We start from the raw sequence: 72,089 nt of genomic DNA, 5'->3' as shown, positions 1-72,089 counted from the left end.
TGCTGTCGAGGAGGTGTTGGCGTAGTTCGATGAAGCAATTGTTGGACAGATGCTCCCATACCATCAGATTGAACAGCTGCTCGTATGTCGTGACGTTGTTTCCTTTGATCCAGCCTTCGAAAGCTCTGCTAAAGTACGTTACATAGTCCACCCAAGTTGTACCCGGGATGCGTGTGCAGTCTCGGAACCTCTGGCGGTACATCTCGGGCGTGAGACCATAGCGGGTGAGGAGGGCCGCTTTCATATGGTCGTAGGAGGTCATCTGGTGGTCTGGGAGCTGTAACAGGGTATCGCGGCCTTCATTGAGGAATCTGCCCCATAGGCCGGCACCCCAGTCGGTTCTATCGATCCGGTGCGCAGTCATAGCGATTTCATAGGCCTTAAACCATTGTTGGATGTCGTCCTCTCGGAAATATTCTCGGACCACATCCTTGGGGATGTGTACTTTTTTCTCCGCGGTCCCCGGGGTGTGTGGTCTCTCGGGCACCCCTAACTCTTTATTCTGTTTGCGCAGGTTGATCTCGGCTATGTTCCGTTCGTGCTCGTACGCCAGTTTCTTTTCCTCGAGCTCCCTTTGTCTCTGTTTCTCTTCTCTTTCTTCTCGGAGACGTAGGTGCTCTAAGTTGATTTTTTGTTCGGCCAACTTGAGTTCTATTTCCATCTTGAGTCGGGCCATTTCTAGCTCGTGTAGTCGGATTTTTTCTCTTTCTTGGATCTCGTCTTGCGGGAGACCGGTTCTTTGCCCTTCAGGGGCTGTGGTGGTTTTTTCTGCGGTGCTTTGCTCAGGGGCTTCGGTATCCCCGGTCTCTGCCCAAGATTGTAGGGCATGTTTAAAATCGTCCTTGGTGCTTAGTCCGGTGGTAGCGATACCTAGTTCGATGCAGAACTGCTTTAGTTCACGGTGGCTGTATTCCTCTAGTTTTTCCATTTGGAACTTCTCGGTTGATCCGCTTTCTTTAGTTGTCATTATGGTTCGTTGTGGGGTGAGCTATTTTCTGTACGTTATGCGGTGATTGGAATCGCGCCGCTGGCCACCAATGTTAGACGGACCGGGAGGGTCGGCCGAGGTACGGGGAGAGGTCTCCAGGGAGAGCCGTCTCCAACGACTGTACAGATGAATAACTTCCCCCCCACAGACGGACACCACACAAGACTGAAGGTTAACGAGACTTTATATGCAATTCTTAGGTTACGATGATATGGTACAAGGAGGTCTGGACTCAGGGGTCCCCTCTAGCTTAGTCTTTGGTTGAGGAAAGGGTAGCGGGACAGTCTTTAGTTACCGGTGAGTCCAAAAATAGCTCTCAATCCTTGAGCTCGGCGTTCTTGATGATCGGGCCGTGGAGGAGCCAAGCAGGTCCCGAGATGGTCGGATGAAAGATGACGGTCCGCGGCAGAGCCTGCAGGTCCCGATGAAGATGACGGTTACAACGGTCCGCGGCCACGCCAGCAGGTCCGGTCGACGATGAAGGATGAAGGTTACGACGGCTGTGGCAGCGCCAACAGGCAGGATGATGGTACACAGGACAGAGCTACGGCAGCGCCAGTAGTCCGTTCAGGATGAGTTCCTCTTTACGTCTCTCGACTCCAAGATACAACTGCCTTCCTGCTCTGGAGCTGCCCCAGTTATAGGGCTGGCGTGCTTTGATGTCCGGACCCTCGCACTTGGAGGTCGGGGGTCCGGGATGCGGGGTTCCAGACACCCAGCAGGGGGGTGGAGCCAGCGCCCGGGGAGGCGATGGGCGAGCGGCACTTGGCGGGGGGAGCCATCGACACCTCTTTCTCCCATTGACTTGCCAAGTAGCCCGCTCACCTCCTGGGTGGATGGTGGTGCCGAGATGTCTGAGGCCGGGCCAGGCCCAGGGTCGGGGTCGATCGGGGGCCAGGCGACCTCGTGGTGAAGTGTCCAAGATGGCGGGTCAGGTTGGCCGCGTGGGCCGGCAGGGGATCGGGCCCACGAGGTTAGCTTGCCTCGCAGGCAGGGGCCCTGAGAGGGCAGCAGATGTACAATGATGATGCGTGGTACTGTCGTGGCGGCTCTCGGGCCTGGTTGGGCTGGGGGAGAGTGGCCCTTCATGTGGCCTGTCCAACACCTTGTTTGACCAAGCGGTGGAGCTATTGCGGGGGTTGGGGCGGGGCACTCTCATGGCTAAATCAGACATTCAATCTGCCTTTCGTCTGTTGCCGGTGCATCCTTTGGACCACCACCTCCTTGGTTTCGCCTTTAACGGCAAATTTTACATGGACAAATGCATGCCAATGGGTTGTTCGATTTCGTGTGCATACTTTGAGACTTTTAGCTCCTTTTTAGAGTGGGTCATGAGACAGTCCACGGGCCACGAACAGGTCATGCATTATTTGGAGGACTTCCTTTTCTCTGGAGTGGGGGGGACTCAGGAGTGTGCCTGGGTATTGCAGGAATTTTGCGTGCTCATGCGGGCTTTCGGGGTTCTGCTAGCGCCTGGGAATACGGTTGGCCCCTCCACCTGCTTGGAGTTTTTGGGTATCGAAATTGATTCACTGGAAGGGTGCTTCAGGTTAGCCAAAGACAAAGTGTTTAAGTTCAAGTCCTGCGCCAGTGCTTACTCAAGGACAAGGTTACCTTGCAGCAGCTACAAAAGACGGTGGGTGAATTGAACTTTGCATTGCGAGTCATCCCAATGGCATGCCCCTTCTCTCGGTCGATTGCCCAAGCCATGAAGGGTTTGAGAGAGAAACATCACCGCACTAGGTTGTCATCAGGATATGCGGATATGGACGGCATTCCTGGAGGACTTCAATGGCAGGATAGTATGGCCTGGCCCCCCCACGACATCAGCAGAGTTGGGTTTATGGACTGCTGGTAGCGTGGGCTTTGGCGCCATCCTGGGGACCAAATGGGTCGCCCAGAGATGGCCTGAAGAATGGGGGTCGTGGGGATTGACCACCAACATCGGATTCCTGGAACTGTTCCCGATATGGATAGCACTGATGGTCTGGCCGGAGCACCTTAGCAAGCTGGTGTTCTGGTCGGATAACATGAGCGTGGTAGAATGCATTAACCAACAAGCGGCAAGGTGTCCATTCATCCTGCGCTTGGTAAAGGAGATTGTGCTACAATGTTTGAAATGGAATGTGATTTTCAGAGCCAAACATGTGCCAGGCGTGCTCAATAATGCAGCTGACGCCCTTTCTCGCTTTAAAATGCAGGTATTCAGGGAGCAGCTTCCAGCAGCGGACCCATCACCAGCACCTTTTCCGGTTGCTCTCTGGCGGATTGGTGCCCCAGACTACCGTACCTCGTGGCATCTAGCTTAGCTCCCAGGACTAAGACGGCATACGAAGGGGCGTTCTTGTCTTACCGTACTTTCTTAGGGCGCAATTGGGAGGCTAGCTGGGCACAGCAGGACAGTTTTGTAGCATACCTAGAATTGATGCACAGGAAAGGGCGCTCGGTGGCAGCTGCGAGCAGACACAGGGCGGCACTTTCCTTCTTCGCACAAGCCAAGGGCATGAGGGACCCTACGAACACGTTTGTAGTGCGCAGGGCATTGAGGGGCTGGCGTCGCATACAGGGACACTCGACAGATTCAAGAAAGCCGATTGGGCTGGTAAGGCTCACAGCCCTGTTAGCACTCCAGGGCGTTTGTAGCTCAACATGGGAGGTGCTGCTTTTCAAAGCGGCGTTCACACTAGCATTCTATGGAGCTCTAAGGATAGGCGAGCTGGTAGCAGCCTCAAAGGGTCACAAACGGGGCGGCCTTCAAGTGGCCTGTGTGGCAATCCAGGATGATACAATGTGGGTGACAATTCAAAGATCGAAAACCGACCAGGAGGGACGGGGGGATATCATAGTGCTTCACCGGGCTCGGACCAACCCTTGTTGCCCAGTCTTGCATGTTGAGGCTTTTAGAAGGCAGCGGGAGGGTACGCTGGGGGGGGCACTATTGTGTCACACGGATGGTACACCATTGACCAGGTATCAGTTTAGGAGAGTCCTGGAGCTGGCGGTCGCAAAAGCAGGCCTGGATCCCACGGAATTTAGCACCCATTCTTTCAGAATTGGGGCAGCAACTGAGGCAGTTGTAAGGGGACTCCCAGTCGAAAAGGTTAAAAGGATTGGGAGATGGTCATCTGAGTGTTACAAACGTTATGTACGTATTGACATGTTGTGACATGACCAGATGATTCACGCTTGGTATCTTTTGGTTTTACAGTTTCTCAAACCTGTCACGTGGGGGAGGAACTCGCCGAATGTCGGCAAGAAACATCAGCTTCGCAACACAAGCAACAAGAAGATCAACGGACATTGGTGACTTGGATTGTGGGCCACTCTTATGTTCGGCGCGCAAAAAATGTGTTTCTTTCAGGTGAAAGGAGGAGAAGGGCTGAGGAAAAGGGGTTCTCCATTTCCTTCTTCGGGAGGGGAAGCTTAGGCATTAGGCAGTTCAAGGACTACTTTCTGGAACTATTATCTCAGCAACCCGCTCCCCCATCAGTGGTGATACTTCACCTGGGGGAGAACGATTTGACCAAACTAGGGAGGCGCATCCTGATTGACGAAATCATCTCCACTGCGGGGTGGGTGTCCAGAACATGCACGGGTTTCACGGTAGTTTGGTCGCAACTTATTCCTTGTTGGCAGTGGCAAGGGGGGGACTCGGTCAAGGCGTTGAATCACTCGGTAAAGAGGATCAACACACAGTTGGACAAATTATTTCGAGCCCCCCGGTTGCAGACGATTCCTCACGGGTGTATTTGGGGGGAGCATTTCTACCTGCGGGATGGGGTGCACTTGACTAAGGCTGGGAATGTCCTGTGGTCGAACAACATATTAGCATGGCTAGAGGGATTTGCGAGGTGAACATGACCTTTCTTAGGAGTAGGAAGGGGGGAGGCCAGATCGTCGGGTAACAATGCTGGCCTGTGGCGCCAAGGTCATGACCGGTGAGCAGCTATTTTAAGGTCTGAGGGGGCGGCATCGTCCTTTGGAGGTGTCCGCCCAGGGGGAGGAGGGGTCACTGGCCCCTCCTAAAACTTCAGGGGCAACTGGTGACATGAGTTAGGGCCCTCCTTCAGTGGTTAAATGGAGTTTACGGGGTGGACCGAGTAATTAACGGGCTCAGCTGCATGGGTGGACCGAGTAATTAACGGGCTCGGCTGCATGGGTGGACCGAGTAATTAACGGGCTCGGCTGCACATGCGCACCTGCGGTAAGGGCGCAGCTTGTAAGACCTGACACCGGTTAGCGACCTTGCCATAAGGCCATAAATGTTAGTATGCAAACATTTTCAGATGAGGATGTTAGATTCGGTTAGGAAACAAGCTGTATTAGAATCTTGTTAAGGTTAGCTGATCACACTTGTCGATATGAATGTATCCTAATGTTCCTGAATATTTTTGCAAAAAAATGTGTATATTTTGTTTAACAAATTTTATTATTTTGTATCTTGATAAATACGGCCGGGGGGTCTTGCGATCCCCCGCCTTCCAAAGACAAATCATGTTCCTTGTCAATGTGTTCTGGGTTGATGTGGGCATACAGGGAGAGGGGCGGTAGCCGTCACTGACCATGTGAAAAGGGGGGCCCTTGGCCCCCGCCCACATGGCGGTGTGGCAACCCCCTCTCTCCTTGCCTCCCGGTGGTGTGGGGGCGTGTTCTCCCGGCATCCAATTATTGCGCGGGAGGTGTGCGCCACACCACCGGGTCGGCTGGCGCCCAATCCTAGATCCCGAAGGCGTAGTGTAGTCTTCCGGGTCAGAGGGGCGGGTGGCGAGGGGCGGGGGGAGCGGGCGGCCCACCCTCTCCCCGCGTCCCCGGGAATAAAGCAGGGGTGAGCGCTCAGTTGGCCCTTCTTGTCGCCTGACGCTCCCCCACACTGGTCGTGCCCCGCGCTCGGGCCTCCTAATTTTCCCCACCCACCATCCCTGGAACAAAGCTGTGTTGTGCATTATGTATACCTATTTTGTTATTAAGTAAGTTGTTTCCCCTTTTAGGATGTATAATCGAAGCATAAATGTCGGTTAAAATGTTTGGTGTATACTGTAATTGTGCATAGCTCTTGTGTACTAAGTATTGGCTTCCCGTTTGGGGAGTAGTGTTAAAATGTAAATAATGTTGCTATTTTGTTCAGGCCTTTTTTCCCATAGTAGCCTGATGATGGTATGTCATGACATGTTGATGTAGATAGTGTAGCTGTCCTTTAGTTCCTTTTTCCACAGGTTGTCGTATTTATTAGGGTATTGGACATGCGGTAAGGTCATGACCGGTGAGCAACTATTTTAAGGTCTGAGGGGGCAGCATCATCCTTTGGAGGTGTCCGCCCAGGGGGAGGAGGGGTCACTGGCCCCTCCTAGAACTTCAGGGGCAGCTGGTGACGCGAGTTAGGGCCCTCCTTCAGTGGTTAAATGGAGTTCACGGGGTGGACCGAGTAATTAACGGGCTCGGCTGCATGGGTGGATCGAGTAATTAACGGGCTCGGCTGCATGGGTGGACCGAGTAATTAACGGGCTCGGCTGCACGGGTGGTCAGGGTAATCAATGGGCCCGGCTGCGCATGCGCACCTGCGGTAAGGGCGCAGCTTGTAAGACCTGACACCGGTTAGCGACCTTGCCATATGGCCATAAATGTTAGTATGCAAACATTTTCAGATGAGGATGTTAGATTCGGTTAGGAAACAAGCTGTATTAGAATCTTGTTAAGGTTAGCCGATCACACTTGTCGATATGAATGTATCTTAATGTTTCTGAATATTTTTGCATAAAAATTTGTATATTTTGTTTAACAAATGATATTATTTTGTATCTTAATAAATACGACCGGGGGGTCTTGCGATCCCCCGCCTTCCAAAGACAAATCATGTTCCTTGTCAATGTGTTCTGGGTTGATGTGGGTATACAGGGAGAGGGGCGGTAGCCGTCACTGACCATGTTCATGTTTTACCTTATTGGGCTCCCTCCAAATGGAATTGGAACAAACAGGTGTTTGTTTAATATATCCTGCCCTATCTCCTCTTGGTTTCTGCATGTTGCATATGGTAAAGGCAGAGAACCAATCTATAAGTGATTCCCCTTCATGTCTTAAAAATAGTTTTTTGTATGTAGTGGTTACGGCCGCAGATGTGTCTTTTCATAACACCATCAACAACAGATTTCACTATGCACAATTTGAGTATGAAAAAGGGCTACGCAGTGACCGCAAGGTGACATGTTGTGTAATAGAAAACCTGTCCTCTGATTACATACTAACTGAAGGTTACTATAAGTAATGAGTCACAGTGTTTTGATCCCAGAAAGATGAGTGGACTAGTAGGCCCTGTTAAGATTTCAGTTAGTAACTTATTTTCTGAACACGTTACAGCAGCCACTGCTTCACCATTTTCCTTCCGGCCCCCTTCTCTCTTATGTTAGCACTGCAAACATTCTGGCTATTTGTTCATGCTTTGTGATTATGACTGGGACATAAATTGATGCATGGATAAGAGTGCCTGTAAAATTCCCACCATTAGTTTTTAACATGGCAAATCTGTCCTTGAATATTTTTATTATCAATTAATTAGTTTACACAACTTTTATATACTTTTTAAGTGCTTTGAACTTGAATTTGCTATTTTGTCAGCTAGAAATTACGGCAAACCTAACCACACAACACAGTATGGTTTACTTCCATCCAAGATGAACAACAGCATAGGAGCACCCGATGCCTCTGACCTTTCCCTCCCCACAAAGACCTTCTCAGATTCCCACAAGCAGAAGCACTCGCTCTCCTGCTGCCGCTCCCAGGCCCAGCACTTTCACTTTCCATATTATTATTTGGATTGATAATATTTATCTGACATGGGGTTTGACTTCCTTTTGCTTTGCACCAGAGAATCTGGCAAACAAAGCCGACAGAACCAGTAGCAACCCGGTCTACATTGCACCTGCTGCACCCTCTCCTTGAGTGGCTTCCATCCCCAGATTGTGACACTGCCTTGGCCAGCACACGCAAGAGGTGCAACTGTAGGACAGAAAGGCCCCACACTAGAAATCGGTGAAACTGTGTTATCAGAGGAAAGCTGTGTGAGGCTGTTTATGTTTTAAAGAGGAAAGCATGGATGCCAATTCCTAAAAATGCCAGGGATAGTGAAAGTGACATCAGACGCCTTTTTACCTTGTGTTATCACAGTGTTGACCCGCATTCCTAGACACTGTGGCTAGCCCTCAAAAGCCCCTATTTGCTGCTGGTGAGCAACAGTACCCTGCGGCCAGCCTTTATGGCATTTGCCTTGTCACTCTCCCCATTGGCTACGTTACTGTAAGTCTTACTGTCCACAGGTGAATGGCATCCAATGTGCAGCACAGAGTACCCATCTCAATGTGCAAAAGAATGCACGGAGAGCACTAAGTGAAAATTGCACAGGATGCAATATTTATCTTATGCACAGCACTGACTTCTCATTATGTAATGCACCACTGCATACCTTTGTAAACTGGTTACAGAGGCTTAGTTATTTTCTGGTTCCAGGCAGTACCCCCTGGGCCTATTCCTTACATTTGAAATGTACATTTACTGCAGTAGTGTGAGAAGGCATTTCATGAACAAGAATGAATGTAAAGTAGGGTTGCCAAAAGAAAAAAACAGCCATGTGTTTAAAGACACTGAAAGAGCTTGTCTTGACTTTAAATGGGGTTATAAATATAAATGTATGTATTCATTTGTAATGTGATTTTTCTGTCTTTGTTCCCTTTAATTATCAGTCATGGTTCATTCAGGCAGCCCTAAAACATAATTAAAAGAGTTTTCTATTTATATTTGCTGTTCGAAGTATGCACAGATAAGTGCTGAAAATACAGCCTTATGTGACTGCTTATTTTTGTCCTGTATGCGGCATCAAAATGAGCTGGCAACCCTAATCATAAGACTGGAAGTTTGTTGCACGATCGGCACATTATTTCCTACACCCTCGATCCCTTTTAATGTCAGAATGACATTGGATTTTAGTATGCTGCTGCCTGCTGTACTTGTTACTGTTTTGCTAGTCACTTTGAAATATTTGAGCCTTCAAAAAGGGAATTGTTAGTTTAATCTGGTTTGAATATTATGTGGTGCTGTAGTTGTTGTTTACCAATTGCTTTGAGATGTATGTGCCTTTATGCACACACCAAATGGGGAGTTGTTTGACTAACCTGGCTTGATTTTCGCATACCACTGGACTTGTTTTTACCATGCACTTTGAAAGTATTTTCACCTTGATGCAAGAAGAACGTCGATTGTTTTACAAAACATGCTTGATTTTTGTATATTGCTGGATTGGTGATTGTTTTATTATGTACTTTGAAAGTATTTGCACTTTTTCTGTTGCTTTACCAACTATAGTTTATATAGATTGTCATTAGGTACTTGCTGATATGGTTTGTTTTTATTCTACATGCAGTTTTATTTATGGTGTTGCTTGCACTTGTCTGTAATACGTGTGCCTTAAATCTTATATTTAGCATTGTTTACACTACAGAAATGATAAATTAAAACAAACATCTGGATCAATGTTCTGAAGCATCCAAACAGTTTTCTTCCTCAGCCTTCTTTGCCTGCCTGTTTTGCAATGCTTACTAATAAAGACATGATGGAAGAAATTGAAATTGCTTCCTCAGTTCACGTTATTATCATGCACAGCCCTTGACAGTCACTAGTGTGTGGCATGCATATCATTTAGCAGTCTATTTCTCTTCACTTTTGCAGGATACAGAGTTATATTTTGTGTAATTCTCATGAATATTGTCAGTCAAGTTTTTATGGAATTACAGGTTTGGGTTTGTCTTTCAAAGTTTCAAGTTATTGTTCATTATTGTCAATTCTATTTCAGAACCTTCATATTTGTTCTTCAGCCAGAGGCAGTTCCTGAGACAATAGGATCGCTCCTTGCCATTGTCCTGATTGCTGCCTCAGTTAAATAATCTGCTTTTGACAGTATTGTTACAAATGGCATAGCTTGTATGTTAATAGTATTTCCTATTTTCTCATTAGAACTTAGAGAAAGACAGTATAGAGGCATTTCCTTTAAATCTTGGAGGTTTCAAATCAAAATCTACTAGATTTCTGGGTGGTAGGGCAAAGTGGTAGGTGGTGGGCCAGGCCGCGGGGGGCCCCCTCCATGTGCTTTGAAGGGGAGACACCCTCAAGTTTCGTTACGCCATTGGGGTTGATATATAGCACACAAATCCATTTCAAGTAATGCCTTGATAGTCCATTAATAGATAATTTTGCCCATAGGTCATCTCATACAACGCAGTCAAATGCTTTTTCCGCATCTAAGAGGATCATCCCCAGATTATGAAATGTCCGATTAGCAATATCGAATGCTGTTATAGCTGTATTAACATGAGCGGTAGTAGCTCTACTAATTATAAACTCATGCTGTTGATAGGATACAAGATATGGCATAAGGGGCGCTAGCCGATTAGCCAAAACCTTGGCAAAGATTTTAGAGTCTGCGGTAATGAAGGATATTGGATGATAGGACCCACATTCATCCGCAGATTTCCCCTTTTTAAGAAAAAAAACAATGTTGGTCATATCCCAAGATTTGGGAGCTTCCATATGTTCCCCTATCTGATGTATTACGTCCTGAAGTAACAGTAGGATAGAATTTTTTAAAGTTTTATAAAATACTAATGGCAAGGTATCATCAGCAGCAGCCTCACCCGATGGCAGCGCGGCTATGGCAGATGCAATTTCTTTGGTAGCGATATCTTGTTGCAGAAGATTGGTTGCCTCCAGACTCAAAGATACAGGATTGCCAAGCTGTACGTAATTTTCCAATGCAATATGATCGATGTTACAGGGCAGAGTATAAAGCTCCTAATAAAATTGAGTGAATTGCTCTAGAATTGAGTCGGTGGAAGTATGTAATCGGTCATCTCTACCTTTTATCATGTCTATTCGAGTTTTAGATTTTTTATCCACATCCTAGTATGCCAAAATCCTCCACACCTGATCACGTACTCATACTGGTGAGTACGGTTTTTGTTATAGACAGCTGCTATCTTTTAACTTCCTACTCAGGAGTAAGTGTGTATCAATAAGTGAGGCAAATATTACATCGCTATTAGGGCCATGCGACATAAGTTCCTCAGCATGCGAGATTTCTAATCTTTTTAGTGTATTATCAATTGACTTCCGATCATCCTGATGATATTTGTTTAAATGATAAATGTACTGTTGAGTATTGCTCCGCATATAAGCTTTCATTGTATCCCATACAATAGTGGAAGAGGCAGTGCCAATATTGGATTGTAAAAACTGAGTAAGAACCCCTTGAGTATATGTAATACATTTTGGGTCAGTCAGCAAATATCTAGGAAAGGAAAAAGATTGTTTGCTCCTATCTGGAGCTGCTAGCTGAAAACTGATCAAAAGTTATACACGGGCAGCCCTCTATTTTAAGCTGTTGTTGTGATACTATTACTAGCAAAGTCCAGATCTGTTCTTGAGTAGTTTTGATGGGGCTCAAAATAATATGTAAATCCTGATGAAGTAGGATAAAACGTCCGCCATATATCTGACAAGCCATGAAGCAAAGCCATTTTATAAATTGACTCACAAACCCTCCCATTCTCGGAAAGGCAGACCTTTTAGTTGAATCAATATCATAGTTTAAAGTGCAATTAAAGTCCCCCATAAGGATCATTTCTCCTTGCCAGTCAAGCAATTCTAGAGTTAATTTAATAAAATGAGTAGGATCATCCAAATTTGGACCATGCACTGCACCGAGAACACATTTATTATTATAAATTTCAAGTTGTGCAATGGCCAATCTACCACCTGGATCAGAAGCGTTTTTACATTTTTTGCTGATTACCGACTTATCCTTAAATATCGCTACCCCTCTAATTGCTCCCCCCTGTGAAGTACATTTGATAATGTCAAAGCCTAGCTGTTTCAGTAAGCCTCTCTCTTTATAGGTCAGATGTGTCTCTTCAAGAATTGCTAAATGAGGTTTATAAAGCTTACGCTCTGCGATTTTCACTTCCGGAGGAGGAGTCTGCGAGCAAGCGAGCGAGCGAGGACTGGGAGAGGGGAGGAGCAGGGAGTGAGCGAGCGAGCCGCCTGAGCAACCGTGATACTGCCATGCAAGTCCCTTGTGAGCCGCCGCTGACACCGTGGACACTGCGGCATTAAGGGGCAGCTCCACTCTGAAAGGACTTTCAACACTCCCGAAAAAGTTGCGCAGTCGTCGCGAAAGAAACTGTGTCAGCCGCTCCAGCAACCTGCATCAGTAACCCGCGCTGCATCGACCGCCCATAATTAGGCGGCAACCAGGGGAGGCCGCAGCAGTGCAGCCCTTGCCACCCCGCAAGGTTTTCCTGGAGCTGCACCGGAGGACCCAGCGACCCAGCACCTACACCTAAACTACAATCGAGGTGAGTTTATACAGAACTCTACAGAACTGATTCTGGGCCGCCCAGTCTGGACTGGGTAAACGCGAGCGCAGCTGCCGTTAGAGACAGCTGCGAAGTAAGAGCCCGAGGTGGTGGTCCAGGCAGGTCTGACTAGGTCCGACTCTGCCAGCGGCCCCCCGTGTGCTCCGCTCGCTTTCGCCAGTCCTTCAGCAGCGCCCTAATAGAAATATGTAGACGCCTCGCAAGGTGCCAGAAGGTGCCAGAAGTACTCTAAGCCGAGGGCACCAGGCACGTCTCAATTTATCAAAAACCTTTCCTGAAACCAGAAGTAACGCCTGCCTCACTACGCTCTTGCTACGATGCGCACCAGGAGCAGCTTCCAGTTGCAATCCACTCACCGCCCCCACAAGACTGCCAAACGTCAGAAATCGAAGTTGTTGTATCCCCAGGAGGCAGGCCGTGGTTATCAATCTCCCTCCCGCCCATTGCGCCTTGAACGAATGGGAGAGGCAGACGAGAGGCTTTCAAAGGTTCCATTGGAAGCCTCAAAGGGCGAAAAAGCGCCAATTAACCCTCTTGTGCAACCCGCTCATCTTTCACATCCATCTAAAATTAAAATCAACGGTACTGCCGATATCAGAGATCACTTTCCCCGGATCGGCCAACTTAATACATCTGTTTCTCAATTTTCACGAGGCAAGAGCATAAAGGTTCCCCATCAACCAATATCTTCGCCAGTTCCTCCTAACCCAACCTCTCTTTACCCCGAAATAACTATCTGTCGCAAGATCATAGCTACTGATACTGCCACTGATCCAGCTAATCCAGCTAATCTATCAGCCAATCATTCCTTCCCTCATCCGACATTACCCCAATCTCTTCCAGAAAAACAACCTTCACAACCAAGCCCTAGCAAATCATCTGAAATCATGCTCTCTTCGGCAATGCCCGCTTTCCCTGCCCTGTCATATGCCAACAGCCCTGCCAGTGTCTCTGATCCTGAGAAAGAATATTCAACCCCCCAGTTGGAAAAAGGCAAAGATAAAGCCAAAACCACGGCACATACCCCAGCTGATTCTATAATCTGGATTTCATTGACTCACTCCTCGACACAAACAATAAAGCTTTCGCTCTTGCAAAGTCTACCACTGAATGAAGATGTGTCAAATCTGCCAGAGGGTCCTTTGAACGATTACACTCAAAAACGCAGTTTTGACTTTCCATCGCAAACATCCACTCCGATCCCCAACGGGGCACTTCACTTCACTCTTTCAAGAAATAACGACTCAATCGAGGCGACGACCAAAGCAAGTCCCCTAAATGTACCATCAGAAACTATTGGCAGCCACAAAGCCGGAACTAAAGATTGTAGTTCCAACCAAGACCCAAACAAAAATCCTCAAAAGGATCAAATTAATTCACCTATCAATCCACCTTTCGTCTACAACCACTCCACTGAAAATATTCACCTCACAACAGGTCTAAGGCTAGAGGCCTCTCAAACTATCCCAGGAATGCTTAAAGTCGAAGCACTTCTCGCAGCTACCAACCAAGCTCTGAACTCCATGGCCAATGCTGCCCACATGCACGCTGACAAACTTGACACCCAGATAACCATCTTACAATTAGTAGCAGACTCCATAACGGGAATAGACTCAAAATTGGACCAGCTAAACTCGCTGATACGAAGAGCCCAAAACAATGTGGCTCAAAATCACATTCCCATAGCAAACCCAAGTCAGGTACCAATTGCAAATACAAATTCTTATCTAAACCACACACAAATCAGCTGCAACTGTGAGCCTCTATTAAAAAAACTTGAGTCTCTGCCCGAAATAATGTCCAATTTAATAGAAGACTTGAGGATAAAGACCCAGACCAGACCACAGAAACCAAGTAACCCTATTCAACTTCAAACCTACGAAATCCCTAGAATACCAAAATTAAACTCAAACAACCCAGACTGCCCCAACAACAATAACAATAGTTCTAAATTGGATCAATCATCCTTCAATGCTATATCAAATATTCATTACGAAAAGCCTCTCCCCGTAGTTCAAGACCCTACCTTTGGCACCCAAGAAAATGCCTTTTATCCTGACAAAATTACCATTTCTTCTTTACAATCATCGAACGCCGAAGAAACGACCCCGCAACCTAACACTGAAGAAACCCCACCTACTTCAATAAGTCCTCCTATGCCTTCAATCGAGACCAAACAAAACCTGAAGGAAGGTACCTCCTTGTCCAGAAAGAACAAGAAGAAATTGAAGAAAGTAAACAAAGCAAAAAAAAAGGGCAACGCATTACTACAATGGCTCAGAAAAAATATGAGTGATCCACCCACAAATTTAACCAAGCAGTCAGAAAATCCAGTCGACAACCGAAAAGAAAAAACCAAAAACTCAAAAACGTCTTTAAATCATGCGCAGAAATCATCAGACCGAAAAGAAAACAAAATAACTAAAAATAGTAGTAACAATAAAAAAATTCATAGCAATCATCCAAAACAAAATGATAATCCAATTAAATTCCTCAATAAAAGTTCCTTTCCCTCCTTTGGCAAAAAAAATAAACCTATTACTCAGGAACTGGGACAAAAAACAAGAACTCATATTGAAGAACTTTCACTGCCAAGAATAGAAGAGGAACAGACTTACATCGAGGTCATTACAGAGGCGGCTAGACCTGACAACAAGACGCTCTCCCCTCAAGATCCAGCGATAGGAAGCGACCTGCCTATAAGTACCTACTCCTCGATTCCAAAACCAACTACTCAAGACATTTCGGAGTATCCAAGCAATGAAAAGCTTCCAATAGATTCTCTAACCCCCAGCTCTAACCAGGTACTACCACATAAACCGAATTCAAACAACCAAGAGTTTCGACCCGTGCAGCAACAACATAAAAAAATATTACTGTACCAGGAATAGGAATTCCAGGGACAATGGGATATCTTAAACAGAGGAAACAACCTAAAACTATGCTTGCACCTCCCAGGCTTGGAAAGCGTTAATTCAGAGGACATCGAAACAGTGGCCTTCATAGACCCTGCACTGGGACAGAAAAATGAGTCAACTGTGGTAACTTTTTTCAACCCAGACCGGGTCGTAACATTAATGAAGAACGCAAAACAATTGAGTGAATGGGGCATACAGGCTAGCCTTTACACCATCACTAACTAACCAACCTTTCTAAAAAATACTTCTGAACCCTTAACGACTGACAATACCAGAACAGACTTAAATCAGGATAAAAATAATCAGCACTTACCCCTGATGCTACGCGGACTCCGACAGGAATCAAAACCGCGCACCCAGGATTGAGAACCCACTTCAAGTAATAGCCACAACAGCAGGAGGTCCGCGCAAATGCGTACTTAAGCCGCATAAATCCCAAGACTGGTCCTGGCTCTCCCAGGCCTCAGGGTAGTGCACGTACATTCTCGTATGAAAACAAACCCAACCACGACATAGCCCACTATCTAAACATATGCTCTTGGAACATCCGGGGTCTAACAAAAGAGAAAATCGGACGATTAACCACGGACCTCTGGAAGACCCACAACATTTTCGCTATTCAAGAGACCTGGGCTCTGGAGAACACCATCTGGGAAGATTTTACTGTAATCGAATCTCTTGCTATTCCATTCATTGCAAGTGGCCATGCATCCGGGGGCGTGCTGATTGCTGTGAAGAACACACTGGTCGCAACATTAGAAACACTTTATAATGGTGAGGGCGACTATATCTTCATCAGCATCGAGACTAAGAGCCATGAAAAGGGAAAAATAAAGCAAAAAATCATCCTCGGCTGTGTTTACTTGAACCCCACAAAAACAAGATGAGAGTCCTCTTTGACTAATATGCTACCTATAATAAACAATCTTGAAGCCTCTTCCCAAAAAATCTGTGGCTGATAATGGGTGACTTAAACTCCAACCTAATGGACATCGACTCCATCCAATTCTCTCAACTATCATCAGTCAATGAAATGTGGGCAATCCCGGAGATAAAATCTCAGTATCAACAGAAGGAAGCCAATGGAATAAAACTAGCAAAAAAACTAAATCAAAGCGGCTTGCGCATCCTCAATGGGAGGATTGCCTCGGACCAACCAGCTGCATACACCCACTTATCCTCCTCCCAAATGGCCACCTTAGACTATATATGGATATCATTTACTGCCTTTCGCCTGGTATGTCATTTCTTGGTAATACCATCCTCAGACAGCGATCATGCAATCTTAACGTGCAAGATTGCCCTTAGGCAGCTCCACCGCCCGATTATTCCCCTGATTGGAACGGAATCGAACCTACAGAGTGTAAGAAATCTGAGATGGTCCGAAGGAAACCGGGAACTAATAGAAACAGAAGTGGATAATCTACTGACCAAATGGGCTTCGGCCGGTATTAGTCACTTGACAGCATCCTCTTGGGAAATAATATTGACCAACTTCAGAGATCAATTAGCCTTAAAACCAACAAACAGCCTTTCGAAGAACCTCCTAGCTTCAACTACCCTGTTAGAGCAAAAACAACATACAATCACTACAAAAGTAAACTAAATAAGTTGCAACGAACCAACGCGAATAACGAAAGCGAATATAAATCTCTGAAGAATGACATATCAGCCGCTAGAAAAGAATACAGGAAGGCCAGGTTCCTTCTAAAGAAACTGGAAGAAGAGTACCACTGGGCAACAGCTTTTGAGATCATAAAATCTAAAGACCAAAGAAAATTTTGGAACTGGGTAAATAAGGCCACCAAAGCCATTAAACCTCCCACCGCAACTAATATCTCTCCTGATGATTGGGAGACCTATGTCAAAACACTTTATACAGCACCGCACGCTTTAATACCAGTAGCCTGTCCACTCTCGATCAATTAATTCCGCAAGATGACATATTCCCCTCTGTCAACATAACAACAAACAAAATAACGGGAATAATGAAGAAAATGCGCTCAGGCGGCGCCCCCGGACCCAATGGGATCCCCACTAAAGTAATCAAAGCCTCCGCCCAGAAATGGGCATTGATACTGACCCCGCTCTTTGAGGTCGCAACATTGGGAGGCCCTATCCCTGCTTCTTGGCAAGGATCAATTCTCATTCCCTTTCATAAAAAAGGCTTGTGGTTCAATCCCGACAATTACCAGATGATCGCCCTCCTCGATGTGGACGGGAAGGCATACGCTAGCGTCCTTCTAACTGCACTTACAAAGTGGGTGGAAAATAACAACTTAATCCCATTCACCCAAACTGGCTTTCCGAAGAGGCAGTCACATCGAAGACAATCTGATCCGTATATCCCACTTGACGGAAACCACCCTAGCTGCACAAGGTAAATCGTTATACCTGGGATTTATCGACTTTCGTAAAGCCTTCAATAGCGTGAGCCGGTCTAAGCTTTGGGAAAAAATGACAAGATGGGGCATCCCTTGGCCGCTATTGAAAGTACTAATAGCCCTACACACTGACACTTGGGTTAAAGTAAGAGTCACATCGAGATGGTCCACTTCAAAAAAATATATACTAGCAGAGGTCTAAAACAAGGGTGCACTCTCGCACCACTACTCTACAATTTGTACCTCACGGACCTCCCTGAATGACTGTCCCGCTCCCGAGCCTTTCCCCCAGGAATTGCTCAAAGAAAAATTCAAACTCTGCAATACGCAGATGATACCATTCTCTTAGACCAAACTCAGGTGGGCCTTCAAAGACTGCTTGACTCCCTCGCCAAGTACTGCAAATTCAATTTGCTAGAGATAAATGTTACCAAAACTAAAGCAATGGCAATATCTTCCACAAAAACTAAAAAGACCATGTGGTTTACTGAAGGGAAGCCACTGGAAACTGTCACCGGAATATAAGTATCTGGGTGTTTGGATCGATCACAGAGGGAGACCTTCTGTGTATACAACTGAAATGCAGGCAGTTGCTCGTAGCCTGGAGGGGGCTTTTATAAGAACGAAGAGTGCTTTGCACTCCCAGGACTTAGTCCTGCTAATAAAATTGATTACTGCAAAATTCCTTCTTACAATCTCTTTCGGTGCAATAATCTTAAAAGATAAAATTAATAATTGGTTAGACAGAGCGCAATGGTTATGTTACCGTAGGTTTTTTTGATTGCCAAACTCGACCTCCCATGCCCAAATTCGAAAAGAATTTTCTCTATCTTCCCAGTGATGGATCATGAGCGCAATATACATCACCTACTGCTTAAAAAAATAAAACAAGCTAGCCCTTACACTTTAAAGAGCTGCATATGGTCATTGTTCAGCAACCCTAAAACATCATGGAATAAATATCTGACATTCTGCCTCGAATCCCTCAAAGCAAAGGACATATGGTCAACTCCGTTGCCCATCGAAGCGAAATCGAAGCTTTTAACCAAGCAAGCAAAAATCCTATCAAATGACCTCGACACGCAACAGGTACTTCAGCTCTTCCATGGCTCCTGGGCCTCCAAACTATATGCCCCGAAAACTTTACCGCCCTATCTTGCATCCTCCATGAAATCTCATACAAAACTTCAATTAATGAGATACCGCTTCGGCCTAATCCCGCTGAAGGCATATAAGTTTGGTCAAGGATATAAGAAAGAAGCTTCCACCCAATGCCCCTTTTGTAATCAGGAAATCTCATTCACATTTTGTGCATTTGTCAATGCCTACGAGCCCAAAGCTTTTTCTTAATATCAGGACATGCCAAGAAGCACTCGATGCTTGCATGAGGGGAGACTCACCTCAGATGGCGACACGCTTTGTAAAGTTTATTACAGAAATTAACTCCTTGATCTTACCATCTGACCAAGTCTGAGCTTTATCCCCTCTAAGTGACATTTCTTTCGTTCATTTTTTTTAACCCACAAACTCACTGTCTTTTTAATAGACCTGAATATTCTCTTTTTTAACGGTCAATTGCGAGGGAGTATATTGCAATAATTTTAATTAATTGTGCAAATAAATTTTACTTACTTACTTACTTACTTACTCCCTAACCAATTGGTGTTTAGATGATGCATACAACCCAGCTACATTCCAGGTAATACATCTGATTACCGCATTGTCAGGCAGACCGGTACAAAAGGGGGTGGTGATGGACGGAGCATCTGAACCAATAAAACACTCACACCCAGTCAACAGATCTTGGCTTAATCCATCACCGTTCTTTAGCCCACTCTGCCACTTCAGTTCAGACATGGCCATATGCAAATCAGTCAGACCCTGTGCCTCATGGGAACAGTCCAGCCCGAACTGCCAAACCATGCCTTCCCTGGACCGGAAACAAGCTTCCTAGGACCGGTTTCTGGCATTACAGCCGACTTCAGCCCGGCTTGCTTGAATCCAGTGGCAAAGTGAACAAGGGACTCACGTCTGAGCATACCCTGCCAACTTATGGCGAACAAGGTCGTGCAAAAGGGGGTGGTGATGGACGGAGCATCTGAACCAATCAAACACTCACACCCAGTCAACAGATCTGGGTTTAATCCATCACCGTTCTTTAGCCCAATCTGCCACACCTGTTCAGACATGGCCATATGAAAATCAATCTGACCCTGTGCCTCATGGGAACAGTCCAGCCCGAACTGCCAAGCCATGCCTTCCCTGGACCGGAAACAAGCTTCCTAGGACCGGTTTCTGGCATTACAGCCGTCTTCAGCCAGGCCTGCTTGAATCCAGTGGCAAAGTGACCAAAAGACTCACGTCTGAGCATACCCTTCAAACTTATGGCGAGCAAAGCAGTACAAAAGGGGGTGGTGATGGATGGAGCATCTGACCAATCAAACACTCACACCCAGTCAACAGATCTGGGTTTATTCCTTCACCGTTCTTCAGCCCACTCTGCCACCCCAGTTCAGACATGGCCATGTGCAAATCAGTCTGACCCTGTCCCTCATGGGAACAGTCCAACCCGAACTGCCAAGCCATGCCTTCCCTGGACCGTAAACAAGCTTCCTTGGACCGGTTTCTGGCATTACAGCCATCTTCAGCCAGGCTTGCTTTAATCCAGTGGCAAAGTGAGCATGGGACTCACGTCTGAGCATACCCTGCCAACTTATGGCGAACAAAGCGGTACAAAATGGGGTTTTTGCCTCTTTATGCTCCTCTGTTGCTTCTTTCCGCACCTCAGTTGGTTCTTACTGCACTGCTCATGTTTCTTTCTGCACCTCTGGTGCAAATTTCTGCATCCCTTGTGCCTCTTTTGGTACCCCTCTTCCTTATTTCTGTACCTCTCTTGCCTCTGTCTGCATACTGGTTCCTTCTTTCTGCCTCCCTTTTCGCCTGTTTCTGCAACTCTCTTGCCTCTTACTGCAGTTCTTTTGCCTCTTTCTGCTCCTCTGTTGCTTCTTTCCGCACCTCAGTTGGTTCTTACTGCACTGGTCATGTTTCTTTCTGTACCCCTGGTGCACATTTAATTATCCCTCTTGCTTCTTTCTGTACCCTTCTTCTGCACATCGCTTTATCCTTTCTCTGCACCTCCCTTGCCTCTTTTTGCACTGCTCATGCTTCTTTCTGCTCCTCTACTGCCTCTTTCTGCACCCTCTTCCCTCTTTCTGCAATTCTCTTACCTGTGTATGCACCCCTGTTCCCTTTTGTCTGTTTCTGCAACTCTATGCCTCTTTGTGCTGTTCTATTGCCTCCTTCTGCACCTCTGTTGCCTCTTTCTGTACGCCTCTTGCGTCTTTGTGCACTTCTCTTGCCTCTTTCTACACCTCTCTTGCTTCATTCTGCACTTCTCTTTTTTCTTTCTGCACCCCTCTTGCCTTTTTTTGTACCCTTCTTCCCTTTTTGTGCACTCCCTTACCTCTTTTTGCACTTCTCTTTCCTCTTTCTGCACCCCAATTTTCTCTTTCTGCACCTCTGTTTGTTCTTTGTGCACCTCTCTTGCTTCTTTTTGCACTTCACTTGCCTCTTTCTGAATACCTCTTGCCTCCTTCTGTACCTCTTTTGCCTCTTTGTGCACCTCTCCTGCATCTTTCTGCACCTCATGCCTTTTCAACAGTTCCCTTGAATCTTTCTGTACCTCTTTTGCTTCTTTTTGCATACTTCTTGCTTCTTTCTGTACCCCTCTTGCCTCTTTTTACACCTCAGTTGTTTCTTTCTGCGCTTCTCTTTTTTCTTTCTATACCTCTGTTGCAAATTTCTGTATCCGTCATGCCTCTTTCTGTACCCCTCTTCCCTCTTTCTGCACCTCTCTTGCCTCTGTCTGCACACCTGCTCCCTCGTTCTGCATCCCTGTTGGCTGTTTTCGCACCTCTCTTTCTGCAGTTCTCTTGCCTATTTCTATACCTGTTCTGACCGACTTTTTCGGCCCTTCCTTGAAGGAAGGTGATTGGAGGTGACTTCAGTCTACTATCATTCTAATGGAGGGATTGGAACCGTAAATATAGCCTATTCACAAGGCGTGTTGATATAATTCCGTACCCTTTTCCTTAGATCAGGGCTTATAAACTTATGTTAGGGGATAGATTCATTAGTATTAGTGATAATCCGTCCTTTTGTAAGAGTGTTAGTATACTTTCCATGGAGTTATGCTTATTTCGGGCCTTGTAGGCCTCAAACGGGAGAGACTCCATCTTTCTTTCTGCCCCGGCAGCTTGAGATGCTTCTAGGTCAAGTGTAATATTTTAGTGACGAAGTGTTGTTGTTCGTTGGAGAGAACCAGCTCAGGCTGGCCTTTATCGAAAGACTGTATTTTTCTCCATTCCGAAGACATAACATCAGGCCGGCCGGGGAGGTACAAGAATTTGGTGGGCGGCAGGTTACTGGCCGTAACTTTCCAAGAAGGGACAAGCTTCCATATTAGCGAAGGCATGAGGTAGTGAATCAGTCAGTCTGTAGGCGGCAGCTAGTCGTTAGCATCAATGCCATCAATTATTCCAGGGCAGACAGTCGCCATTTTGAAGTCCGAGAAAGACCGAGAAGCTGATACTCTCTTAGAAAGATTGAAGTTATTTTAGTTGGGGCAGCTGGCGAACTTTGACATTAAGATCAGAGCATACAAAGTGAAGCAGTTAGTTGAGGGAACGAATACCAGAGTGGCAGAAACTAAGTTATAAGATCGAAGCCGAGAAGTGAAGATGGTCTGTGATTGAGAGGAGAGAGGAGTAGTGCAGAACAGCCAGAGAGAAAGCAGCTGATGAGAGAAAGGTTCCAGTGACTTGGAGGGAAGTGGAGGAGACTGAGAATAGCGGTGCAGACGTGTATCCGTGACTGCAGAGGTGTGACCCTAAGACGAGCCAAGGCACAAACGAGAAGGGAACCCAGATGACTGCTGAGTCCAGACTTCATATTAATAAGGTGACGTCGACCCTTTCTTATTAGCGTACACACATTCAAACCTTTCATTTTCCTTTGCAGGCTATATGTTATAGTATAGTGTTATATTGTTGTTGTTATTGTGATAAATAAAGTACCCCAGTTCTTAGTGAATCAGTATGTGCCTCTTGTTCTTGTATAATAAAGGTAACCTGTTCTTCTAGTCAGGTACTGTTTCACGAACGGACGCTACCCCCGATCAGGTAAATGGTAACTGAATAATGAGGGAGAGAGGAGCCCTTGAAATGGAGAGTAAGTCGTACATCATATAATTTGGCCATCATTGTGTGATCTATAATATTGTAGTATTGTACCTCTAGTGAATAGTGAGAGATTCCCCAACATGAAGAGCTAACGGTATTCATAGGAAAGTGATCATCGTTGTGAGGCGGCGTTAATGAGAGCATCAGGGGGGACACTGATGCATATACCCACAAGATTGTGGCTTGTACAGAAATAAGAGAGAGCACCAGGGGGGATACTGGTGCGTATACCCACAAGATTGTGGCTTGAGCGAACACTGGTTGCGGCCAGTGTGTAATGGTAAATAATCAGAACTGCCTTAGGGTAGAATAGTCTGGGTCTGAGTTGCCGTGAGACTATATGGTAAGAGTGTGGTATTGTAGAAAATTAAGGCATGTATATTACTAATTCCCCATCCTTGGGTAGGAGACATAGATACCTGTTGTAAATAGGTCCTAAGGAGGGAGGTGGTTACGTTCCGGCTGGGTTGGTGGTGCTCTGGTGAGCTGATTCTATCTGGTCCGAGAATCCGGTCGTTACAATACCTCTCTTGCCTCTTTCTGCAGTTCTCATGTCTCTTTCTGTACCTCTCTTGCTTCTTTCTGTACCCCTCTTGCTTCTTGCTGTACTCTTCTTCTGCACATCTTTTAGCCATTTTCTGTACCTCTTTTGCCTTTTTCTGCACTGCACTTGCCTCTTTTCATACCCCTCTGGCCTCTTTCTGTATCTCAGTTGCTTTTTTCTGCACTGCTCTTGCTTCACTCTGCTCCTCTATTGCCTCTCTCTGCACCCTCTTCCCTCTTTCTGAAATTCTCTTGCCTCTGTATGTACCCCTGTTCTCCTTTCTCTACCTCTTTTGTCTGTTTCTGCAACTCTCTTGCCTCTTTGTGCAGTTCTATTGCCTCCTTCTGCACCTCTGTTGCCTCTTTCTGTATGCCTCTTGCCTCTTTCTGCACCCCACTTGCCTCTTTCTGCACCCCTCTTGCTTCTTTCTGCACTTTCCTTGTTTCTTTCTGTACCCCTCTTGCCTCTTTCTGAACCCTTCTTCCCTATGTTTGCATCTCTCTGCCTCTTTCTGCACTTTTCTTTCCTCTATTTATTCTTTGTACCTCTCTCTTTATTTTTGCTGCACCCCTCTTGCTGATTTCTGCACATCTGTTGCTTCTTTCTGCACTTCACTTGCTTCTACTTTTTTGTACCCAAATTTACAGAGTATGTTGTTTGAAGCACAGGCATTCAAGTATTTGTATGCTTATTTTTGTGTAATGTGCCACTAGGTAAAAGCAGAGAAACATGCATGAATACCTTCACAAACTTGGTCAGACTTACTTACAACAGTGATATGCTTGGGATTGCTGTTTTATATTTGGTAGACCTAACATTCTTAGCAGTCTATGAGTATTGAACCTTCAATAGAAAATTGGGGTTCAGACATCTTGGGAGAGGGATTAGTGACTAGGCTACTTTGTATGAGGTTGTGGAAAGGTACAGTCAAAGTAGGCCTTTGCGAACCTCTGTTGCTCATTCTTTACTTCTCTTTTTCTATTTGTACCCCTCTTGTCTCTTTCTGTGCCTTTGTTCCTCTTTCTGGACTTCTGTTGCCTCTTTCTGCACTTCTCTGGCTTCTTTCTGCACCTTTCCTTGTCTTTCTGAACATATCCTCACTATGTAGGCGGAGTTAGAAATTAGCATTTAAAAAACCTTAGTAAATGACTGCAAAAACCATAGGTTTCAGGGATGTTATAGTTAGAAATGTTAATTTAAAAAACCCTTGAAATTCACTGTTTTTTTCAGTGATTTCAAAGTTTTTTTATGCTAATTTCCAACTATAACTGAAACCTATGGTTTTTTCAATGAATTTCAAAGGTTTTTAAATTGCTAACTTCTAACTATAATGTCCCTGAAACCTATGTTTTTTTCAGTGAATATATATATACAAGCCCGCTGTATTCTGGGACCAGGAGTCCCCAACACTAATGTGAGCTCGAGTAATCCGCTCCAGGTGAGCCTTCCACCACGAGGAAAGGAGGAGCTTAAATGAACATTGCTGTGATGGGGTTTACACAGTCTAAGGAGGACGGCGTTCGAAAAAGGCACGGACCGAAACTAGTCACGCTGAACATCCTGAATAAATCACCTTAACTGCACCTGCAGTGTCTCTTGCAGTCTTCTTATCGGGAGGGGTGAATGGATTTAATATATATATATATATATATATATATATATATATATATATATATATATATATATATATATATATATATATATATATATATATATATATATATATATATATATATTCACTGAAAAAAACATAGGTTTCACACCAGTTATAGTTATAGGCAGTGGCAGGGGGAAGCTGGTTTGAAAAGGTGCCACTAGGTGTTATTGAGTGAAACCCCATCGTCCTGGAACGGATCACAAGCCTGCTGTATTCTGGGACCAGGAGTCCCCAACACTAATGTGACCTCGAGTAATCCGCTCCAGGTGAGCCTTCCACCACGAGGAAAGGAGGAGCTTAAATGAACATTGCTGTGATGGGGTTTACACAGTCTAAGGAGGACAGCGTTCGAAAAAGGCATGGATCGAAACTAGTCACGCTGACATCCTGAATAAATCACCTTAACTGAAGCCACAGTGTCTCTTGCAGTCTTCTTATCGGGAGGAGTGAATGGATTTAATGTTGACGCGGATCCAATAACGCGCACATGAGACCCCCTCTAAAAGTGGCCGAGACAACATATGGAACATTGGAATTGTTGCCGAGGGGTCGGAGGTTTGCACGGCCCGCCACAAGCCTCGGAAATAACAACTAGCAGCTGGGAACATCGTGGCACGGACAGCACTGAATGACGCTGTTTTGTGCCCCAAAAGCTGTGCAATTTCGGAGGCAGTGGCAGGGGGAAGCTGGTTTGAAAAGGTGCCACTAGGTGTTATTGAGTGAAACCCCATCGTCCTGGAACGGATCACAAGCCCGCTGTATTCTGGGACCAGGAGTCCCCAACACTAATGTGAGCTCGAGTAATCCGCTCCAGGTGAGCCTTTCACCACGAGGAAAGGAGGAGCTTGAATGAACATTGCTGTGATGGGATTTAAACAGTCTAAGGAGGACGGCGTTCGAAAAAGGCACGGACCGAAACTAGTCACGCTGAACATCCTGAATAAATCACCATAACTGAACCCGCAGTGTCTCTTGCAGTCTTCTTTATCGGGAGGAGTGAATGGATTTAATATATATATATATATATATATATATATATATATATTCATTCCCAAAAAGTGTCTTCTTTAAAAGACACGCGGAGCACACGGGGGAATTTGTTTCAGCTTCTTTATTGCATCCAGCATGACGCGTTTCGTCTTGCGACTTCCTCAGATGCTGTGTGCAAGTTGAGGAAGCTGTTGTTTTCAAAAGAATTTAAAGTCAGCCATTGGCTCCTCCTTTCCCGGCATTGCGCGTAGGAAGCACCCGCCTGAAGCAGCTCGGCAGCAAAGCGGCGTTTGTGGTTCATCTGAAGATATTTGGCTGCCGGAACCGCCGTTGCGATGGAGCCCTGACATCTGCCAACTTGATTGGATTGTGACTGACACAAGGTAATGCTGTTTACTTAGAACGGCTTACACAGAAGCAGAGTTCTGATCTACGGCTGGCGTAAGGGGAACAAGCGGACCAAGAGGTTATAAAACTATCACCGGAACAAAAAACCATCGGATTGTAAAGTCTGTCGATACCCAGAACTGTTGGAGGACTACTAAAGTGGTACAGGGCCATGCAAATGTAAATGGCACTAATGTAAACAAATAAAGGCACACTGAATGATGGCTGCCAAGAACTCAAAGGGGGAGGACTATGACAAGAGTCCCTCTTCGCTTATGCCGGGAAAGGAGGAGCCAATGGCTGACTTTAAATTCTTTTGAAAACAACAGCTTCCTCAACTTGCACACAGCGTCTGAGGAAGTCGCAAGACGAAACGCGTCATGCTGGATGCAATAAAGAAGCTGAAATAAATTCCCCCGTGTGCTCCGCGTGTCTTTTAAAGAAGACACTTTTTGGGAATGAATGTGTTAACGTGCAATGTCGCTTGCGCGTAGGAAGCACCCGCCTGAAGCAGCTCGGCAGCAAAGCGGCGCTTGTGGTTCATCTGAAGATATTTGGCTGCCGGAACCGCCGTTGCGATGGAACCCTGACATCTGCCAACTTGATTGGATTGTGACTGACACAAGGTAATGCTGTTTACTTAGAACGGCTTACACAGAAGCAGAGTTCTGATCTACGGCTGGCGTAAGGGGAACAAGCGGACCAAGAGGCTTATAAAACTATCACCGGAACAAAAAACCATCGGATTGTAAAGTGTGTCGATACCCAGAACTGTTGGAGGACTACTAAAGTGGTACAGGGCCATGCAAACGTAAATGGCACTAATGTAAACAAATAAAGACACACTGAATGATGGCTGCCAAGAACTCGAAGGGGGAGGACTATGACAAGAGTCCCTCTTCGCTTATGCCGGGAAAGGAGGAGCCAATGGCTGACTTTAAATTCTTTTGAAAACAACAGCTTCCTCAACTTGCACACAGCGTCTGAGGAAGTCGCAAGACAAAACGCGTCATGCTGGATGCAATAAAGAAGCTGAAACAAATTCCCCCGTGTGCTCCGCGTGTCTTTTAAAGAAGACACTTTTTGGGAATGAATGTGTTAACGTGCAATGACGCTTGCGCGTAGGAAGCACCCGCCTGAAGCAGCTCGGCAGCAAAGCGGCGTTTGTGGTTCATCTGAAGATATTTGGCTGCCGGAACCGCCATTGCGATGGAACCCTGACATCTGCCAACTTGATTGGATTGTGACTGACACAAGGTAATGCTGTTTACTTAGAACGGCTTACACAGAAGCAGAGTTCTGATCTATGGCTGGCGTAAGGGGAACAAGCGGACCAAGAGGCTTATAAAACTATCACCGGAACAAAAAACCATCGGATTGTAAAGTGTGTTGATACCCAGAACTGTTGGAGGACTACTAAAGTGGTACAGGGCCATGCAAACGTAAATGGCACTAATGTAAACAAATAAAGACACACTGAATGATGGCTGCCAAGAACTCGAAGGGGGAGGACTATGACAAGAGTCCCTCTTCGCTTATGCCGGGAAAGGAGGAGCCAATGGCTGACTTTAAATTCTTTTGAAAACAACAGCTTCCTCAACTTGCACACAGCGTCTGAGGAAGTCGCAAGATGAAACGCGTCATGCTGGATGCAATAAAGAAGCTGAAACAAATTCCTCCGTGTGCTCCGCGTGTCTTTTAAAGAAGACACTTTTTGGGAATGAATGTGTTAACGTGCAATGTCGCTTGCGTGTAGGAAGCACCCGCCTGAAGCAGCTCGGCAGCAAAGCGGCGTTTGTGGTTCATCTGAAGATATTTGGCTGCCGGAACCGCCGTTGCGATGGAACCCTGACATCTGCCAACTTGATTGGATTGTGACTGACACAAGGCAATGCTGTTTACTTAGAACGGCTTACACAGAAGCAGAGTTCTGATCTACGGCTGGCGTAAGGGGAACAAGCAGACCAAGAGGCTTATAAAACTATCACCGGAACAAAAAACCATCGGATTGTAAAGTGTGTCGATACCCAGAACTGTTGGAAGGCTACTAAAGTGGTACAGGGCCATGCAAACGTAAATGGCACTAATGTAAACAAATAAAGACACACTGAATGATGGCTGCCAAGAACTCGAAGGGGGAGGACTATGACAAGAGTCCCTCTTCGCTTATGCCGGGAAAGGAGGAGCCAATGGCTGACTTTAAATTCTTTTGAAAACAACAGCTTCCTCAACTTGCACACAGCGTCTGAGGAAGTCGCAAGACGAAACGCGTCATGCTGGATGCAATAAAGAAGCTGAAACAAATTCCCCCGTGTGCTCCGCGTGTCTTTTAAAGAAGACACTTTTTGGGAATGAATGTGTTAACGTGCAATGTCGCTTGCGCGTAGGAAGCACCCGCCTGAAGCAGCTCGGCAGCAAAGCGGCGTTTGTGGTTCATATATATATATATATATATATATATATATATATATATATTCACTGAAAAAACCATAGGTTTTTTAAATGCTAATTACTTCTATATCGAGTTTCTAACGTACGATTTTTTATAAATTTGCTGTTTTGTGTAAGTATTAATTATTATTATTTTTTTTAATCATTTTTTCCTGGTGCGCTCTGGGTGCGCGCTCCGGTAAGCTCTCCGGAAAGCGCACCCAGAGCGCCACTTTCGTTCGTGAAAATAAATATGAATGGAAAGTAATTATTAACACAAGACATTTAGTACCATACATATAAAAGCAGTTTTTTTTTAATAAGGAAATGAAAATGATTTTGCATTTCCGTGAAACTATCAAAACATCCCTTCGGCGCACCGCGTAAGCGCCCCCGGAAGCGCCTACGTTCGTGCCGCGTATGCGCCTATGTTCGCGCCACGTGTGCGCCCCGGAAGCGCCTACGTTCGCGCCGCGTAAGCGCACCCGGAAGCGCTCCGGTGCGCGCAGCGTCAGCTCGTCAAGTCATGTGACCTTAAAATAACACTTTTCATTGGTTGCTTACAGTTTTTTTTACAAAGAATGAAATCTCCACCCATTTCCTTCACTTCTTCTTTCACTTTTGTGACTGAAAGACCTGCCTTTTTGCTCTTGCATCTTTCTGGGTTAATCATGGCTGCCAGACCATCCAGCAGTGAAGATGAGCCTGAATTTATCGATGAAGAGCCTCCTCAGCCAAAGGTGAAGGAGCATTTCATTTGGAAATTTTTTTCAATACCAGCTGACCAGAAAAAGGTGAATGCTCCAAAAGTGGAGTGCAGGATCTGCAAAACAGTCCTGTCATGGGGTGACCCCAAAAATAAATATTCTTTTGGGAACTTCACAATGATACGCCATGTGGAGAGGAGGCACCCCCAGAATTTTGCCCGGGAAAGTGTCAGGGCTCTGGCACAAGAGGTTCCCAGTGATGGGTCCTCTACATCCACCGGAGGAGCAACTACTTCTGTGAGGGGGCGATCGCAGGAGCTGGTTCCAAATATACAACCTGCATTCAACAAAGGTGTCCTGAAATGCAGATACTGCGATCAACTCCTTACCTATGGGGAGCAAAGTGTCCAGCTCATGGTTCGAGCATTGGAGAACCATCACTGCCGTTCCCAGCCCTAATTTTTTTAGGTTTTTTTGCTCCTGTTGAGCCGTTTCCATTCCCTGTTTTTGTTTCTGTTCTTAAAAAAAAAGAAGAAAAAAAAAACTTCTTTTCAGAACTACCTCCAATTCTCATCAAAGAGCTATATTCTTAAAAAAATGAAAAAGAGTAAGTGAAGTGGAGTGCATTGATAATGGAAAGGAAAATGAGTAAGAAAGAACAGAAAGGTATGAGAGAAGAAAGGACCGAAGTAGGGGGACTGAAAGAAGGTGAGTGTTGGGAAGGAAAGTAAGGAGAAGGAGAGTGAATATGGAGAATGTGGATATTCAAAGAAAATGTTGAAAAGGAACGGGGGTGTGGAAGGGTAAGAAAAGATGCATTGCTGGAGTTGAAGACTGAAGGCCTCATTTATGGTCTTGGTAGATGCGTCACTTTGTAAGCCCCTGCGCCACATTATTCCTACGTCAGGTGTAATGTATGCAAAAGGGGCGTATTGACGCAAGAAAGGGTCGTAGAGGTGACGCAATGAAATCTATGAGATATCACTGCGTCACTTTTATGACGCTGTTGCTTCCAAATATTGCGCCTGTTTCACAGCAGGCGTGCAGGCCCTTTCACATGGGGCCTGGCCCCATGTGAAAGGATGCATTGCTGGAGTTGCTTCATTTTTGAGACACACTCCAGCAATGCTTCACTTTTGCCCTTACAGATACGTCTGAAATACTGACGTATCTGTAAGAACTTCCAACATAATACGTCATAAATTTAATGACACATGAGTAGAAGACTGAAGGCCTCATTTATGAGGCAATGCGTCACTTTAACGCCACCAGAGCGTCACTTTTTGTGACGCCCCAGTGCTGTAAAAAATGCACCTTATTCAGTCATATTTACAAAGTGATGCATCTAGGTAGATGCGTCACTTTGTAAGCCCCTGCGCCACATTATTCCTACGTCAGGTGTAATGTATGCAAAAGGGACGTATTGACGCAAGAAAGGGTCATAGAGGTGACGCAGTGAAATCTATGAGATATCACTGCGTCACTTTTATGACGCTGTTGCTTCCAAATATTACGCCTGTTTCACAGCAGGCGTGCAGGCCCTTCCACATGGGGCCTGGCCCCATGTAAAAGGATGCATTGCTTGAGTTGCATCATTTTTGAGACACACTCCAGTAATGCATCACTTTTGCGCTTACAGATACGTCTGAAATACTGACGTATCTGTAAGAACTTCCAACATAATACGTCATAAATTTAATATGACGCATATGACACCAGTGCTGTAAAAAATGCACCTTATTCAGTCATATTTACAAAGTGACGCATCTAGGTAGTTCCGTCACTTTGTAAACCCCTGCGCCACATTATTCCTACGTCAGGTGTAATGTATGCAAAAGGGACGTATTGATGCAAGAAAGGGTCGTAGAGGTGACACAGTGAATAAACTGGGTTTTCCCCTTGCTTCGCTCCCCGGTCCGCTCCCCGGTGCGCGTACCGGGCGCTCCCCCCGCGCAAATCGAATATTTTTTTTTCTTTTGCCCCGCGGGACCCTATTATAGCCCCCACATCAAACCTAGGGGGTCAGGGGGGTCTACCCTGCCCCCTTATAGTCATTTCCCCCCTTTTTTTTTGCCACCTCTTGTGTCTCGATCCTACCGAGACACAAGATGGCAGCCGCTCCGGACTGTTTCGAATGTTTACAGACACCCGTGAACCAATCAGCTTTCCGTGCGCAAGTCGCGTTGCACGCCCGGTGCGCTCCCTGGTGCGCGTACCAGGGCGCGCTTATAGATATATATATATTTTTTGGAACCTAAATTACTCAAAATCCACTGGAGCACATATCTTGAGACATAGCAAAGGCACATCGGGCTACCAGTCCCTACAACTTTGCCAAGTTTGGTGGAAATCCATTCAGCCGTTCGGGCTAAAAGTGAGTTTGACCGCCCTATGGAATTTAACATGGGGAAAACACGTTTTAGGACCCCCCTTTTATCTCGGCCCTAGCTTGACGAATCCCCCCCAAACTTTCAAGGAAGGACCGGACCTCCGCGAGGCAAATTTGAGAACATTTTCAGGCTGATTCGTCAACCTGCGCCAAAGTTATTCCAAATAGAATTTTGAGATTTTGCATTGAAAAAAATCCTAACTATAACTACCTACTGGCGACCGCCAGTAGTTAATATATCTATATATATATATATATATATATATATATATATATATATTCACTGAAAAAACCATAGGTTTCACACCAGTTATAGTTAGCTGGAAATTTTACTGACATAAAACCATTGAAATTCCCACGTTATATTTAGCTGGACTCACTATAACTTGCGCGCCTGCAATGCACTGCTGATGACGTCACATATTACATCACTCATGACATGGTCAGTGACATCACTCATGACATCACTGATGACACCATCCAGTGAATGTGTGTCTTCCTGAAAAATCAATATGTTTTATATATGTATTTCTAAAGGTCGATGGATGAATAAATGTTTAAATAAGTGTGTAAATGGATGTTTATTTTTAATAAAGTATTGATTGGCTAACTGGCTTATAAAGTGTATCTTAGTGAATACATATATTAGCAAGTCATTTTTAAATATTTAAATATATGTATCAGTGTTTCACTTTGTGTGTAAGCGGCTGCATGGGTTGGTGACTGACTCACTGTTTGTATGTGTTTTGAAGACAGCGTATGTGCAGGACTGTATGGGTGGATGAGTGTGTATATGTGTGTGTTAGTGAGTGAATGCCTGCCTCACTAGTGTCTTTATGAGTAACTACATATGTTTTAATCTAGTATATGTGAGTATTGATGTATATAAGTGAGTATATTTGAGAGTGAGAGATTGAAAGAGTTCCTGTTTAAATAAGTATGTGTTTCTATAAGTGATTGTTTAAGAGAGTAAGTATGTGTAAGTTTCCTTAGAAGTAATGTGCTACTGTGTGTATAGCTGTATATGCAAATAAATGGATGTTCAATAGTTTATTTACATGTGTGAGTATGTGTGTGAGTAACTTTTGGATGACTGTCGGTGTGTAACAGGATGTATATGTGTATCACTACATATGATGATTGAGTATATGTATGAGTGACTATATAGAACTGTTGCTGAATGAGAGGATGTGTATATAGATTGTGGAATTACTGAATTGGTTGTTGTAACTGGTATGGGTATCTTCATTTTTTTGAAAATGTTAGTTTCTATTTTTGAATATGTGTTTCAAGGGTTACATTACACTGAAAGGAGGTCTGTCAGTCTGTCACAAGGATGGTGTCATCAGTGATGTCATGAGTGATGTCACTGACCATGTCATGAGTGATGTAATATGTGACATCATCAGCAGTGCATTGCAGGCGCGCAAGTTATAGTGAGTCCAACTAACTATAACGTGGGAATTTCAATGGTTTTATGTCAGTAAAATTTCCAGCTAAATATAACTGGTGTGAAACCTATGGTTTTTTCAGTGAATTTAATAGCTTTTTTAAATGCTAATTCCTAACTATAACTGGTGTGAAACCGATGGTTTTTTCAGTGAATTTCATAGGTTTTTTAAAAGCTAATTCCTAACTATAACTGGTGTGAAACCTTTGGTTTTTTCAGTGAATTTCAAAAGTTTTTTAATAGCAACTTTCTATAGCTATGAAATGTAATATTTGTATAATGAATCCTATATTGTATATTTATGTAATACTCTTTTTTTATGTATATTGTACATGTTTTGTTTTTTTTTGCCCTGTAGCGCTCCCGGTGCGTGTCCCGGTGAGCGCACCGGTAAGCGCAGTCTTGCGGCGCGCCCCAGGGCGCGTACCGGTGAGCGTCCCGTTAGCGCTTTTGCCGCAAACGAAAACATCATCGTGACGTATCGCGTAGCCGCGTCCGTGTGATATGCACGACGTAAACGCACCCGGAAGCACTCGAGCGCATACGATCACGCAACGTAAGCATCCGACGCGCTTACGCGACGCGCCCCTGGGCGCGTAGCGTAAGCGCGTCGGGTCATGTGACCTAAAAATAACACTTTTTATTGGTTCAGGACAGTTTTGGTTTCCAAATGATAAAAGCCCTGGTCATGTGACCTGAAAATAACACTTTTCATTGGTTCAGGACAGTTTTTTTTTCCTAATGATGAAAGCCCCCACCTTTTTTCCTCATTCTCACTTTGTACTTTGAGGGAAGAAGACCTGTTGAAAGACCTCTCTGTACCTTTTTGGACTGAAAAATGGCTTCAGTAGCAGCAGCAGCAGGAGCATCTCAGCCACCACCACCACCACCAAGAGGACCACCACAACACCACAGTGGTGGAGATGAAGAAGAGGAGGAGGAGGAGGGGAGAAGGACATTCCTGCCAGAAGATAATACCCCATATAGGCCAAAGCAGCACATTATATGGGAGTTTTTTTTCCATCCCAAATGACCTCAAAAAAGTGAATGCGCCAAGGGTTACTTGCCTAATCTGTGGCACTGAACTTTCAAGGGGGAACCCTAACATGAAATTGCTCATTTAGCAATAACACCATGATTCGCCACATGCAGCGCCTGCATCCTAACAACTATGCTGCGGCAAAGGTCCGGGAACTGGTCAGAAACCCTCCCCAATCTTCACCCAGCACCTCCAAAAGAAAGCAACCCACTCCATCGGGACCAGAGACAAGGGAGATGGTCCCAAACATACAACCCCAGTTTGGGCAATACAAGATCACTTGTATATTTTGTGATAAAACAATCACCTATGGTGAGCAAAGCATAAAACTCATCAACCGTGCTGGTGACAACCACAATTGCCCCAAAAAACCATAATTTTTTCCTGGTTTTTTTTGCTCAAGTTGAGCCGTTTACAATTCCCTGTTTTTTGTTTCTCCCCATAAAAATAACAAAAAAATATAAAATTGTTTATAAAAGCCAAAAAAAGTACAAAATGTTGAAAAAAACATAAAAAAATATAAAACAACAAAAAGAAGAAAAAAAACAGTTCTTTATAGAACTACCTCCAATTTATAAAAAAAGGCCAAATTTTTTAAAAACTCTGTCATTCTTTTTCCCCGATGGTACGCTCCCCGGTACGCTCCCTGGTGCGCGTACCGGGCGCTCCCCCCGCGCAAATCGGAAAAAAAAAAATGTTTTGCCCCGCGGGCCCTTTTATGGCCCCCACATCAAACCTAGGGAGTCAGGGGGGTCTACTCTGCCCCCTTTTGGTCATTTCCCCCTTTGTTTTTGCCACCTCTTGTGTCTCGATCCTACCGAGACACAATATGGCGGCCGCTCCGGACTGTTTGGAATGTTGACAGACACCCGAGAGCCAATCAGCTTTCCGCACGCGAACTCGCGTAGCGCGCAGGTTCGCACCCCGGTGCGCGTACCAGGGCGCGCTTATAGATATATATATTTTTTTGAGCCTAAATTACTCAAAGCCACTGGAGCACATATCTTGAGACATAGCAAAGGCACATCGGGCTACCAGTCCCTACAATTTTGCCAAGTTTGGTGGAAATCCATTCAGCCGTTTGGGCTAAAAGTGAGTTTGACCGCCTTATGGAAATTAACATGGGGAAAACACGTTTTGGGACCCCCCTTTTATCTCTGCCCCTGCTTGACGAATCGCCCCCAAACTTTCAGGGAAGTAGCGGAGCGCCGCGAGGCAAATTTTAGGAAAATTTCAGGCAGATTCCTAACTATAACTACCTACTGGCGACTGCCAGTAGGTAATATATATATATATATATATATATATATATATATATATATATATATACATATATATATTACCTACTGGCGGTCGCCAGTAGGTATATATAGTTAGGATTTTTTCCCTATGGCATTTTTGAAAATTCTATGTCTAATAACTTTGGCGTTTGTGGACGGAATCGGCTGAAAATTTCAGGAAAATGTCACATTTTGTTTCTGAGCAGCCCTTGAAAATTTGGGGGGGTTTTGTTGAGGGGGGGCCGAGAAAAAAGGGGGGTCCCAAAACACGTTTTTCCCATGTTAATTTCCATAGGGCAGTTGGACTCACTTTTAGCTCGAACGGCTGAATGGATTTGCACGAAACTTGGCAAAATTGTAGGGACTGTTAGCCCGATGTGCCTTTGCTAGGTCTCAATATATGTGCTCCAGTAGTTTTTGAGAAATTAACGTTCAAAACAAGATATATATCTGTAACAGCGCTCTGGGCAGCGATCCGGTCCGCTTACTTTTCGCGAAACGGAACTTTGCGCGCAGAAAGCTGATTGGCTCTCCGGTGTCTGTCAACATTCTAAACAGTCCGGAGCGGCCGCCATCTTATCTCTCGGTAGGATCGAGAGAGAAAAAGAGGTGAAAAACGAAGGGGGAATTTATTGAAAGGGGGCAAGGTATACCCCTCTTGACCCCCTAGGAATGTTGTTGGGGTTATTAAAGGGTCCCGTGGGGAAAATAAAAAAAAAAATGATTTTTCACGGTAGAAGCGCTTCACGGGCCGCGAACTGGGCCGCAAACTGGTAGCGAAACGGGAATTCGCCATTTTGTGCTTCGTTAATTAAATTACTAGGTATAAGGGGGTGCGGGAGACGTATCCTAATCCCCTATGTTTCCTGAGGGTGGCTGAGGAGGCTCATATATGTTGATACATCTCTTCCAGCGGCTGTGCGTGAGCTTTTTTTTTTTTTGCTGCGTGACAGTCCGGAGCGGCCGCCATCTTATCTCTCGGTAGGATCGAGAGAGAAGAAGAGGTGAAAAACGAAGGGGGAATTTAATGAAAGGGGGCAAGGTATCCCCCTCTTGACCCCCTAGGAATGTTTTTGGGGTTATTAAAGGGTCCTGTGGGGAAAATAAAAATAAAAAAGATTTTTCACGGTAGAAGCGCTTCACGGGCCGCGAACTGGGCCGCAAACTGGTAGCGAAACGGGAATTCGCCCTTTTGTGCTTCGTTAATTAAATTACTAGGTATAAGGGGGTGCGGGAGACGTATCCTAATCCCCTATGTTTCCTGAGGGTGGCTGAGGAGGCTCATATATGTTGATACATCTCTTCCAGCGGCTGCGCCATCTTGCCTTTTTTCCAATGCCACAATTTTGTCGTGCACGGCAGCCATTTTAGATGCCAGGCTGGTCCCAGGCTATCACCTACCCCTGCGGATGTAGTTTATGGCCCCAGCTGTAGAGAATTCAGACATGCCAACCCTCCCGATTCAGGCGTGAGACTACTGATTTCAGTGCTAGTCTCCCGCCTCCCGATTTCTGCAAGCAAAAACCCGGGGGCATATTACGAACAACTAGTGATAATTTTTGTCTCTAACTTGTTTAGAGACAAAAATTATCGCCGCACATCGGCGATTTTTATCGCAGATAAACTTTGCTATTATCGCAGAAAAGTCAGCGATATACATGTATTATCGAGCAAATGCTCTTAGCCATGTTATCCACCTCCCATTGGATAACATGGCTAAGAACTGCTCAGGGCAGGTGTTAGATTTTGGAGATATTCGCGTTTAGCGCGAATATCTCCAAAAGTTGGTAATAGGAGATAGCGATGTTAGGGACTGTTTCCAGTCGCTAACATCTTGGCACGCCACTTTGCATGTCATTAGTGATAAGTATCACTGACATGCAAAGCGGGGCCCAAGATGGTCGCTATCTCCTTTTAGCTGTCACTAACTGGTGTTAGCGACAGCTTGGTAATAGGGAGATAATTTTATCTCCGCTTTCATGGCTTTTAAAGCCAAAAAAGCGGAGATAAACCCCCTTGATAATATGCCCCACGATTCCTTGGGGGTTTCAGCTGACAGGGCTTGGTATTGTGTTACATGGTAATTTTTCCAGGAAACGTCAGAGGGTCGATGCAGGGGTTCTAGAAGAGGTGATAAACCATTTAAGCCTCATGAACAAGCGCATGGTCTTTTAAAGATTTGTGAAGTACTCGGGGCGGCGGTGTGTGTGTGCCCTCTTTCAGGAGCGGGCGGGGGGGCACTGCCAGCAACTTCCCAGGTCAGGTAGTGTTCAACACGTGCATCACCCTTTCTCTGCCTGCTATTGCGCTCCATGCTTCGGAAAGGTAAGAAAAAGAACGTGCATTTGAGTTTGAAATGTCCGATCCTGCAGCAGCACACTTCCAAAGCCCACACATGACAGTAACCCGATTCAAGGCCCCATTAAAAAAATAGATAACACTCCAACAAAGTAAGATTATAAAACTTTATTAACTTTTAACTATAATGAACGGAACAAAAACTGTAAAAACATTTAAACATTTTTCACCCAAAAAAGCAACAATGGTCAGAAGCTGTCTTTTGTGCGAATAGTCCCAAGGCAGCACAACGTGCAGAGTTCTGGACGGCACCCAGGTGATGTCGCCTGGGTGCCGCACTGGTTTTGGGATCCTACAATGCTGCTCCGAAAATTGGCGTGGGGCGTCCCGGGTGGTGCGGGGGGAGGCCTCGTCAGTAGCGGTCTGTTGTGCGAATAGTCCCAAGGCAGCAGAACGCGCTGAGATGTTGATGGCACCCAGGTGATGTCCAGTAAACTGCCGCACTGGTTTTGGTATCCTACAATGCTGCTCCGAAAATTGGCGTGCGGTGGCCCGGGGGGGGGGGGGGTGTGGGGGAGGCGGCGTGAACGGGCCTCCCCAGGTGGCGGCCATCCAGCTGAGTTGCGCCCGCTCTTGCGGCTACAGCGTCTCGCTCACCATGTTGTTGAGTTGCTCCCACTCTTGCAGTGCAGCGATAGGCGGCTGCAACATGACTCTTAAAATGGCGGACGGCTCTTCGGTTTTGGGCCTGGTCCACTGAAATGGCCCTGGGACACCTTGGAACTCGGACGCTTGCCTGCTAGGGCTTGGGCTCCATTCTCGAAAAGCGTCCCCTCAGCCGTGAAGATTCTACAAAAGTCTTGGGGGCCCCCGACTCCTGCAGGCTTCCGGTGGGGAGCGGCTGCCATGATTGCTCGTGGAATGACCACGACGGAGCCACGAGATGGTGGTGCTCTCATGCTGACGCCAGCTTCAGTCTGAATGATCCAGAAACAAGGTGGGGCTTTCATCGTTTGGGAAAAAAAATGTTCTAAACCAATGAAAAGTGTTATTTTTAGGTCATATGACCAAACCTTCCATCTTTAGGAAACCAAAAGTAAAATGAACCAATGAAAAGTTTTATAAACAAGTCACATGACCTGTTCTGCGGCATAGGGCTACAAAAAGCATAGAAAATCCGTTGGCACGTGAGGCGGCGTCAGTAGCGGACCGATGTGCGAATAGGCCGAAGGCAGCACAACGCGTCGAGATCCGGATGGCACCGAGGTGGTGTCCAGCAAATTGCCGCACTGGTGTGGCCATCCTACAATGCTGCGCCGAAAGACGGCGTGTCCAGCTGAGTTGCGGTCACTCTTGCGGTACAGTGACTCGAACGCGCCGAGATCCGGATGGCACCGAGGTGGTGTCCAGCAAATTGCCGCACTGGTGTGGCCATCCTACAATGCTGCGCCGAAAGACGGCGTGTCCAGCTGAGTTGCGGTCACTCTTGCGGTACAGTGACTCGAACGCGCCGAGATCCGGATGGCACCGAGGTGGTGTCCAGCAAGTTGCCGCACTGGTGTGGCCATCCTACAATGCTGCGTCGAAAGTCGGCGTGGGGTGCCCCGTTGGCTTATGAGGTGATGTCAGTAGTGGACCGATGTGTGAATAGGTCGGAACCAGCACAAGGCGCCAAGATCCGAATGGCAAGTCCTGGATGTTGAGTGCCATAGTTGAGAGTTCTGAGCAGTGCTTGTAAGACTGTCTGAAGCTTATTTGCACCTGCTGCAGCTTCACTATTGCCCTGGTGTGGCCAAAGGTCGCACATGACATAGGCGGCCGGCTCCCGAGGTCCGGCGGAACTTTTTGCCTTTTCCTTTCTGCTTCTTTTCCTACAATCCGTTTCATCTGAAGACACGACCAGGTCCCTGAATGTGTGCAGGGGGACGCTATTGATTGAATGAAAATGGCGGCTTGACACAAAGCTGACTCAAGCATTGCTGTTGATGCTATACAGACAAAAATTGGTTTTCAGTTTGTACATTCTTCAGGATTTTTTTTCCATCCAAGTCTGATTGAGAGTTTGTAGAAAAATGGCTTCAGATTTTCCACATACTACTCTTCAACATTCTTCCTAAATGTAACAATGTAAAACTCACTAGGAGAACGGCTGTTTCTGTTTCCTTTCAAAATGCTGCCAACAATATTTTCTGAATGGAAGACACCATCTTGTAGCATAAAGGGCCGAATTGGGTTCTGGTCTGGCCGATGGTTGGTGGAGACATTTTGACTATATCTTGGACCTGTCCGGACTCGCCCAAAATGGCGCCGGTATAAATGGGACTCGTAACTCCTTGCCCGCAAATGTATATCTAGAAAATGTTATTGTAAGTGGCCCTGTCTTATTTTAATTACAAAATGTACGTCCACCGATTCCGCAACTGGTAGACACCTTAGTTCTTGCAACCTAATGGCCCGCTCGTTACGTTCCTCTACAGTGTAAATGTCTCCTCATCATATACGATTTCAGTTTGCTCCGTGGCCGGCCCACGTGGTTAGAGGCCCGTATTTGTATACTGACATTTTCACAATAAAGGTTTTTAAAACAAAACACGGTAGTAGTATTTACATTGGTAAAGTTTTTACTTTTAGTCACTGTTTTCGAATCAGTAAAAGGCAAGTGAAATAAAGCAGTCCAATTACATGACGGATAAAAGGTATAATATGTAGGAACGCAGTAAAGATAAATGGTCAAGGGCAGTTGTGTTTTCCACTCCTGCAACATAAAGTGATCGATAAGAATCTGATAATCAGGCGTATCGGCGACTAAGACAGCAGGCCGAGTATCTTTTACTCAACGGCTCCGTCATGGAACGAAGAAACGCCCTTTTTCTCGAAAAAGGAATATATTTTACTTGCAGGACAGTTGTACATTTTCTGGGAAAGTACATTAGCCTGGAATATTATAACATATGTTTTAAAAAAAATAATGTTCGAAAACAATAAAAAGTGTAATTTTTAGGTCATATGACCAAGCTTTTCATCATTAAAATAACAAAAGTAAAATGAACCAATGAAAAGTTTTATTAACAAGTCACATGACCTGTTATGCTTACGTTACGCGCTGCGCGCCGCGCCTCGGATCACTTCCGGGTGCGCTAACGCGGCGTGTCATATAACGCATTACGCGACAACGTAGGTCAAGAATATAGTCAAAATGTCTCCACCAACCAGCGTTCGGAACACAACCCCTTTCAGTAGTCCAAAAAGTTCTGTTAAATGACAACAGAGGGGACAGGCAACAAGAACCATCAGTCAAAGAGGGGAGGGCAAGTTCTTCTCTTCCGGGTCATGTTGGGGCGCTACCGGAACTGATCGAATTGGTAGTCTACAGTGTTTCTGGATGTTTCAGACTAAAGCTGGCGTCAGCATGAGAGCACTTCCATCTCGTAGCTCCGTCGTGGCCATTCCACGAGCAGACATGGCAGCCGCTCCCCACCAGAAGCCTGCGGGAGTCGGAGGCCCCCAAGACTTTTGTAGAATCTTCACGGCTGAGGGGACGCTTTCGAGAATGGGACCCAAGCCCTAGCAGACAAGCGTCCGAGTTCAAAGGTGTCCCAGGGCCATTTTAGTGGACCAGGCCCAAAACCGAAGAGCCGGCCGCCATTTTGAGAGTCCTGTGGCAGCCGCCTATCGCTGCACCGCAAGAGCGGGAGCAACTCAACTACATGATGAGCGAGACGCTGTAGTCGCAAGAGCGGGCGGTAAACAGCTGAATGGCGGAAGAGGCACAGTGTAGCAAAAGCGGGCGGAATGGCAACTGAAACGGTAAAGGGGCGCCCCACTACAGCTTGTCTTCAGGTCAAACGGATTGTGGGACAAGGTCCAGAATGGAAGAGTCATCAAAAGGCAAAAAGTTCCGCCGGACCCCGGGAGCCGGCCGCCTATGTCGGGGGCGATCTCAGGCTATACCAGTGCTATAAGACTTGGGGAGGGTGTCGGAGCCAAGCGTCTTCTCCGAGTCCGTGCCATCACACCGTCCCTCGGGGGCCTCCGTCAAGCGGTTTAGAGAGGTACCATATAACATTGTTTTCAAATGCAGTCAGGTCCACAAACGACCCTCACTTACTTTGAGAATAGTGAAGCTGCAGTAGGTGGAAATAAGCTTCAGACAGTCTTACAAGCACTGCTTTTGCAAACATTTTTTGTTTTTTTTGTATTTTTGCACAGTTTTATATATTTTTTTTGTTTTTGATGGAGGGGAAACAACAAAGCACAGGCATTGAAAAAGGCTCAAACTCAGAACTCTGAACTATGGCACCCAACATCCAGGAGCTTGCCATCCGGATCTTGGAGCCTTGTGCTGTTTTCGACCTATTCACACATCGGTCCACTACTGACATCATCTTATAAACCAACGTTATGTAAATAGTTTTTTAATAAAATGTTTTATCCTGTTTCTTTGCTGGTGTGTTGTCTATATTTTTAATATTTGCATAGGGTTTGTCGTTATTTTGTGCGGGATGGGTGATGGAGCCGAGCTGTCTTGCAGCCCTCATGGTGTGGAGTTCAGTTCATCTCACTATTTTCGTATTTCTCATGAAGGGTTGTTTATAATATTTCTATTTTAGCGAGGTCAAAAAAAGATCCAATTAGTGGCGTACTGATTTTGCTCGATTACTTTTATTTTTTTAAACGATTTTTCCCGATCTGCAAAGACTAAACAGAGTATTGCGACTTTGTGCTTGTTTGTAAATAGAGAATGATCCAAAGAGAACCAATTCTAAAACAGTAAATGCTTGGATAACAATCAATCAAATGGAGAGACAAGCAGGCACGACGGATTACAACGGGGGCAAAGGCCTGCGTTAACTACCGTTCACTATCTGCAAAGAGAGAGTACTACTAAGAGAAAAGAGGGGAGGGGGGGCGCAGCGTTCAAAGCACATCAGCGTGCATAAATACGAAAATGTTTTTATCTATCACGTACTCGACATTTTAAAGCTTTTCATATTTGCTATTAAAAAACCAATGAAATTCACAGAAAAAAACATAGGTTATAGTGGATATATAGTTAGGAATTTGCATTTACAAAACCTTGAAAATTCAATGAAAAAACCATTGGTTTTAGGCCATATATAGTTAGGGATTTGCATTTACAAAACCTTATTTTACTCGCATAAAACCATTGAAATTCCATATATAGTTATAAGCGCTAACTATGTATCGCGCACCCGCAATCCACTGCTGATGATGTCACATATTACATCATTCATGACATGGTTAGTGACATCACTGATGACATCACTGATGACATCTCAAATGACATCACTGATGACATCACTGAAAACATCTCATTTGACATGACTGATAACATCACTGATGATATCATTCATGTGATAATACGATGAACCTCTTCAGACTCTAATATAACCTTAGATACAATCAGTGTAAACAGACACTCACAGACTGTCACTCATCCATGGAGTTACTCACACACCTAGTCAGTCATGCAAAGAATCAATCACACCTCCATTTCCTCAACTATACAGTTATACAAACTTTACTTATTCAAACATATACTAACACATATTTACTCTATTATACAATCCCTGATACAAGTTCACAATGATCCATACAGCCACTCACACATTCACTGGCTCTTATGCACAGTTATTTATATATGTCAACTCTCACATGTACTGTGTTTTACATATGTACTTACTTTGACATGTAGCACTGAGATATCCATTCACTCACCAATACACTCATGCACACAGTCAACCGCCCATACAGCTGTTTCCACATGCACTTTTGAAACCATACATCTAGTGAATCAACTGCTCACACATCTATGCACAGAGTCATACACCTCCCAGCCACCCACACACACACTCAGTATCCCATACAAATACTTGGGCAACCAATCAATAACCCATATAGTTACTCATATAGCTACTTATCAACACATGCAACAGTTTACAGAACAACAGACATAATGATGCACAAATTAAGACAGTTTAGTCACTAACCCATGCACTCAGTGAGACACATTTAATCACTCACTCATACAGTCAGTCATGCACCTACTAAATCCTTCATCCAGACACTTATACATCCACTCATTCTTCAATATGTAAGACATATTTTAACTTTACAGAAACATACAGTCACTGGATGTTGTCATCAGTGATGTCATCAGTGATGTCATTTGAGATGTCATCAGTGATGTCATCAGTGATGTCACTAACCATGTCATGAATGATGTAATATGTGACATCATCAGCAGTGGATTGCGGGTGCGCGATATATAGTTAGCGCTTATAACTATATATGGAATTTCAATGGTTTTATGCGAGTAAAATAAGGTTTTGTAAATGCAAATCCCTAACTATATATGGCCTAAAACCAATGGTTTTTTCATTGAATTTTCAAGGTTTTGTAAATGCAAATTCCTAACTATATATCCACTATAACCTATGGTTTTTTCTGTGAATATATATATATATATATATATATATATATATATATTACCTACTGGCGGTCGCCAGTAGGCATATATAGTTAGGATTTTTTCTCTATGGTACTTTTGAAAATTCTATGTCTAATAACTTTAGTGTTCGTGGACCGAATTGGCTGAAATTTTCAGGAAAATGGCACATTCTGTGTCTGAGCAGCCCCTGAAAATTTGGGGGGGTTTCGTCAAGGGGGGGCCGAGAAAAAAGGGGGGTCCCATTCATTTTTCCATAGGGCGGTTGGCCTCACTTTTAGCTCGAACGGCTGAATTGATTTGCACGAAACTTGGCAAAATTGTAGGGACTGTTAGCCCGATGTGCCTTTGCTAGGTCTCAATATATGTGCTCCAGTTGATTTTGAGAAATTAACGTTTTAAAAAACAGATATATCTGTGTCAGCGTCCCGGGTAGCGCTCCGGTTCGCGTACTTTTCGCGTAACGGAACTTCGCAAAGCGAAGCTGATTGGCTCTCCGGTGTCTGTCAACATTCTAAACAGTCCGGAGCAGCCGCCATCTTGTCTCTCGGTAGGATCGAGAGACAAGAGGAGGAGAAAAACAAAGGGGGAATTTAATGAAAGGGGGCAAGGTAGACCCCTCTTGACCCCCTAGGAATGATGTTGGGGTTAATAAAGGGTCCCGTGGGGAAAATAAAAAAAATTAGATTTTTCGCGGTAGAAGCGCTTCTCGGTTCACGAACCGGGTCGCGAACCGGTAGCGAAACGGGAATTCGCCATTTTGTGTTTCGTTTTAATTAAATTACAAGATGGAGGAAAAACAATGTGGGAAATTGGTATAAGGCGGTACGGGAGACGTATCCTGACCCCCTATGTTTTCTGAGGGTGGCTGAGGATGCTCATATATGTTGATACATGTCTTCCAGCGGCTGCGCATGAGCGGATTTTTTTTTGTTGCTGCGTGACGTCTGTTAACGTTCGATTCGAAGGAAATCAGGAAGTGTTGACCGCCATTTTGTCACTGGGAGTAAATATATTGTTCATTTCAAAGCGTTGGAACAAGGAAAAGGGAGAAGGTAGAGATTGTCTTGCTGCGTAGTTTTTCTCAGGGTGTGCAGTAAGGCCCCGGTTGTGCTTATACTCACGGTGGGGTCTTTGAACTCTTTAGCAAATGATGATCCAAGCTGAGGCAAAGGAGGGTGTCAGTCGGGGGGGGAGCAATGGTGCAGTTTTCACTTTCATGTCTAAGTGTTAAAATCTGGTTTGCGATGTCAAAATAATCGGCGCCACCATGTCCCCACTCAGGCACGTACGCTCTAGCAAGCAGCAGCCATTTTGAAAGCGCTATGGCCCCTCTGCCCCTCGCCGGTCCCCAGAGCGTCTCCCTGGCGCTACGAACACCCCCCCTCTCTGACCTCCCCCGTTCTCTCTGTGGAACATTAATCCGTATTGATAAACATTGTCTGCGCCATCTTGCCTTTTTTTCAATGCCACAGTTTTGTCGTGCACAGCAGCCATTTTAGATGCCTTGACCAGACCCACTCTCTGCACGCTGCCGATCCTCAGCACAGCTCCCCACCCTCGCAAGCATCTCCCCCACGCACTGGTCACCCCCGCTCTCTCTCTCATGCATGGGCCATAAACCTCCCCCCATCTGCGCTGCTCTTCCCTGAGAATCACACCCCGTGTCTGCCCGGCACCTCCCTTTCACCCTATTCACTACCGAACCCTCTGACACTCCTCTTCCTCTGTGTCCGATTGTCCAGGCCGGTCCCAGGCTATCACCTAGCCCTGCGGATGTAGTTTATGGCCCCAACTTTAAAGAATCTGTAAAAATCGTTTTTTTTTGCGTGGGGAGCGCCCGGTACGCTTTTGTGCAATGGGTGGTGGTAATCTAAATGATGAGGAGAGGGGGGGGGGCAGCGTTCAAAGCACATCAGCTTGCATAAACACGAAAATGTTTTTATCTACCACGTACTTGACCTATCTCTCTGAGATGCATTCCCTTGTGTTTCGGCAATGGTAGTCTGTTCATTACATAGATCGCCCGAGGGCGGTAGTACAGACCGTGCATAGGAAAGGGTCAAAAGCCAGGGTTATAGGAGTATGTAACAAGCGAGCCATTTAATTGAAAAAACTAAACGTGACAAACGGTTGCAGGATCAGTGAAGGTTGATTTTATAATTGAAAGTATAACAGGATCAGTTACAATAAAATCGTCCATACGCACACCATGGGCGAGTATCATGGGTAACATTACTTCGAAGCTTTATTAATACAAAAATCAATAATGAAAAATCGACATCAATAGGGTTGTCCGTATTCCCAGTCAGTACCCTTCCCCGCCCGCCATGTGCACAAAGACCGCATACATCCCCCATTACGTCAAGGCTAAGTAACTAGAACGTCATAAGGAGTTGCAAGTCGCTCCCATACTGGCGCCATTTTGGTCGAGGCCAGGCAGGTGCAGAGTATAGTTCAATGTCTCCAATAAGTAGCGGCAGGACCAGAATCCCTTTCGGCAGTTCTGGCTTTGTCATTACGAGCACTAGAAAACAAGACATTCTGGGCAATACCACCCTTGACGCAGCTCTTTATGCTACAAGATGGTGTCTTCCATTCAGAAAATATTGTTGGCAGCATTTTGAAAGGAAAGATAAACGGCCGTTCTCCTAGTGAGTCTCACATTGTTACATTTAGGAAGAATGTTGAAGAGTAGTATGTTGAAAATCTGAAGCCATTGTTCTACAAACTCTCAACCAGCCTTGGATGGAAAAATCCTGAAGAATGTACAAACTGAAAACCAGTTTTTGTCTGCATAGCATCAGCAGCAACACTTGAGTCAGCTTTGTGTGAAGCCGCCATCTTGATTCAATCATTAGCGTCCCCCTGCACACATTCAGGGACCTGGTCGTGTCTTCAGGTCAAACGGATTGTGGGACAAGATGCAGAAAGGAAGAGGAAAAAAGTTCCGCCGGACCCCGGGAGCCGGCCGCCTATATCGGGGGCGATCTTAGGCCAAACCAGGGCAACAAGACTTGGGGAGGGGGCAGGAGCCAAGCGCCCCTTCCCAGTCCGCGTCACCACACTGTATGTTGAAAATCTGAAGCCATCGTTCTACAAACTCTCAACCAGCCTTGGATGGAAAAATTCTGAAGAATGTACAAACTGAAAACCAGTTTTTGTCTGCATAGCATCAGCAGCAGCACTTGAGTCAGCTTTGTGTGAAGCCGCCATCTTGATTCAATCAATACCGTCCCCTTGCACACATTCAGGGACCAGGCCGCAGGACGTGTCTTCAGGTCAAACGGATTGTGGGACAAGGTCCAGAATGGAAGAGTCACCAAAAGGCAAAAAGTTCCGCCGGACCCCGGGAGCCGGCCGCCTATGTTGGGGGCGATCTCAGGCCACACCAGGGCAACAAGACTTGGGGAGGGGGCAGGAGCCAAGCGCCCCCTTCCAGTCCGCGCCACCACACCGCCTCTCAGGGGCCTCCGTCAAGCGGTTCAGGGAGGCACCGCATCACATTGCTTTCCAATGCAGTCAGGTCCTCAAACAGCCCCCACTTACACTCACCTATGAAAATCTTACTATTGATGCTTGACTGAGACCAAGGAGATCAGAGTGCATGTCTGTGTAAGGTGATGTACCTCTGGGGAGACAAGGTCCAGAATGGAAGAGTCGCTGTATCACAAGAGTGGGTGAAATTTAGCCGGATGGCGGGTGAGACGCTGTAATAGCAAGAGCAGGTGCAACTCAGCTGGCCGAGAGAGACTTGGGGAGGGGGCAGGAGCCAAGCGCCCCCTCCCAGTCTGCACCACCGCACCCCCCCTCAGGGGGCCTCCGTCATGCGGTTCAGGGAGGCACCGCAGGCAGTTGTTCTTCAGATCAGTGGCTCTCACCGGCAAGGCTCCCCTCCGTCAGCAGCAATCGTTGGCGCTGTGGTTGCGGCCGGAGGCCCCGCCTAGTCAACGCCCCGGCCTCTCCATGTCATAGGCCGCAAGAGTGGGCGCAATTCAGCTGTCCGAGCGAGACTTGGGGAGGGGGCAGGAGCTAAGCGCCCCCTCCCAGCCCGCGCCACCAGACCGCCCCTCGGGGGCCTCCGTCAAGCTCTTCAGGGAGGCACCGCAGGCAGCAGTTCTTCAGATCAGTGGCTCTCACCGGCAAGGCTCCCCTCCATCAGCAACAATCGTTGGCGCTGTGGTTGCGGCCGGAGGCCCCGCCTAGTCAACGCCCCGGCCTCTCCATGTTGTAGGCCGCAAGAGTGGGTGCAACTCAGCTGGCCGAGCGAGACTTGGGGAGGGGGCAGGAGCCAAGCGCCCCCACCCAGTCACTTTCTTTGCCATGGGACCTCCTTGGCTGTTCAGGTAAAAACCCCCATGTCCCTTGCTCCTCTTCCTCTTCTTCCTCCTCTTGTTGTAGGATGATCTGAGGAGGTGGTCCTCTCTTCCTAGGAGGAAGTGGTGGTGGTGGGGATGCACCAGCTGAAGCTACAACACTTGCTATTGCTAAGTGATGAAAAAAGGTCTTCCTCTCACAAAGATGAAAGTCAGAGTGAGGAAACAAGGAGGGGTTTTCATCATTTGGGACAAAAAATAGTTCTAAACCAATGAAAAGTGTTATTTTTAGGTCACATGACCTAGCCTTACATAATTAGGAACCCAAAAGTGAAATGAACCAATGAAAAGTTTTATTAACAAGTCACATGACCTGTTATGCTTACGTTACGCACTCCGCGCCGCGCCCCGGATCGCTTCCGGGAAGCTGCTCTTCGCGCCTCGCGCACCGGAGCACTTCCGGGTGCGCTAACGTGGCGCGTCATATGACGCATTACGCGACAAAGTAGGTCCAGAATATAGTCAAAATGTCTCCACCAACCAGCGGTCGGAACACAACCCCTTTCAGCAGTCCAAAAAGTTCTGTTAAATGACAACAGAAGGGACAGGCAACAAGAACCATCAGTCAAAGAGGGGGGGCAAGTTCTTCTCTACCGGGTCACGTTGGGGCTCCACCGGAACTGATCGAATTGGTAGTCTACAGTGTTTCTGGATGTTTCAGACTGAAGCTGGCGTCAGCATGAGAGCACCCCGTGGCTACGTCGTGGCCATTCCGCGAGCAATCATGGCAGTCGCTCCCCACCGGAAGTCGGGGGCCCCAGTGACTTTTGTAGAATCTTCAAGGCTGAGGGGACGCTTTTGGGAATGGGGCCCATTCCCTAGCAGTCAAGCGTCCGAGTTCCAGCGTTGCCCAGAGCCATCCTTGCAGGCCAGGCCCAAGTCTGTGGAGCCGACCACCATTTCGTGAGCTCCGTGGCAGCCGCCTGTCGATGTACCGCAAGATTGGGTGCAATTCCGTTGGATGGCGGGTGAGACGCTGTAATAGCAAGAGCCGGCGCAATTCAGCTGGCCGAGCGAGGCACTGTGTCGCAAGAGCGGGCGCAAGTCAGCTGGTCGAGTGAAGCGCTGGGGTGTAGCTGAGAAACCTCCACCTGGGGAGGTGGGGGAGGCTCGTTCGCGCCGCCTCTCCCTTCTAGTGCACCCCATGCCGTCTCCTGGCGAAGGTATATGTGATGATCGGATCACGGTACCGCAGGACGTGTCTTCAGGTCAAACGGATTGTGGGACAAGGTGTGGAGCAGGCGCAATTCAGCTGGCCGAGGGAGGCACTGTTCCGCAAGAGCGGGCGCAAGTCAGCTGGTTGCGTGAAGCGCTGGGGTGTAGCTGAGAAACCTCCACCTGGGGAGGTGGGGGAGGCTCGTTCGCGCCACCTCTCCCTTCTAGTGCACCCCACGCCGTCTCCTGGCACAGGAATATGTGATGGTCGGACTAGGGCACCGCAGGACGTGTCTTCAGGTCGAACGGATTGTGGGACAAGGTCCAGAATGGAAGAGTCACCAAAAGGCAAAAAGTTCCGCTTGACCCCGGGAGCTGGCCGCCTATGTCGGGGGCGATCTTAGGCCACACCAGGGCAACAAGACTTGGGGAGGGGGCAGGATCCAAGCGCCCCCTCCGAGTCCGCGCCATCACACCGTCCCTCGGGGGCCTCCGTCAAGCTGTTCAGGGAGGCACCGCATCACATTGTTTTCCAATGCAGTCAGGTCCACAAACAGCCCCCACTTACTTTGAGAATAGTGATGCTGCAGCAGGTGCAAATAAGTTTCAAACAGTGTTACAAGAGCTGCTCGGAACCCTCAACTATGGCACCCAACATCCAGGACATATGCCATTTGTGCAAGGCAGTGACATCGAAGCATCTCAGGGACCAAGCAACATACCATATCAAGAGTCCTTCCCACAGCCTCTGCCTTCCTTCTTACCTAGTTATTGTTTTTCACTCCCACTCCAGGCTTTTAGTCTGTGGATGGAAAACCATGAACCTACACTCACCTATGAAAATCTTACTATTGATGGTTGATTTTGAGCCCCAAATACAAAGGCTTGTTTGGATCGATGTTGCAGCAGGCTGCCATGTAAATAGTTATTTAATAAAATGTTTTACCCTGTTACTTGTTGATTTTGAGCCCCAAATACAAAGGCTTGTTTGGATCGATGTTGCAGCAGGCTGCCATGTAAATAGTTATTTAATAAAACGTTTTACCCTGTTACTTTGCTGGTGTGCTGTATATATTTATAATATTTGCATAGGGTTTGTCGTTATTTTGGGTGGGGTGGGCGGCGGAGCCGAGCTGTCTTGCAGCCATCATGGTGTCGAGCTCAGTTCCTCTCACTAGTTTCGTATTTCTCATGAGGGGTTGTTCATAATATTTCTATTTTAGCGAGGTCAAAAAGAGATCCCATTAGTGGCCTACTGATTTTGCTTGATTCCTTTTGTTTTTTAACGATTTTTCACTATCTGCAAAGACTAAACAGAGTATTGCGACTCTGTGCTTGTTTGTAAATAGAGAATGAACCAAAGAGAACCAATTCCAAAACAATAAATGCTAGGATAACAATCAATCAAATGGAGAGGGAAGCAGGCACGACGGATTACAACGGGGGCAAAGGCCTGCGTTACCTACCCTTCACTATCTGCAAAGAGAGAATACTCCTAAAAGAAAAGAGGAGGGGGGGCAGCGTTCAAAGCACATCAGCGTGCATAAACACGAATTTTTTTTACCTACCACGTACTTGACATTTTAAAGCTTTTGATATTTGCTATTAAAAAACCATTGAAATTCACTGAAAAAACCATAGTTTATAGACCATATATAGTTAGGAATTAGCATTTACAAAACCTTGAAAATTCACTGAAAAAACCATGGGTTATAGACCATATATAGTTAGGAATTAGCATTTACAAAACCTTATTTTACTCACACAAAACCATTGAAATTTCATATATAGTTAGTTGCACTAACTATATATCGCGCACCCGGAATCCACTGCTGATCATGTCACATATTACATCATTCATAACATGATCAGTAACATCACTGATGACATCACTGATGACATCACTCATGACATCTCAAATGACATCACTGATGACATCACTGATGACATTTCAAATGACATCACTGATGACATCACTGATGACATCTCAAATGACATCACTGATGACATCACTGATGACATCTCATTTGACATTACTGATCACATCACTGATGACATCATTCATGTGATAATACAGTGAACCTCTTCAGACTCTAATATAATCTTAGATACACTCAGAGTAAACAGACACTCACAGACTGTCACTCATCCATGGAGTTACTCACACACCTAGTCAGTCATGCAAAGAATCAATCACACTTCCATTTCCTCAACTATACAGTTATACACACCTTACTTATTCAAACATATACTAACACATATTTACTCTGTTATACAATCCCTGATACAAGTTCACAATGATCCATACAGCCACTCACACATTCACTGGCTCTTATGCACAGTTACTTATATATGTCAACTCTCACATGTACTGTGTTTTACATATGTACTTACTTTGACATGTAGCGCTGAGATATCTATTCACTCACTAATACACTCATGCACACAGTCAACCGCCCATAAAGCTGTTTCCACATGCACTTTTGAACCCATACATCTAGTGAATCAACTGCTCACACATCTATGCACATAGTCACACACCTAGCAGCCACCCACACACACACTCACTCTCCCATACAAATACTTGGGCAACCAATCAATAACCCATATAGGTAATCATAAAGCTACTGATCAACACATGCAGCAGTTTACAGAACAGATATAATAATGCACAAATTAAGACAGTTTAGTCACTAACCCATGCACTCAGTGAGACACATTTAATCACTCACTCATACAGTCAGTCATGCACCTACTAAATCCTTCATCCAGACACTTATACATCCACTCATTCTTCAATATGTAAGACATATTTTGACTTTTCAGAAACATACAGTCACTGGATGTTGTCATCAGTGATGTCATCAGTGATGTCATTTGAGATGTCATCAGTGATGTCATCAGTGATGTCATTTGAGACGCCATCAGTGATGTCATCAGTGATGTCATCAGTGATGTCACTGATCATGTCATGAATGATGTAATATGTGACATGATCAGCAGTGGATTGCGGGTGCGCGATATATAGTTAGTGCAACTAACTATATATGAAATTTCAATGGTTTTGTGTGAGTAAAATAAGGTTTTGTAAATGCTAATTCCTAACTATATATGGTCTATAACCCATGGTTTTTTCAGTGAATTTTCAAGGTTTTGTAAATGCTAATTCCTAACTATATATGGTCTATAACCTATTGTTTTTTCAGTGAATATATATATATATTCACTGAAAAAACCATAGGTTATAGACCATATATAGTTAGGAATAAGCATTTACAAAACCTTGAAAATTCACAGAAAAAACCATAGGTTATAGACCAAAAATAGTTAGGAATTTGCATTTACAAAACCTTATTTTACTCACATAAAACCATTGAAATTCGCATATATAGTTAGTTGCACTAACTATATATCGCGCACCCGCAATCCACTGCTGATCATGTCACATATTACATCATTCATGACATGGTCAGTGACATCACTGATGACATCACTGATGACATCTCAAATGACATCATTGATGACATCACTGATGACATCTCATTTGACATTACTGATCACATCACTGATGACATCATTCATGTGATAATACGATGAACCTCTTCAGACTCTAATATAACCTTAGATACACTCAGTGTAAACCGACACTCACAGACTTTCACTCATCCATGGAGTTACTCACACACCTAGTCAGTCATGCAAAGAATCAATCACACCTCCATTTCCTCAACTATACAGTTATACACACCTTACTTATTCAAACATATACTAACACATATTTACTCCCTTATACAATCCCTGATACAAGTTCACAATGATCCATACAGCCACTCACACATTCACTGGCTCTTATGCACAGTTATTTATATATGTCAACTCTCACATGTACTGTGTTTTACATATGTACTTACTTTGACATGTAGCACTGAGATATCCATTCACTCACCAATACACTCATGCACACAGTCAACCGCCCACACAGCTGTTTCCACATGCACTTTCAAACCCATACATCTAGTGAATCAACTGCTCACACATCTATGCACAGAGTCATACACCTCCCAGCCACACACACACACACTCAGTCTCCCATACAAATACTTGGGCAACCAATCAATAACCCATATAGTTACTCATATAGCTACTGATCAACACATGCAGCAGTTTACAGAACAACAGACATATTGATGCACAAATTAAGACAGTTTAGTCACTAACCCATGCACTCAGTGAGACACATTTAATCACTCACTCATAAAGTCAGTCATGCATCTACCAAATCCTTCATCCAGACACTTATACATCCACTCATTCTTCAATATGTAAGACATATTTTAACTTTACAGAAACATACAGTCACTGGATGTTGTCATCAGTGATGTCATCAGTGATGTCATTTGAGATGTCATCAGTGATGTCATCAGTGATGTCACTGACCATGTCATGAATGATGTAATATGTGACATGATCAGCAGTGGATTGCGGGTGCGCGATATATAGTTAGTGCAACTAACTATATATGCGAATTTCAATGGTTTTGTGTGAGTAAAATAAGGTTTTGTAAATGCTAATTCCTAACTATATTTGGTCTATAACCTATGGTTTTTTTCTGTGAATTTTCAAGGTTTTGTAAATGCTAATTCCTAACTATATATGGTCCATAACCTATGGTTTTTTCAGTGAATATATATATATATATATATATATATATATATATATATTACCTACTGGCGGTCGCCAGTAGGTATATATAGTTAGGATTTTTTCTCTCTGGAAGTTTTGAAAATTCTATGTCTAATAACTTTGGCGTTTGTGGATGGAATCGGCTGAAATTTTCAGGAAAATGGCACATTCTGTTACTGAGCAGCCCCTGGAAATTTGGGGGGGTTCCGTTAAGGGGGGGCAGAGAAAAAAGGGGGGTCCCAAAACGCATTTTTCCCATTCATTTTTCCATAGGGCCTTTGGCCTCAGTTTTAGCTCGAACGGCTGAATGGATTTGCACGAAACTTGGCAAAATTGTAGGGACTGTTAGCCCGATGTGCCTTTGCTGGGTCTCAATATATGTGCTCCAGTGGATTTTGAGAAATTAACGTTTAAAAAAACAGATATATCTGTGACAGCGTCCCAGATAGCGCACCAGATCGCGTACTTTTCGCGTAACGGAGCTTTGCGAAGCGAAGCTGATTGGCTCTCCGGTGTCTGTCAACATTCTAAACAGTCCTGTGCGGCCGCCATCTTGTCTCTCGGTAGGATCGAGAGACAAGAGGAGGAGAAAAACGAAGGGGGAATTTAATGAAAGGTGGCAAGTAGATCCTTCTTGACCCCCTAGGAATGATGTTGGGGTTATTAAAGGGTCCCGTGGGGCAAATAAAAAAAAATTGATTTTTCGGGTTAGAAGCGCTTCTCGGTTCGCGAACCGGGTCGCAAACTGGTAGCGAAACGTGAATTCGCCATTTTGTGTTTCGGTTTAATTAAATTACTAGGTATAAGGGGGTACGGGAGTCGTATCCTGACCCCTTATGTTTTCTGAGGGTGGCTGAGGAGGCTCATATATGTTGATACATATCTTCCAGCGGCTTTGCGTGAGCGTTTTTTTTTTTGCTGCGTGACGTCTGTTAACGTTCGATTCGATGGAAATCAGGAACTGTTGACCGCCATTTTGTCACTGCGAGTAAATATTTAGTTAAAAATAATTGTAAAAAATGAATCCGTATTGATCAACATTGTCTGCGCCATCTTGCCTTTTTTCCAATGCCACACTTTTGTTGAGCACGGCAGCCATTTTAGATGCCTTGACCAGACCCACTCTCTGCACGCCGCCGATCCTCAGCATGGTTCCCCACCCTCGCAAACATCTCCCCCACGCACTGGTCACCCCCGCTCTCTCTCTCATGCATGGGCCATAAACCTGGCCCCATTTGCGCTGCTCTTCCCTGAGAATCACACCCTGTGCCCGCCCGACACCTCCCTTTCACCCTATTCACTACTGCACCCTCTGACACTCCTCTTCCTCTGTGTCCGATTGTCCAGGCCGGTCCCAGGCTATCACTTAGCCCTGCAGATGTAGTTTATGGCTCCAGCTGTAGAGAATCACCCCTCTTCAAAGGAGTTACAGTAGATCAAGGCCCCCACCCGATGAGATCCGTCACACCACACGCGTTCCTACTATCTGATAACCATCCTGTATTGTGCTTGGGGAGGGGATTCTCACTGTGAGGGTGTGTGGGTCCGAGCCTGAAGCGGAAGATTCCAGGGATGCGTTTTTGTACATCAAAGTCTTCACAATTATGTGTCACATTAAAAATATATAGCACTCCAACAAAGTTGTAGGATTATAACACTTTAATAACTTATAAATATATACAACGCTCCAACAAAGTAAACACGTTAAAAAAACTTTTTAAACAACTATTTACATGACATTGCTTTAACCAGGATAGACAAAGAAATGACACAGTGATGTAAAAGTTTCTGAAAGAAATGCCAAGAATGTCCCATGTGAAAGTCAATTTTATCTGGCAATTTTTTTCTTTTCCTTCTCATGAAAAGAAAGTTAATGCCAGGTTCGTTACCTGCCTCATCTGCCAAAAAAAAACTCTCGAGAGGGACCGAAAAAAAATATAGCTGTGGTAATCATACCATGCATCGGCACATGGAGAGGTGGCACTCTCTTAATTATTCTAAAGCACAACTTCGAGATTTGGTGGATAATCCCCGACCGGCAAAAACATCCACCAATGACTTAGCAATAAGTGAGTCAGAGGCAAGGGAAACGGTCCCAAATCTGTAAAAGAACTTTAGGCAGATGAGATTGACTTGTGTAGCATGTGGAAAATTAATTTCATGCGGAGAGATGAGTATTACTTTAATAAATAGATCATATGAAAATCATCAATGTCCAAAACGTCCTAGAAAGTAATTTTTGTCATTTTTGAGGAAGAGAGATAACCTACAGTGGTACGGGGTCGTTTTCATTCGTACTAGGGGGGCCAGGTGACATTCGTTCGGGGTGGCTTAGGGGCATTTAAAACAACTTCCCTGATACAGGTAGCATATAAAGTAGAGGCTAAATACCAGGATCTTTATCGATTGCTTTATGCTGTAGAAAAATGAAAAACACACAACAAACCTGGACCATTCATATTTTCAATGTTTCTGCGTACTATACTTTTTAACCCTTAACTAATTGAGCTGCTTCATTTCACCTGCTTTTTAAAAAAAAAAAAAAAAAAACGGAAACAGTGGCCATTTCTTCGAAACTTACCAATCTACGCGTTACAACTACGTTTGCTTTTTCAAAAACCTTTAATAAAAATGTTGGTGCCCAAATACGGGCTTACAACCCCGTGGGCCGGCCACGGAGCAGGCTGGAACTGTAAATGGGGGGGGGGGGTATTAATTTGTGGAAAACATAACAGAGAGTCAGTGGTCGTTGATTTCATAGTAAAAAGTGCAACAAGTGCAACAAAATCATATCGATAATTCATTGTGAATACTAAAAGTACCAAAAGTGTCGACAATTCGAACCTTCAATAATAAATACAGTAATCAATGATGCATTAGAACTTAATATCAATTCATTGTTCGAACGTGTAATCAGTCTTATCCCATATCAATTCATGTGCTAAAAACTGCATACATATCTCATGATATCAAGGCTGAGCAATCGGGTCACAACAAGGAGTTGAGAGTTTCATTTGTACCGGCGCCATTTTGGGTGAGGTCAGGAAGGTCCAAGTATAGTCAAAATGTCTCCACCAAGTCGTGGTTGGACCGGGACCTCTTTCGGTAGTCCAAAAGTTTTTGTTGAAGGGTAGCAGAGGGGACTGGTGACATGAACCATCAGTGAATGTGGGGTGGGAGGAAACAATTTCTCCTACCGGGTCATACTGGTGTCCCACCGGAACTGATCAAGTTGGTAGTCTTGCAGGATTTTGATCATTTCAAGACTGAGGCCGGCGCTGGCATGAGCGCGCCGACGTCCCGCGGCTACGTCGTGGTCGTTCCGTGGGTGATCATGGCAGTCAATCCCCATCGGGGGTCGGGGGCCCCCGTGGCTCTTATAGAATCTTCAAAGTTGAGGAGAAGGTTTCTGGACGCAGGAAACTAGAAGCGTCGTTGCATCGCAACAGTGGACGAGATCCTCGCTGGGTGAGCGGAGCATCATTGCCTCGCAATAGTGGACGAGACCTTTTGTCGGGTGAGTGCAGCGCCGCTGCATCGCAAGAGTGGAGGAACCCTTTTGTTGGGTGAGTGGAGCATTGGGGGTGCAGCTGAGGGGCCCCCACCTGTGGGGGTGGGAGAGGCTCGTTCGCGCCGCCTCTCCCTCCCAGCGCACTCCACGCCGACACTTGGCGTTGATATCTGTGATGTCCGGATCAGGCGATAAGAGGGGGGGGGTCGGAGGCAGAGGCAAGACATCCCCCCCCGTGGCTTGCAGGGCGCCGCTTCAGGCCCAAACGGGGAGCTCATATCAAGCACACGTTGACTGAAACTTCATGGACTCACGTCAGGAATTCAAGGCAGCGAGCACGTCGCCAAGTGTAGGAAAACCTTTACAGTATTCAGCAAACGTGCCGACACCTGGCGTTGATATCCGTGATGTCCGGACCAGGTGATAAGAGGGGGGGGGGGTCGGAGGCAGAGGCAAGACATCCCCCCGTGGCCTGCAAGGCGGCAGAAGAAGGGAATCGGGAGACCAGTACATTTTGGGCCATCTACCTCACGGCTGATGGCGGTTAGGCAGACCCCGCCCTGCACGTGTCTAGGCCTCATCTTCCGGATGGGCGTAACCGTGGTCCTGTTGCGCTTCGGGAGTTTCCGGAATGGGGGTAGGTATCTGCTGATTTGTATCTATTTCATGTTACCGTTAATGGGCGTGGCGGCGACAGACATGCTTGGAGCAGTGGGGGGGGGGGTGGCGGAGCCTAGCTACCTCGTGGCTGCCGTAACGTCAAGCTTGGCTTTTTTCACCACTTCCATGTTTCTTAAGGTATTGGTGAAATTGTTTTTGATGGTAAAATGATGTGACTCCTGCAATGTGTCGCTTTTGCGGAACAGATATATGATGTAATTGTGTTGTTCATGTTACGGTGTACATGTAAAAAATGATGCATAAGTGTTGCACGGGAATTGTAGATACTCTCCTATGTGTGCTTAGCAATTTCAAGTCACTTCCCCCGGGTTCATGTGCCTTGTAAATATGTCCCCATGTGTGTCTGGTCATTTGAAGTCATTTTCCTTGTAGTGTAAGGCTCTTGTAAATACGCCCCCATGTGTAAAATTAATTAATTTGCCCTTAAATGTTGCGTTTTCGGTAATTTTACCGAATCGGTAATTTTACCGATTCGGTAATTTTACCGAAAATGCAAGATTGAAATGTGGGTAGCCAATTTTCCATTGGCACATGGCTTACAGAATCGGTATTTTACCATGGGATACAAATCCATGGTAAAATATCGATTCCTGTGTACATGCACATCTGTGCATGTACACATATGCCATGTGACAGACAGACGTGTCCTTAGGGCATGTCTGTGTGCCACATTGCACACATGCCCGTTTTGGGGGTGCTAGATGGTGTCAAAGTGATACCCCCTGCACCCTTGACAAATTGGGTATTTATCGATTCGGTAAATACTGAATCGTTATTTGAATTGAATCCTATGGGCTTCAAGGCCCATAGGATTCAATAGCAAATACCGATTCAGTATTTACCGAATCGGTAAATACCGAACTTTTAAGGAATCGGTAATAAATCAGATGTTTGTACTTACATCCCATTTACCGATTTTGAAATACCGAATCGGTATAAATTCCGTAATATTCGGTATTTCAAAATCGGTAAATGTGATTTACCTACATCTGGCCCTAGGTGTATTATTGTTTTACATAAAATGTTTTAAAACTTTGTTTGAAATCAAATGCATGCATACTTAGGGCCAGATGTAGGTGGTCGTTTCAGGCCATTTACCGACCGGTTACGGCCGTTTTCGGCCGTTTCCGATCGTTAAATGGCAAATCGGTATGTAGGGGCTTAAATCCAAGGCTTCGTGTAGGTAAATCTACATGTACAGAATCGGTATTTTACCATGAAGTTTGATTTCATGCTAAAATACCGAATCGGTAATTTTACCGATTCTGTTAATTTGTTATGTAGGGGGGAGTCTTCTGAGTCCCAAAGGCCTTAACGAATCGGTATTTTAGCATGAAATCAAACTTCATGGTAAAATACCGATTCCGGTGTGCATGCACATGTGTGCTCGCACACCTATGTCATGTGAAAGGCAGACCTGCCCTTAGGGCTGGTTTGCTTGCCACATGGCACCTGTGCCTGTTTTGAGGGTGTCAGAGGGTGTCAAAGTGATACCCCCTGCACCCTTGTGCATACTTTTTTTTTATAGCATTGTCGAATCTAGTTCTTACTGTTATTGATTTACTGTTTGGTAATAGTGGTTAATAACATTTTTTATTATATTTCACCACAGGTTCAACTGCAGATTATTTGGGAATTAGACAATGCCGTCAAAGGATAGAATTCGAAAGGCTACAAAACGTCAAAGACAGCTTGACCCCGGGAGCCGGCCGCCTATGTCGGGTGCGATCTCAGGCTACACCAGGGCTATAAGACTTGGGGAGGGGGTCGGAGCCAAGCATCTTCTCCGAGTCCGTGCCATCACACCGCCCCTCGGGGGCCTCTGTCAAGCGGTTTAGGGAGGTACCGTATCACATTGTTTTCAAATGCAGTCAGGTCCACAAACGGCCCCCACTTACTTTGAGAATAGTGAAGCTGCAGCAGGTGCAAATAAGGTTTAGACAGTGTTACAAGCGCTGCTCAGAACTCTGAAGTATGGCACCCAACATCCAGGACTTACGCCATTTGTGCAAGGCAGTGACATCGAAGCAACTCAGGGACCAAAACCATGAACAAACACTCATGTATTAAAATTTTAGTATTGATGCTTGACTGAGGCCAAGGAGATCAGAGTGCATGAGTCTCATGCTCGATCGATTGAGCTAGCCGGATCGGGCAACTAAAAGTATAAAATAGTTATGTAAATAGTTATTTAATAAAATGTTTTACCCTGTTACTTTGCTGGTGTGTTGTATATATTTATAATATTTGCATAGGGTTTGTTGTTGTTTTGGGTGGGGTGGGTGGCGGAGCCGAGCTGTCTTGCAGCCATCATCGTGTGGAGCTCAGTTCATCTCACTAGTTTCGTATTTCTCATGAGGGGTTGTTCTTAATGTTTCTATTTTAGCTAGGTCAAAAAGAGATCCCATTAGTGGCCTACTGATTTTGCTCGATTCCTTTTGTTTTTTAAAACGATTTTTCACTATCTGCAAAGACTAAACAGAGTATTGCGACTCTGTGCTTGTTTGTAAATAGAGAATGAACCAAAGAGAACCAATTCTAAAACAGTAAATGCTTGGATAACAATCAATCAAATGGAGAGAGAAGCAGACACGACGGATTAGAACGGGGGCAAAGGCCTGCGTTAACTACCCTTCACTATCTGCAAAGAGAGAGTACTGCTAAGAGAAAAGCGAGGGGGGGGGGGGGCAGCGTTCAAAGTACATCAGCGTGCATAAATACGAAAATGTTTTTACCTATCACGTACTTCACATTTGACAGCTTTTGATATTTGCTATTAAAAAACCATTGAAATTCACTGAAAAAACCATAGGTTTTAGGCCATATATAGTTAGGAATTAGCATTTACAAAACCTTAATTTACTCGCACAAAACCATAGAAATTCGCATATATAGTTAGTTGCAATAACTATATATTGCGCACCCGCAATCCACTGCTGATGATGTCACCTATTACATCATTCATGACCTGGTCAGTGACATCACTGATGACATCACTGATGACATCATCCAGTGTTTGTATGTTTCTGTAAAGTTAAAATATGTCTTACATATTGAAGAATGAGTGGATGTATAAGTGTCTGGATGAAGGATTTAGTAGGTGCATGACTGACTGTATGAGAGAGTGATTAAATGTGTTTCACTGAGTGCATGGGTGAGTGACTAAACTGTCTTAATTTGTGCATCATTATGTCTGTTGTTCTGTAAACTGCTGCATGTGTTAATCAGTAGCTATATGAGTAACTATATGGGTTATTGATTGGTTGCCCAAGTATTTGTATGGGAGACTGAGTATGTGTGTGGGTGGCTGGGAGGTGTATGACTCTGTGCATAGATGTGTGAGCAGTTGATTCACTAGATGTATGGGTTCAAACGTGCATGTGGAAACAGCTGTATGGGCAGTTGACTGTGTGCATGAGTGTATTGGTGAGTGAATGGATATCTCAGTGCTACATGTCAAAGTAAGTACATATGTAAAACACAGTACATGTGAGAGTTGACATTTATAAATAACTGAGCATAAGAGCCAGTGAATGTGAGAGTGGATTTATGAATCATTTTGAACTTGTATCAGAGATTTATAAGAGAGTAAATATGTGTTAGAATATGTTTGAATTAGTAAGGTGTGTATAACTGTATAGTTGAGGAAATGGAGGAGTGATTGATTCTTTACATGACTGACTAGATGTGTGAGTAACTCCATGGATGAGTGACAATCTGTGAGTGTCTGTTTACACTGATTGTATCCAAGGTTATATTAGAGTCTGAAGAGGTTCATCGTATTATCACATGAATGATATTATAAGTGATGTGATCAGTAATGTCAAATGAGATGTCATCAGTGATGTCATCAGTGATGTCATCAGTGATGTCACTGACCATGTCATGAATGATGTAATATGTGACATCATCAGCAGTGGATTGCGGGTGTGCGATATATAGTTATTGCAACTAACTATATATGCGAATTTCTATGGTTTTGTGCGAGTAAATTAAGGTTTTGTAAATGCTAATTCCTAACTATATATGGCCTAAAACCTATGGTTTTTTCAGTGAATATATATATCTATATATATATATATATATATATATCCAAACATCCCTCCTGTGTAGAAAGGAAGAGGCCACACGGGGTATTGCCCCCGAAGCGCCTTTATTGAAACAGCATACTGGCATAATGCATTTTGTCTTTTTCAAGCCTTCATCGGATGCCTCTGTTTGTTCAGGGTGCTGCCCCACCCGCGCTGATATGATGTCCTGCACCCTCCCATTGGTCGGAGCGCAAAGAGTTCTTAGTCACCTGACTGACCATCTGTAGCAATGTTGTAGGCACTGCAACTCCCAGAAGTCACCTCACTTGGACCGATGTTGCGCAGTGATTTTGATAGTAATGCCGTCATAAAGGTGTTATGCTCGGCAGGACAAAGCACCAGGTGGCCGGTTTGAAAGTGTCCTGAATGATAAAATGTCTAAAAACTGCTTCCTCTGGCCCCAGCAAACACCCCAGCCTTGTGGAGTTGAGTTTCTGCCAGGCTGTGAGCAGGAAAGCAATGTGACCTGCTGCTCGTCAATGCCGAGCTGTATTGCACAGCAGCCCCTGCAAGTCTCACTCGTGAAGGCCGACTGAGCAGAATCCGATACCTCGGGAACACCAAAAACTGCAGCTGCAGACACCAGATATATATATATATACCACAATGAATCCGGTTCAAGTAGAGGCTGTCTTTAAGGGCGGTCCGTATGCAGGGTACCGGAGACCCTGTACTATTCTAGACCATACCTTCTTAATCACAGAAGTTTTTATGGACACAAATGGGTATCGTTGCAGCAAGAATATATTTCAGCCACAAAGCAACGCGTTTTAGCTTACACCTTGTTCACTCTAAGTAACAGGCGTTTTTTGCACACTTTTTATGTTTTAAAATGCAGTGTAAACATCAATGACAGACAGTGAAAAACACAATGCACACATCAAGAAATAGCAGCCATCTTATCATGATGTTATATACATAGTTACTTGTATCAGCAAGCCACACTGTTCTATGTTAATCACAGTTGTAGCATGATTATATTACCAAAGACTTAGTAATAATATAACTATCCTTCAACAGATTTTCACCCATGAATATGAATTAGAGACCTCCGTAAACATGTCTAACAAAACATTAAATATCACCAGTACTTTATACATGCTGACAGTTAGTTAAACAACTAGAGGGTTGATCATTTGATAAATAAATGCTGACAGTTCTTTCTTGCAGCGAAAGTATTAACATTTTACAATTCTCCCCAAGTGGGCAAGCTATGAGTCTTTATCCCAAAAATGTCTACAAAGCATCTTACAATTAAGATGTTAATGTACATACTCAAGCTATTATGGAGTTCCTTAATTCTTGGCTTGCATACATAACGACAATCAAGCTCTATTGGGATGAGCCAATGATTTGGATGGCATCCAGTGAATAAGTGCAAAAAACCTATAAAGGGAAAGAAATTAAAATATGTTAACATCAATCCATCTTCAGAATTTACAGCAATTTATCAATTCATAGCACCATCTCAATCATGCAAATGTACAGACAATTCCTGTTTGAATTCAGCCCCATCAGGAACATCGTCTCTAAATCTATAGTATACCTTGACTCTAATTTCCGTAGAGTCAATGACCCGTTTCTTCCCCGAATGTTGTCCCCTACAGATTCAATACTTTTCATTTTGCATATGGTTGTCAAAAACATGTCGGGCTACTGGGTATTGTCTGTTGTTGTAACGAATGGCATGAATGTGTTCTAATACCCGTTTCTTTGCACGATGAATCGTGCTTCCTATGTACGCTTTATTACAAGGAAATACTAGGGCATAAACACAAAATATTGTGTTGCAAGTTAACACTTTTTTGATCACCAAATCTCTCTTGCTACTACTGATGTTCAAACTTACACAATACAAACTATTGCTGCAGGCCTTACAATTCCTGTAACACCTAAATCCAGGCCTTCCACTAGTTCTAGACTTCTCAGTTTCAGTTACTAAGTTAGGACTTAGTTCATCTCTCAATGATCTAGTTTTCTGAAATGTAACCTGGGGACCATCACTCAGATGTTTTTTAAGGTGAGGATCTGTGAGTAGTATATGCCAATGTTTTTTTTAAAGTCATCCTCACATCTTTGGCTTGCCCAGAATAAGTTATAATACATCTGAGTCTGTCAGGTGCTTCAAGCTAGGCCTCAGGATGCAACAACTGGGTAAGTATCACTGTTTCCACCTTTTTGCATTCTGCCACTATGGTTATGTGTCCATATCCCCATTCTTTGAACCTTTGTACCATGATTTTCTTCTCACTCAAATACCCATATTCAGAATTACAATTCCACTTGGCACGTAATAGTTCTCCAAATGGAATGCTTTGTACCAGGTTTCTGGGGTGGGAGCTAGATGCACTAAGCAAACTATTCCCTGCCGTACTCTTGCAAAATAGTTTTGTTTGTATCATGCTTTCTTTTATTTTTGAATACGATATCCAGAAATTTGATCTCGGTTTTGCTCATGTGTTCAGTTCATGACAATCTGTAGATATTTACGTTCAATTTGTCAACAATGACCTTAGCAGAATCTAGTTCCCCATCCCAGATGACAAAGATGTCATCTATAAAGCGCAGCCACAGGACACAATGATCATATTCTGCCATTTGAGATACCACCTGCTACTTCCACCAGCCCATGACCAAATTGGCATAGCTGGGGGTGAAGCAGGTGCCCATGGCTTTGCCCTGTGACTGGCAGAAGATGACATCATTAAATAAAAAAATAGTTGTTCTTTAAGCAAAACTCTATCATCGTCAAGATCATTCCGAGTGCCTCAACATTGAAATAGATCGGGATCTTAGATAGCGTCTTATGGCTTGTAAACCAGAGTGGTGTTGTATACACGTATACAAACTGCACACGTCTAGGTTCACCAGAATGTAACTGGATTCCCAGTAAATACAATCTATAATAGTAAGGAAATGAGTCGTATTCCTTAAATATGATGGCAGTTCAACCACATTTGGTCTTAACTAATGATCAATAAATCGAGAGGTGTTCTCCAATAGAGAACCCATCAATGAAACAATGGGTCTCCCTGGTGGATTTGTGGGGGTTTTGTGGAGTTTGGGCAATAAATACAAAATAGGGAGTCTAGGATGTAAAAACTTCAGATAATTGTACGCATCCCACTCCACTAAACCTTGATCTTGCCACTATGCTGCAACGATACCCATTTGTGTCCATAATAACTTCTGTTATTAAGAAGGTATGGTGTAGAATATATATATATGAATAGGTTTCAGGGGCGTTATATTTAGTTGGAAATTTCAATCGTACAAAACCATTGAAATTCCCATGTTATAGTTAGTTCAGATAACTATAACTCGCGCGCCCGCAATGCACTGCTGATGACGCCACATATTACATCACTCATGACATGGTCAGTGACATCACTCATGAGATCACTGATGACATCTCAAATGACATCACTGTTTACATCACTGATGACATCATCCAGTGAATGAGTTTTTTTCTGAGAGTGAAAAATACAATTTATTTATGTACATCTCAAGATTGATGGAAGAACAAGTGGCTAAAAGTGTCTAAATGGATGATTTTTTTTTTATTGATTGTATAACTGACTGATTAAGTGTATCCTAGTGAATACATGGGTTAGTGAGTAATATTTAAATATGTAAATATGTGTATCAGTCTCTCACTTTGTGTATAGGTGGTTGCATGGGTTGGTGAGTAGCTACATGAGTGTCTATATGGGTTATTAGTTGTTTTTTGAGTATAAGTATGAGTGTCTGTATGGTTCGGTGGAGGGTATTATGTGGTGCATAGATGCATGAATGAGTGACTCACTGTTTGTGGGTGTGTTAATGTGTGAATGACTGTCTCAATAGTGTAGGTATGAATAAATACATATGTTACAAATAAGTATATGTGAGTCTTGGTGTATTTAAGTGAGTATACGTGAGAGTGAAAGATTGGAAGAGTTCTGTACAAATAAGAAGCTGTTTCTATAAGTGATTGTTTAAGAGAGTAAGTATCTGTAAGTTTCTGTAGAAGTAAGTGTAGTAGTGTGTGTATGACTATATATGAAATTTAATGGATGTTTGATACTTTGTTTGCATGCGTGACTATGTGTGTGAGTAACTCTATGGATCATTGTCACTGTGTAACAGGATATATAGGTGTATAAGTACACATGTATAAGTGACTGTATAGTACTGTTGGTGAATGAGTTGATGTGTGTGTAGATCTTGGAATTACTGAATAGGTGTGTTGTAAGTAGTATTGATATGTTCATTGTTTTGAAAATGTTAGTTTCTATTTTTGAGTGTGTGTATCAAAGGTTATATTAGGGTGAGAGTAGGTCTGACACTCTATCACAAGGATGATGGCATCAGTGATGGCATCAGTGATTTCATTTGAGATGTCATCAGTGATTAAAATTGGTTGTACATTAACGGATAAAAATGGGCGATGGGCTGTAGCCGAATGTGGCTTGGAGGGATCTAAAATGACGCTCTGCACTATATATGGTCTAATGTCGATGATGCAGGAGTTTTAGTTGAGTTAAATGCTGAATTAGTCACATGGCCGCAACCATTGATTATCTGTGGTGACATAATCATACATTTAACCAATCAAGCTATACAGGATGGCCCTGATAAATATAGTGGACATAAGCCTAAAGTTTTTAAAGCACTTCATAATTTACTTTGTGATAATGGGTTGGTAGATGTATGGGGGAACATAAGGGGGGGTGACACTGGTTACACTTTTTATTCTTATCCACATAAAAAATTTGTAAGATTAGACTTTTTTTTGCTCCTATTTCACTATTGGCAGATGCAGAAATTCAGGTTTACCCAAGGATCTCTTCGGACCATGCTCCAATTGTCTTTGAACTAGCTTTACTTAGGAAGAGATCTATACTTAATAACTTTACATTTGATCGGAAATTGTGTTTAAATGAAGAATTTCAGGATTACATGTGTAATTGTATCAAGGGCTTCTTTGAAAATAACAATGGTACAGCATCTGTTAGTACATTTTGGGATACTTTTAAGGCCTGTATTTGGGGGGAAGTTCTTAGTTTCAGCTTTGCTCAGTAAAAGAAACATAAACTGGAGTTAGCTCGATATTATGAGGCATTGACAGAGGCGGAAAGTGCTCTAACTAACGGTATTGCCTCAGGTTAGAGTGATTTGTCGAGCTTACTAGATAGTGTTGCTAAACACCGTGCTAATGTTCTGGAATACTGGAGTGTTGAGAATGCAAGGAAACATTTGATTTTTAAGTGACAAAGTCATGAATTTGGAGAAACTATTGGGAAATGACTGGCTGTACGACTTCAAATGAAGGAATCTGCTCGAAACATCCAGGCTCTGAGCGATCTGAATGGGGTGCTGCATTCTGATCCTCGATTCAGAAAAGGGGGTGGTGATGGACAGAGTATCTGAATTAAGCAGAACACTCGTACCCAGTCAACAGATCAGGGCTTGATCCATCACCGTTTTTTAGCTCACTGCACCATCCCAGCTCAGAACCTGGCTACATGCAAATTAGTCTGCCCCTGGCCCAGTGCATCATGGGAACAGGGCAGACCAAACTACCAAGCCAATTATTTTACTGGAAAGGAAACAAGCTTCCGGTGACCGGTTTCTGGCATTACAGCCGTCTTCGGCCCGGCTTGCTTGAATCCTGATGGTGCAGTGAGCAAGGGACTCATGTCTGAGCATACCCTTCCACGCTTATGGTGGACAAAACGATTCAGAAAAGGGGGTGGTGATGGACAGAGTATCTGAATTAAGCAGAACACTCGTACCCAGTCCACAGATCAGGGCTTGATCCATCACCGTTTTTTAGCTCACTGCACCATCCCAGCTCAGAACATGGCTACATGTAAATTAGTCTGTCCCTGGCCCAGTGCATCATGGGAACAGGGCAGACCAAACTACCAAGCCAGTTCTTTTACTGGAAAGGAAACAGGCTTCCGGGGACCGGTTTCTGGCATTACAGCCGTATTCGGCCCGGCTTGCTTGAATCATGATGGTGCAGTGAGCAAGGGACTCATGTCTGAGCATACCCTTACACGCTTATGGTGGACAAAACGATTCAGAAAGGGGGTGGTGATGGACAGAGTATCTGAATTAAGCAGAACACTCGTACCCAGTCAACAGATCAGGGCTTGATCCATCACCGTTTTTTAGCTCACTGCACCATCCCAGCTCAGAACCTGGCTACATGCAAATTAGTCTGTCCCTGGCCCAGTGCATCATAGGAACAGGGCAGACCAAACTACCAAGCCAAATCTTTTACTGGAAAGGAAACAAGCTTCCGGGGACCGGTTTCTGGCATTACAGCCGTCTTCGGCCCGGCTTGCTTGAATCCTGATGGTGCAGTGAGCAAGGGACTCATGTCTGAGCATACCCTTCCACGCCTATGTTGGACAAAACGATTCAGAAAAGGGGGTGGTGATGGATCAAGCCCTGATCTCTTGACTGGGTATGAGTGTTCTGTTTATTTCAGATTCTCTGTCCATCACCACCCCCTTTTCTGAAGCATTCTGATCCTCAGCAGATACTCTCAATTTTTCAACAGTTTTATGCTACCCTTTATAGGCAGCAGCGGAGAACTGTTGGGGATCAGAATATATTTTTTGAAGAGGGATTAAAACTATTAGATCCCTCCCTCGTGGAGCAACTTGAATGGCCGATCTCTATGGAAGAACTAGAAATGGCAGTGAAAAGTTTGGCACTAGGGAAAGCGGCAGGGCCCAACAGGATACCGGTGGAGGTCTATAGGTTGTTTTTTCATTTAATTAAAGAAGAGATGTTAAAAGTTGTACAGTTAGCACAGGCAGGACATCCACCTAGGTCATGGTCAGATGCTACGATCGCTGTGTTCTGTAAAAAGGGTAAGCCGCCGGAACTAGTGGGATCATATCGCCCAATCTCTTTATTGAATTGTAATAACAAAATATACTCCAAAATTCTGGCAAATCGTTTGTCTAAACGTATAACATCTCTGGGCTCATTAAATCAACATGGTTTTAACCCTAAGCGGGGCATGGTGGCACATGTGAATAAAGTTGTAACGTTATTTGATATCGAAGGGACCGAAAGAGGAATCTACCATTGATTTTATTGGACGCAGAAAAAGCGCTTGATCGCGTCCAATGGGATTATATGTGGCAACTGCTGGAGAAAATTGGTTTTGGCAAAAAATGTAGTGCAGCTTTGCAGGAGCTATATAGAGATCCCATTGCCAAGATCTCTGTAATGGGGCTGCTTTCGGACACTGTGACCATAACTAGGGGCACCCGACAGGGTTGCCCTTGCTCTACCCTATTGTTTGCCCTTTATATAAATCCCTATATAGAACAATTGTCACACATAATCTGTATTACTCTGTTTCAGGTGTGTGATTATCAATTCTCAGTTGTTGCCTATGAAGACGACATAGCTGTGACTACAGTGAATCCATCTCTGGCGATTAAGGAGATTAAGCGGTTAGCCAAAGAATTTGGCCGGGTCACTGAGTATAAATTAAATGAGTCGAAAACGCAAATCTTATGCTCTGATAGCATATTATGGATCGATGAGAGGGTAGTCACAGAGGAGACTTATCTGGGTATACAAATTAGAGTCTCTATGTCTGAGCTAATGGATGCAAATTGGAATTTGCTTATTCATAAAGTGAATGCCTCTTTGGATAGGTGGGACCATTTGTATTTCACAGTAATTGGATGTTGTAATATTATTAAAATTAATCTCCTCCCCAAGGTTCTCTATATATTTTGGTTGATACCCCTGGAAGGTTCAAAGGCTAGATTGCAATATTTGCCGTCCATCTGTGGGAAATTCATATGGAGTCCAGGTGGGCCCAGACCCGCGATGAGATTTATGACTTTATCAGTTGAGAGGGGGGGCCTTGCGGTACCTGATTTTGCATTATATTTTGTAACATGCTTTTTGTTGAAAATGCAGGTGCTACTAACTGGGGAAGGAGTGGTAATAAAGCTCTGGCACCCACAATTTTTGAAATCCTTATTGGCCCAATTGCCAAACAATATTTATTCATAGAATTGGACGGCAGCTATTTTAAACGTACACGATTTAAAGTCTTGAATAGTGCGTTTAAAGTTTGGAAATCCATTCGTAAGTTAAAGACATTGGGGAAAATCTCATATTATACTCCCCTGAATGCATTCAAACATTTACCTGGAATATTTGGGGATAATATTTTTCAAAATTGGAGAAAGAAAGGCCTTAGGCAACTAGGGCACTTGTACTCTGATAATGGTTCTGTAAATCATTTGATAAATTAGCTTTACAATATAGTCTTCCATGGGCACAGTTTTTTTAATTTTTGCAAATTAGGGATTTTTTATTTCGAATCAATGTTAATATGGGACCTGATGATGTTGTAGAGGGGGTTAGATGGCAGCTTAACATTGGAGCCTTATACCAGATCTTGCTTGCTGGAAGGCTAGATGACCTTGATAGGCATAATAGGAAATGGATCGAGGGCTTGGGAGAATCAGTTATTGTGATCAAGGAAATTATTGGTATGTCTAGAGAATCATTAATGTCCGCAAATTTGAAAATTCATTTTTTTAAGACTTTATTTGATTTATATTATACCCCCGCATGGATAAGTGGGGGAGTGGGTATGATGGGACATGTTTTTGTTGTGGGGAGGACGACGAGGACAGTAATCAATTTTTTTTTAAATGCAATAAATTAAATAGATTTATTACAGATATAGAAAAGTTTCTGTCGTTGGTTATAAAGTTTCCTTTGACCATCACTCCTGTCATTATATTATTGGGGAAGACGTCTACAAATAGCCCTATGTATGTTTTAAATCAACATCGATATTTGCTTTTTTTCTCCATGACTGTTGCACGTCTATGCATTGCAGCTGAATGGCTGCAGATAGATCCTCCAAAATTTGAATTATGGCGAGCTCGAATGTATAATTTGTATAAATTAGAACGGGGTCTATTTTCTGTTAAAGGTCCTAGGACTGAGGGCTGATTTGAAATTATTTG

Source organism: Lissotriton vulgaris, chromosome 4_1, assembly GCF_964263255.1.
Source record: "Lissotriton vulgaris chromosome 4_1, aLisVul1.2, whole genome shotgun sequence".
NCBI classification, from domain to species: Eukaryota; Metazoa; Chordata; class Amphibia; order Caudata; family Salamandridae; genus Lissotriton; species Lissotriton vulgaris.
The sequence above is the reverse complement of the archived record's forward strand: the minus strand, read 5'-3'. Positions refer to the sequence as shown.